Here is a 62,724-nt window from a genome sequence, read left to right on the forward strand (position 1 = left end):
AAATATATAAACCCTTGCATAATATGCATAAAAATAACTTATTTAATTCGTCAGTATTATGTTCCAGTACTAAATCAAATGTAACAAAGAATATTCCAATAATAATTTATTTTCTATCTGTAAAATTTTCGGGATTTCTTTGTAGTTTTGTTTTTCAAGCCATTCAACTTGATGTTCTAACTTCCTACGCTTTAACGCTGTTATTGCATCTATAACATTAAATTGTTTATATGACATTTACATTCAGTTTTTGACCCACATTCTTAGCAGTGTCTAAACATTTTTTTCGAGCCTTCTCTTGAGTGAGTAAGTTGACTTGAAAAAGCACCAAACATTACATCATTATGCTCTTTAATGCATTCAAGAAGTATTTGGTTTGTTATTTTGGTCATATTAAAAAGTTTAAAACTTTAAAAGTATTTGTTAATTTGCTGTATAGCATAAAAACAAAAACATTTTAAGAAACAACGGCGAATTGGACTTGTCTGTTTTTAAATGTAACTTGTCACTTGTAATTTTCAAACTTGTTTTTTTTTTATGAAATAGGTCCTAGGGGTGTTGTATTCGTAGAGTCCCTGTGCTATTAGAGGTATATTATTCTTTTATTGTGAAAAGGTAGATTGGAGCGAAGAAGTGGACGTAGCGCGTAGGAAGTGGAGTTTAGGATTGATGATTTTCCTTTTCTCATTGAGGTGTGGTTTCTAATTTAGTCGTTTATCAAAAGTCAGTCCTAGGTATGACTTGATTGTTTAGTTTGATTGGGGGACATTCATTCCATCCCAGAATGAGTGTGACGAATATTGACTTAGGTTCGTTTATTTTTATTTCCTTTCGGGACACACAGGGAAGTAGTTGGCACAGACATATTTTAATATAATAATAAGAATTATATTTTAGTGGTTGACTATTTATTTTAGCAAATATATATATATATCTTGGTAGAGGAGTTAACGGATCTAAGCGCAAGAACGTTAATTCATAAATTGAAGTATCTCTTGATATGGAATACCGATAACGGGGTAGGTATACTCAGATAATGGACCGCAATATAAAAACAGACAATTTAAAGCATTTTCAGAGGACTGGAATTTGGAACATCGAGCCTCAAGCCACAGATTTCCGCAAAAGGTCAATTCAAACTGTGAAGAATATGTTTAAAAAAGAAGTCATAGATAAGAAAGACATGCTTGCTTTGTTAGAATTCAGGAATACACCATTTATTATAAAGATACTTTCCTTTCATTGTATTTATAACTAATTAGATATGCTATTGAAGGTTACAATTATTAGAACTATTTTTTTAAGAATTAGTTTATCCAATTATATACATTATTTTGGAGAAACATTAATTATATTAGGTTAGCAAGTTCAATACTGATTAATAAATATATTATAGGTATTTTATTGTCTATAAAACAACAGTTTAACTTTCTAGTTATAACACTACAAAATAAATTGTATTTTAGTGCCTCCTGTAAAATTGTATTGTGTAGGGTAACATCAATTGCCCTATTAACCAGCGGTATGTTAAGATATACCTATCTAATAATTAACACAACAAAAGCAATATCTTCAAATTACAGGTACTACCTATTCATTTATTAATAATGAAAAAATTAATTTATGGTAATTATACGATAAATGTTTATTGGAAAATATGGTGCCTTATTAATTGGATGCAGATGCTTATAGCCAATTTTTACGGTATTTAGTTTACCGATTGTTATAAGAACATAAAAAAAATATAGGTAATATACCTACCAATTGTTTCAAGTAGGTATCCTGATAGTTTATCAAACATGCACGTTTTCCAATAGTCATTTTCTCTATAGGTTAAATATTTATTGGAAAAAGTGGTAACTGGTAGAAGTTGTAGCAACCCCGCCCGCAGCCGAAATTGTCGGGCTGCTGATAAGGGACACACGTGTTGACAACAAAATTCACCGAACTTAAATTTTTATCCGATTACATCTTTTAACCTACGAATTTATATGTTGACGTCCAGCCGATACCGTGTTTTTCATTTAGTTTGCTTCTAATTTCTGTGTTGTTCAATGTGTGATTTAAAATTATTGCAATCATGGTCTTTCTTTTTTGTTGAAAATCATTCGGTAGGTATGATGATGGATATTTTTTGTTTGTATTTTTTATATTTAGCTTAATATTTAAACTATATACTTATGTAATTAATAAGAAATTCTATCCACAATTATAACGCTTATACACGGATATAAATTAAATATAATCGCGACAGTACCGACTTTTACAATTTTTCTTTTTTTAATCAAAATAAATAATATAAAGTAAAAAACTATATTAACGGAAATAAAGGAACTGGAAATTGCGTTTAGGTATAAAACAAAATATACATTAATAAAACATTCTATGAAAGAATATATAACAGTCAAATGCTTAGCTATATTAAAAAATATATTGTATTATTTTAAAGGTGAGCAGTTTCAATCACTGGGAAGAATGGGCTGATGGCCATTGTCGCCTGGTGTACCCGTCGAATTGTGAGGAGGCCAAGAGACACGCTTGTGGATGGGCAATGAGGAATACAAACAACCATAATGTGCACATCTTGAAGAAATCTTGTCTAGGTGTCCTCCTGTGTTCTAGAAGGTGCGTACTACCAATTGGCGATACAGTCCACCTAAGACCAGCCATATGCGACAAGGCCAGGAAAAAGCAACAAGGTATGTTTCATACATTTAAAAACAATAAACATTTTAACTCATAATATTATTGTGAACTGGCAAACATATTAAAACAATTAATCTAAACAGGTTAGCTCAGACAACAAAGATTTTTATATTATTTTTAAAAACAATATAAAAATATTTCTTATACAAGTGCTCTTACATTAAAAATAAACCACACCAATGGACTCGTCCGATTTCCGCCAAATTTTTTTTGAATAATCATATTTCATAACGCTGCTTAATTCGGATTAATTCGGGTTTTTATACTGCCTGTAACTTTTAAGTATTGAGTATATATTCAATGTATACAATATATACTCAATGCTGTAAGCTATTCGGTTCATTATCTATTTTTTGTCACAGTAAAAATCTACTGTTATTATTATTGTACACGCTCGTTTTAACTTCTTATTGTATTGTGAACAACAATAATTTATTATTACCTATAAAATACAGTATACATTATTATATATTATTAGGTAATGTACCTACTTATTATAGAAACCAATAAACGATTGTTACTGTCAATTAATTTAATTGGAAACCAAAAAGTTAAACTTTTTATCTTAGTCAATTTTTTACCAAGAAAAAAAAGTCGTTAACATTAATTAATTAATTTATAATGATAAAAGTAGAGCTTTAGGAAAAATTTTAAAATATAAGGATACATGTTTAGTATGTTAAAACTTACTAAAAGAAAATCTTAGCAAATTTGTGTGATAATTTTTTTAAAAAATAGGTATATTTTTTAGGTATAATTATTTTTCTCAGTTCAGGCAAAATAATTTGGCTGATAGCTTATTTTTACAAAAATATATTATTATCTTATATGCTATCTTACGACATACATCATCCGTTTTTCCAATAAAACTAATAATTTTTGAAATGTTTTCTACTATCCTTAACACATTTATACAATCTGCATTTTTTTTAATGCAACAAATGCAATAATTAAAAGTTTTTGAATTGAGAAGATTACCCAGCGGCATGAATTCTTAACTTAAATTTGTTTCGTATTTGTTATTTATAAGATTCGGTTTATGCGAGATGACGACTGAGGTTAGAGGGTTTTGATGGTGGATATTTTTTGTTTGTATTTTTTATATTTAGCTTAATATTTAAACTATATACTTATGTAATTAATAAGAAATTCTATCCACAATTATAACGCTTATACACGGATATAAATTAAATATAATCGCGACAGTACCGACTTTTACAATTTTTCATTTTTTAATCAAAATAAATAATATAAAGTAAAAAACTATATTAACGGAAATAAAGGAACTGGAAATTGCGTGTAGGTATAAAACAAAATATACATTAATAAAACATTCTATGAAAGAATATATAACAGTCAAATGCTTAGCTATATTAAAAAATATATTGTATTATTTTAAAGGTGAGCAGTTTCAATCACTGGGAAGAATGGGCTGATGGCCATTGTCGCCTGGTGTACCCGTCGAATTGTGAGGAGGCCAAGAGACACGCTTCTGGATGGGCAATGAGGAATACAAACAACCATAATGTGCACATCTTGAAGAAATCTTGTCTAGGTGTCCTCCTGTGTTCTAGAAGGTGCGTACTACCAAATGGCGATACAGTCCACCTAAGACCAGCCATATGCGACAAGGCCAGGAAAAAGCAACAAGGTATGTTTCATACATTTAAAAACAATAAACATTTTAACTCATAATATTATTGTGAACTGGCAAACATATTAAAACAATTAATCTAAACAGGTTAGCTCAGACAACAAAGATTTTTATATTATTTTTAAAAACAATATAAAAATATTTCTTATACAAGTGCTCTTACATTAAAAATAAACCACACCAATGGACTCGTCCGATTTCCGCCAAATTTTTTTTGAATAATCATATTTCATAACGCTGCTTAATTCGGATTAATTCGGGTTTTTATACTGCCTGTAACTTTTAAGTATTGAGTATATATTCAATGTATACAATATATACTCAATGCTGTAAGCTATTCGGTTCATTATCTATTTTTTGTCACAGTAAAAATCTACTGTTATTATTATTGTACACGCTCGTTTTAACTTCTTATTGTATTGTGAACAACAATAATTTATTATTACCTATAAAATACAGTATACATTATTATATATTATTAGGTAATGTACCTACTTATTATAGAAACCAATAAACGATTGTTACTGTCAATTAATTTAATTGGAAACCAAAAAGTTAAACTTTTTATCTTAGTCAATTTTTTACCAAGAAAAAAAAGTCGTTAACATTAATTAATTAATTTATAATGATAAAAGTAGAGCTTTAGGAAAAATTTTAAAATATAAGGATACATGTTTAGTATGTTAAAACTTACTAAAAGAAAATCTTAGCAAATTTGTGTGATAATTTTTTTAAAAAATAGGTATATTTTTTAGGTATAATTATTTTTCTCAGTTCAGGCAAAATAATTTGGCTGATAGCTTATTTTTACAAAAATATATTATTATCTTATATGCTATCTTACGACATACATCATCCGTTTTTTCAATAAAACTAATAATTTTTGAAATGTTTTCTACTATCCTTAACACATTTATACAATCTGCATTTTTTTAATGCAACAAGTGCAATAATTAAAAGTTTTTGAATTGAGAAGATTACCCAGCGGCATGAATTCTTAACTTAAATTTGTTTCGTATTTGTTATTTATAAGATTCGGTTTATGCGAGATGACGACTGAGGTTAGAGGGTTTTGATGGTGGATATTTTTTGTTTGTATTTTTTATATTTAGCTTAATATTTAAACTATATACTTATGTAATTAATAAGAAATTCTATCCACAATTATAACGCTTATACACGGATATAAATTAAATATAATCGCGACAGTACCGACTTTTACAATTTTTCTTTTTTTAATCAAAATAAATAATATAAAGTAAAAAACTATATTAACGGAAATAAAGGAACTGGAAATTGCGTGTAGGTATAAAACAAAATATACATTAATAAAACATTCTATGAAAGAATATATAACAGTCAAATGCTTAGCTATATTAAAAAATATATTGTATTATTTTAAAGGTGAGCAGTTTCAATCACTGGGAAGAATGGGCTGATGGCCATTGTCGCCTGGTGTACCCGTCGAATTGTGAGGAGGCCAAGAGACACGCTTCTGGATGGGCAATGAGGAATACAAACAACCATAATGTGCACATCTTGAAGAAATCTTGTCTAGGTGTCCTCCTGTGTTCTAGAAGGGGCGTACTACCAAATGGCGATACAGTCCACCTAAGACCAGCCATATGCGACAAGGCCAGGAAAAAGCAACAAGGTATGTTTCATACATTTAAAAACAATAAACATTTTAACTCATAATATTATTGTGAACTGGCAAACATATTAAAACAATTAATCTAAACAGGTTAGCTCAGACAACAAAGATTTTTATATTATTTTTAAAAACAATATAAAAATATTTCTTATACAAGTGCTCTTACATTAAAAATAAACCACACCAATGGACTCGTCCGATTTCCGCCAAATTTTTTTTTGAATAATCATATTTCATAACGCTGCTTAATTCGGATTAATTCGGGTTTTTATACTGCCTGTAACTTTTAAGTATTGAGTATATATTCAATGTATACAATATATACTCAATGCTGTAAGCTATTCGGTTCATTATCTATTTTTTGTCACAGTAAAAATCTACTGTTATTATTATTGTACACGCTCGTTTTAACTTCTTATTGTATTGTGAACAACAATAATTTATTATTACCTATAAAATACAGTATACATTATTATATATTATTAGGTAATGTACCTACTTATTATAGAAACCAATAAACGATTGTTACTGTCAATTAATTTAATTGGAAACCAAAAAGTTAAACTTTTTATCTTAGTCAATTTTTTACCAAGAAAAAAAAATCGTTAACATTAATTAATTAATTTATAATGATAAAAGTAGAGCTTTAGGAAAAATTTTAAAATATAAGGATACATGTTTAGTATGTTAAAACTTACTAAAAGAAAATCTTAGCAAATTTGTGTGATAATTTTTTTAAAAAATAGGTATATTTTTTAGGTATAATTATTTTTCTCAGTTCAGGCAAAATAATTTGGCTGATAGCTTATTTTTACAAAAATATATTATTATCTTATATGCTATCTTACGACATACATCATCCGTTTTTCCAATAAAACTAATAATTTTTGAAATGTTTTCTACTATCCTTAACACATTTATACAATCTGCATTTTTTTTAATGCAACAAATGCAATAATTAAAAGTTTTTGAATTGAGAAGATTACCCAGCGGCATGAATTCTTAACTTAAATTTGTTTCGTATTTGTTATTTATAAGATTCGGTTTATGCGAGATGACGACTGAGGTTAGAGGGTTTTGATGGTGGATATTTTTTGTTTGTATTTTTTATATTTAGCTTAATATTTAAACTATATACTTATGTAATTAATAAGAAATTCTATCCACAATTATAACGCTTATACACGGATATAAATTAAATATAATCGCGACAGTACCGACTTTTACAATTTTTCTTTTTTAATCAAAATAAATAATATAAAGTAAAAAACTATATTAACGGAAATAAAGGAACTGGAAATTGCGTGTAGGTATAAAACAAAATATACATTAATAAAACATTCTATGAAAGAATATATAACAGTCAAATGCTTAGCTATATTAAAAAATATATTGTATTATTTTAAAGGTGAGCAGTTTCAATCACTGGGAAGAATGGGCTGATGGCCATTGTCGCCTGGTGTACCCGTCGAATTGTGAGGAGGCCAAGAGACACGCTTCTGGATGGGCAATGAGGAATACAAACAACCATAATGTGCACATCTTGAAGAAATCTTGTCTAGGTGTCCTCCTGTGTTCTAGAAGGGGCGTACTACCAAATGGCGATACAGTCCACCTAAGACCAGCCATATGCGACAAGGCCAGGAAAAAGCAACAAGGTATGTTTCATACATTTAAAAACAATAAACATTTTAACTCATAATATTATTGTGAACTGGCAAACATATTAAAACAATTAATCTAAACAGGTTAGCTCAGACAACAAAGATTTTTATATTATTTTTAAAAACAATATAAAAATATTTCTTATACAAGTGCTCTTACATTAAAAATAAACCACACCAATGGACTCGTCCGATTTCCGCCAAATTTTTTTTTGAAGATCGAAAATTGTTTTATACCTACACATTTTATATTCCAATGCATGTTATGAATATTTTATTTTAATTATTATTATTGTCATGTTTTATGTTACCTGATAATAGTTTTCTTATGGTATGAAATAACATGTGAGACTTAAGATAATATGTGATATATCATAATGAGTATAAATATAGTACCTAAGAGAAGTGCATAGTGTGTAGTATAGTACTATGTCATATGTATTTAAATTACCTAACATAGAAAATAATAATAATTGTTTTGGTTGGATTTGTAGGTAAACCCTGTCCAAACCGCCAATGCAGTGGGCACTTGGAAATAATGCCCTGTCGTGGACACTGTGGCTACCACGGTCACTCATTTCTGGAGGCACACCGAACATGCCATTTTTTTTCAAGCAAAAGGTGTGCATGATCATTTAAGGCCGGAAGCCAAATCAACTTCAGAAGCCCGGAGAAGTTTAAAAATCAGGAACTTTGGTATGTTAGTGTCAAGAGATGTTTCATTCAACAACGGCAAGGTAAGATAAAAAAAATTGTCTTAAAAATAAAATAACGAATTTTAAATATATATACAAATATAAAAAGCTTAAGTTTATTATAATATAATTACTAGTTTTATTGTTAAAATAAATTGAATGGTAACGATAGTTGCTTAGATATAGATAACAATGTTTGTTTTTTATCTAATACAGTGTACAAAAAAATCCAAGACAGACATTCCCACATCTACTAAATACTTGAAATAAAAATAATTTCATCGAGAAGTCAATTCATAGAGTAGGTACCATGTGTTGTGGAAATTATATCAGTGGCTAAAAACGTTCAATGTTAATATATCGTGAAAATTACACAGCCAACAAAAGTACCGGTTAAGTTAGGCGCACAAAGAAAAGCACCATAGTAAAATAAAATTGTGACGATTCTCAGAAAAAAAGAGTAATTATTATAGTAATAATAAAAGAACAACTAATTTTTGTATCGTATAGATTTTAATATTGTTTTCTTTGATACTTATTTAACTACAACCACTTTACTAATTACCGCTATAACCTGTCAAAAGATTGAGTGTAGAATTTTTTTATTGTAAATGCAGTATATGCAAATATGTAATATAATGAATATTTAATTTAAACTTAATACAAAGACGTTATTCTGAAAAAGTATTGACAACAAATTTGGTACAAACAGTAATCTCAAATATGTATAAAATAATTTTGAAAAAAGCTATAGGTATAATAAAAAATACCTACTACTGATTTAAAATTGAAATTTTGATCATTTTTATATTGTCTTTAGAATTATCTTCAATTAGGTTTATCTAACGTGATTTTAATTCAGTTAATCGAATAGGTAATAACTGTTCCAACTCTCAAATAATTCCCGCCGCTATCATAAAAAATATTTTTAAATTTTTTAACATATCGGTAGATACTCTATATGTTTTATAGTGATTCAAATGAGATACGCATTCCCACTTAAAATTTTCTTAAAAGTTGCTATTTTGTAATTTTGTTTGTGTTATTTTACAATATTATAAAATAACTATAAGTATTTTAGTATTTCCCAGAGCTTAAACAACTTTTTAGACTTAGTGGTAACTTCTATATTTAATTAACATTTTAAACTAAGATTAATTGCAATACAAATTTGATTGGTCGTTAACCAGTTTAAGATAATTACTTTTAAAGTTTAATGTATATGTATATGTATAAGTTACCAATAGTTTCAGAAGTTAATCAATGTCTGGAGAATACTAAGAAAGAAAAAATCGAAAATTGTATATTATTGTAAAATAGCATAAAAGAAAAGAAAAACTACAAAATTGCAATTATTTTAAGAGAAAATCAGTGTCTTATCCTTTATTAAATCACCCTGTATTATTTTTATAACAAATTTTGAGAATAGTGGGCATTATTTACAGCAGCACTGATTATTATAATTGTTGTGAAACAAAAATTGTATTATTTAGTTTAAATCGACTAATTTTTATCAATGAACTAATGAACATTAATACATTTTTTGTTTAGCAAACAAGAATACGATGATCATAGTATGAGTAATGAATGCAGTTACTCTCGTGGTCGACCACCGACAGAATCTATTACTCGCATCACCGACTGGGATATCAACGACTCAATTATACCAAAGGTAAAGTACCATATTATATACGTTTTAATAATCATATTTCAATTTTTTTGTAAATAAATCATTAGCTTACAAAATACCAAAAGTCTATTTTTGAAAGAAAAAAAAACTTAAACAAATAACTTTGTTTTTTTAATTTATTAACGCTTATAACCGTCAACACATTTTGTTATGTAAAACTTACATCACACACGTTTAATCGCCAGTCGCTGTAGTCTACCGCAAAGGGGGTTTACCTTGTTTGTTTTTTCTGTGTAAGTAATCGACACAGCTCGCCATTATCGGACCGGAATAAGCTCATGTTATTATTAAGCTTTTTGTACGGTTTATTCGAAGTCTTACGAGCATATGCAAAACCCGTGTAGAAGGAGTACAGGTCGATTTTTGTTTAAAAGTGTAGCACATATTATATGTACATATTATACGGTACAAAGTTTATACTTGTATAAGTATTATGTCGTTGTTTATAATTATCATACCCTCCATGGCGTTTGTCGTAACACGATTATTGTTGTAAGCGTTACATCTTACAATCACTTAAAATTATAACACACTTATGCTAACGTTATAAACTAGTGAGAATTGAAAAGTGCGCAGAATGAACGATTTTCGGAAGCCGAATCCTTTTAATCGTTTTCGGCCGTTAAACTTTTTGATACACCCACTTAGCCCTTTATAATATTACAGTTACAAAACCTCTTAAATGTAAATACCGTACTACACCATGAACCAACGCTACAGTTACGGTAAAACAAGTTTCAAAAGTGATTAAACCTAATTATTTGCTTATAGCAAAATGTTAGTGCAAAATATTATATTCTTTAAAATGCGAATAAAAAAAATACTAATTAAAACACACAATTATTATAACCATACGTTATCATTTTAGAGCAGACCTGTTGAATATCATTGGGTTGCTTGAATACTTTGAATGATTTTATTGCGATTATGTCTATAACAACTGTGAATAAGTGTGGTGTAAGTCGATTTCAGTGATTTTACAGGTTTTTTTTTTTGAGCGATTTCAAGTTTGAAATAAACCATTTGAGTACCTCTAAGATATTTATCAATACAAGAGGATCATAAAAAAATGTAATGTTTTTAATGAAATCCTGATTTATGGCAGCTGGTTAAAGTTTAAAATCGCTCCCCTGTAAAATCACTAGAATCGACTTACACACTTATTCACAGTTGTTACAGATATTATGTGCTATTTAAATTGAACTAATAACGACCTAATCGTCAGTATACATCAGTCGCCAGTTATTGTATACGATTCGAATTAGTTAAAAATTAATAACTCCATTTATAAATACGCTTAATTGTGTGGAGCAAGGAGGACTGAGATGTTAAATATTATAATAATATGTATTTTACATGGAAACATATAAATTAAACGACTATAGTATATACGTATAATTAATATCTAGTTGTTTAGCCCTACCCGAGCCACAAATATACTATACAGATTATAATTATTAAATCGGTTTTGCATTGTCTTCGGGAAAAATTAATACCTTTAATTGTAGTACCTTTAATCACACTCAAAAACCGCCTAGTCGGTTGCCCATGAATCATAAAATATATAATATAATATTATGAATATGAATGACTGTAGAGCTGTTTTCTACACGGACAATATAGCATAAATACTATAGTATAACATACTTATAAATTGTAATTTGTAGGTCAAGTTGTAAACAAAAAGTCTCAGATTTCTCTGCTGATCACTAGGTATATAAATTAAACCTAAGGCATTATGTGCACGACAGGTTCGTTGATATATTACAATTATATTGAACACGATTTTCACATATTTCAAAATCTAGATTTCGATCGTTCAAATTATATAGTTATAAATAACGCGCTTTATTTACTTTATTTGTCAATGAATAAATTATAGCTTTTAATTATTGATGGTCCATCTTTAGTCACTATTTAAGTGTACAATTTCAAACAATTGATAGTATTTAGTTATGTTATAATTAAAAAATTATAATATGTAAAGTACTCTATGATATTATTTGTTTCACGCAAAATTTACCACGTCTTGTGGTTTTAAATTTACTGTGTGTAAAATAAATAGTATGTACAAACGTATAATCAAATTAAAACAATTTTTAAGCTCCGCATCTAAGTTAAAATATTTTATATTTTATTCATCATCATCATCATCATCAGCTTCCGGGACGGGTCGTCAATCCGTCGCCGTAGAGGGGGATGGCGGTTCCTTTTCACCGAACGATTGCTCGCCCAGCAAACGGAGCGCCTTATATTTTATTCAACTAGGTAGAAACTAGGAACCCAATTTTATGGACATAAATGTCCAATTAATGGACAATTATGTACATAAATGATAATATATTTAGTTTAAGAACAATGGTATCATTCAACCGATTTTAAAGTAAAAATGCATAATTAAGCATTATAAGAATAGGTTTTTTAAAAATTTTGGTTTACATAATAAGTTTATTCTTGAAATTAATAACTATTGATTAGAAAAAAAAACAACGATTACCTTCGTCCTATGATGGCTAGTGTAATTATAGAATTTTCGATTATAGCGTTTAACAATCTAATTAAAAAATGTGTAAATAGTATGTAAAAATAACCTACAATCTTACAAACAAGAAAAAATATAATACTTGTTTAAGTATTGATTTAATAATTACTATTTCCAAAATAAATTAATATTAGCCATTAACGCATTCTTTATAATTTAATAAATTGTAACAATTCAAAATAATTATAAAAATTGGGTTTTTAAAAATTTATGTGAATTGTAATATACATTTAAAATTTTATTTCAGACTTCAACTTCAAGGAAACAAAAGTCAGTAAACACTCGTAAGAACTATTTAAGTGTTCAACCCGCCCGAGTAGTTCCCGATAATCAAAATATAAGTAAGTCTATATACCTAATTAAAACTCAAATAATGTCTTTCAGTTATAACTTATAAGTAAAATGTAAATAAGTTATAACATCATTAAATGTCTCGTTATAAATATTAAAGTTACAAGATAGGAATTCTCTTTAAAATATAAACCAAAAAATAATTCTTAATTATATTTAAAAATGATTTATCAATTAAAAATTTTAATCAATATTTCTGCAAAAGGAATCATATTTTTTTCTTTTTGGTATACCACTAAAATAATAATTATTACCGTTTTACATGGTGATTTTTTTATTTTTAATAATTTTTGAACATATTTAAATTAAAAAAAAAACATTTTTCAGCTCCTATCACAAGATATAAGAATCAACTATTAGACTTAAGAAGTATCCAAATAGTTACTTCCAAGCCAAATTAGGTGTAATCCAAATAAAAATATATTAAATTGGTTCACTGACTTTTCTACTTGATTCACTTGATTTTCTATTTCCTATTTAATTATTACCAGTTTAAAAAAAAATTAATAAAAAATAGTAGAAATAAAATTCTGAACGAAAAAAAAATACGAAATTAAAATTTTTCAAATTTTATAGATTTTTTCATTTAGTTTTAATCGATTTTCCAATAAATATTTTTTATTCAGATAAATATCGCAAGTACCTAAATTGTATCCAAAATGAGTGTAATGAGGCTAGAACAACGGTCGATCGCCTTTTAATTTGTGTATAGCTCTGATATTTTTTCGGTGGAAATATTAAGATCATTTATATTTTGCTTTAAAATCAGATTACAATAATGTTTAATTATTTCAGTTACTCGACAAACTTGCTCAGCTAAAATAGTCAATTCTAATAATCGCATACCTATTTTGCCACTATTGAAAAACTAATTTTAACCATTATGTTTTGTTTTCCAGACCCTAACTGTTCGTGTTTACCACACTGCTGTGTATGTAACCGCCTCGAGCTACCCGCAACGACCGCCGACACGGGGATGCCGCAACCGTACGCTTTTGGCGGCGACAACTGGTCGTCGGGTATGCAACAATTCACCCGTTTACCGCCGCCCGCCGACCCGTCACCCATCGACGATTTTGCTGCCGCGCTTTGGGTCCCGAGGCGTTCGGTCAGCCACAGCCGTGCGCCGCTCTGGCCAACGATGTGTTCCAAGACGGCCACGACCCGTCGTCGTACACCAACAAGTCACCTACCACTATGCTGGACCTGGGCCAATGATGTCGGTTTGGCCAGCCCAATCGACTTCATCGGGGCAAACGCCGACGCGCTGACCGACGCGTCTGTTGACTTCATGGTGTTGGATCCCTCGAAAATGTTAAACAATAACAATAATGACTATTACATGGACCCTTATTGCGCCGGTATCGCCGTCGAGTCTTCCAGCGACTATAGCGACTTTTCGCTGAATTGGTCTCAGTAAAATGTATTAAAAACGTTTATTCTTTAATCTTTTGTGTATTTTAATTTTTATAGCTTTCTGATTATATATATATATATATATATATTTTCATATATTCGTGTATATTTATGTATTTAAATACCTCGTTTGTAGTTTTTTAATTTAGGTATAAATTTCTTTTTTTGACTACCTGTATATTACTATGTTTAAATGAGTTTTATAAACTTGACATAAAAGTATGTTTTTAGATCTCCCTTTTGTATTATAATTTTTCAGCTAAATAATATTCACGTGTTTAAATTAAATTGAATTTTATATATGATTTACTGTATATTTTAGTGTCTATTCACTCTGTACTATTTGAAAGGGTTGAAAATCTACGTGGAAAACTTAAATAACTGACGAGATAATATCTACACAGGGCAAGATAATGAGGGTAGACGATTTTGATCAATGTTTAGCTAAGAAGTTCCATTAACCTAATGAATAATTCCTTCGGCTAGCATAAATAATTCAACTGCCAACGAATGATGTCTTATGGATGTACATAATATGTATAAAAAATGCATTAAAGCGAGATAGGTAATTTTCATCACTTGAAGCTTTTAAGGTAACACAAAAATATGTATAAAGGATTAAAATTTTGAACATCAGTGGTGCAGCTAGAATTTTTGAAACCCCAGACAAGAACACTATAAATGGTTCCCGACCCTCATATATCTATTTAGGTAAGTGCTTTTTATAATTTTTATCTAAAACAAATCTATTATTCGGCTAGGTACCGAGGTAAGTAAAAACTGAAAAAAGACATAATAAATATGTACCTAATCACATCATCACATGTGATCTTTCAATTTTAGTACCTTATAATTCTGAAATTCTTTGTCGATACTTCCCACAAGCTCTGCTAAACTTATTAGAGGGGTGATAAAAATGGAAATACTAAAAAATATGTATACATATTGCACTCATCTATGAATCAATAGGTTATAGTGCTTAATTGTATTCATACAGGTTCAGGTGCGTAATGGGTAATGGGTCATGGATATGAGTATGTAATAGGTAATACATTTAATATAATGTTATATAATAGTATGCGAATATGATAGAAATCATTATGTAATATTATTTAAAAGTTTTTTGATACAAGAACAATTTCACTTGTGACCTAGATTCTACCATGTATAATCCTATCGTGAAATAGACAAAACTTGCTAATTGAGTCTATTGCAAAGTTTATATTGTCAACTATAAGAACGCAAATAGTTTCAGCTCATTATTTTAGTATAAGTTCTGATTCTATTATATTTAACCTGGAATATTTATTTCAATTTTGTGTATCTTTAAAGTTAAGAGTTAACCGGTTAACGATACGTCATTTGTTTATAACGTTTAATTGATTTAAATTAAAAATGCCAGTTGTAAGGCACATATTTTGAACAACACATCAAAATAATTGAGGAATGAGAATGGTTACGACCCCGTATTCTTATGTCAGATGAACAAAAAAGATTTATAAGTACTGCACAGCGCCCGTAAGTAATCAAATTAACATCATTTTTGAAAAGTATTAACTAGTGAGTAGTGACGGTTTTAGCATACATTTTTACGAGGCGAAAAAATATTATTGGCGACCGTCGGGTACTACCGGCGTCACATTTCGGCAAGGTATTTAACATAGTAAAATAATAAGTAAAGAAAAAAAATTATTTTACATCAAAATGATCACAGTGAATCATCACTGTAATCCAATTATTCAATTGGTATTTGAACTGGCAGTACTTCTAGCTTTCCCTAGAAAAAGAACGATGTTTCTTGAGCGGCCCAATAATTTCATAAAGTGGAGAGATGAATAATGTTTTAATCGTTTACGCACTATGAGAATTGTATATATGTCACTATACCAGTCTATATGTCAGTATGGAAATAAATGTATGGGGTGGTATCAATCAGTGGTTTAACTTTAGTTTAAACCAATGATAATCGATTGTAAACGGTCTTTTCCATTAGAACTCCGATTAGAGTTTAAACTAATACTGCAAAACAGGCTAACGTTAGAGGTGGTAGCGCACTGCACAGTAATAAACGGCTATAAAATAGTACCAATAAGAAGTAAAACAAACTGGTATACAATAGAATATTATTTAATTGACATTTTAATTTTATAGATAAGTGTTCCCCGGGTTCACCCTCTGGGAATATGAAAAACTAGCAGAGATGAATGCAATGGTAGTACTTTTGATATCTCACACAAAGAACAACTTTCTTTTGTTATGAAATATTTATTTAAGTCAAAAATATATAAAAGAATAATTGCATTATATGAATTACCAAACACTACAAGTCAGTCACTGTTAGAAGTTTTTAAATTGGTCATGGAAAAATGAGGACTAGATTGGAAAAACAATTTAATCGGCCAGTCGTATGATGGAGCTGCAAATATGAGGAGCTTAAATAGTGGACCGTAAACGCGAATTAACAAGGAAAATCCAAAAGCTTTATACATGTGGTGTCATGCAATTGATGCAATTTGGTAGTTTTGTCTGCGGTTGTCTCTTGTAAGGAGGCAGTAAACTTATTTGGAAATATGGAGTTATATTCCTTTATTGTGAGCAGTAAAAAAAGGTCAGATATATACAGAAAAAAACAATGTGAACTATATAAAAAAACAACTTAAGGCTATCAAACGAGTAGAAACGACTAGGTGGACGTCGAACTCATTTTCTGTTATTAAAATATTATCTCACACTATTTTTCGAATATAATAATAATTGTTTTAGCTAAAAGATAAAATGGTAATACGAGTATTTAATGGTCAAAAGTTCAAAGTATTATTTTTAAGGGTCATATTAAGGGGTGACTTTTAAAAGTCCAATAGCAGCATATATATTAGATTTAGCTAAGAAAAGTAGAATGATGTTATGAAAATAATCACTGGTCGAAATCTAGTTCTCGCGAGTATTACTTTTTAAGTCATTCCTAATGACTTATTAGTATTTAAAGGTATAGATTGAAAGCATATTTACCCGCACTTCCTTCTTGACCTAAACTTCAAATGTGAATAGTTGAAAAGTAATTATGCAAATATGTTTATCGACTAGACGTTTTATTGATTATGCCACTCTGATTTAAATAAGTAATAAAAATGTTGTTATTTTACTTTTAACAATTACCCTTTATGTAACTATACTTTATGTAAGAAGATTTTTTCTGCTAAATATTAAATATAATAATAAGGGTTTGGTAACATGAAAATAACTGAATATAATATGTAATAAAGATATTTTAATAATGATATAAAAATATTTTCATTAAATCTAACAATTTATAATACATATTACAAATCACTATGTATGGTTCATAATATGTAAAATACTTTTAACATTTCGAACTTCTCAACATAACTTTTACAATTTTTGGGCTATCAAGTTTGGATTAAGCTTAAAATAAGCGCAAGTCTTAACTGCATCAATACGGGGTCTTGCCAATACTGGTACATTTAATAATAAAATAATACCTTGGATAAAAGTTATTGTGGCCCATAGACACAAAAAATTCCCTAAACCTAATCTTTCTTAACCCAACCCGCATAAATACGACTTTAATGGGGTGTGAGTACTATACTTGCTTCACTGTATCGGATTTCAATAATATTTTTACAGTTCCTATGCCTTTTCATACATTTCAGTGTTATTTTTTGTAATGTTTTTTCAAAACTTATATCAAGAATATTGTGGTCTTCACATGGAAAGGACAGATACTAAGAACACAATATTAAGTATTAACTATTTATAATTAATATTTAAAAATATAATAATGTTGGAAAACATTTAGCTAGATAGTTTATCTCTAATCGTGATTACAGAAAAACCAAAGTTTCCTCGTAAATATATAAAAATGAATTGGTTACCAAAAGCTGTAAAGGGGTTAAAAACCCAGGGACATATTTACGCAAGGACATTATCGGTATTTGTCCAGGGCCACCTACTAGATTTAATCCTTTTAATTTAATTTACAATTAATAAAAATAACCCATTTTTGTCTTTTGTCCGGGGCCTCAAAAATTCTAAATCCGGCTCTGGTTAAACCTAAGTATTTATACCATTATATCATATATTTTATTTTTTCATTTTATAAATATTATAATCACACCATCGGTTTTAGGACAAAAAAATACATCAAGTTCATGTATTATATTGTTCTTGTAGACTTGAATACTACTATCTTTATCGGTTAAAAAAACAGCTTTTTAGTACACGTTAGATAGGAAATATATGATGGCCTGCATCCTGGTGGCGCGCTCTATAGACAGCGTAACGCTGCGTGACCGCTATAAGCCAGTCGATAACATACACCGTCGTGTAAACTGTTTATTTATAACTATGGGTTAGGTATAAATGATGCAAACTCACGTAAAAGTTGAGAAGATTTTACTTGAAGAACTCAGCAGAGGACAGTCGAGCAAGCACGAAAACAGGAACAGATATTACCAGGGTAAATAAGTAGAACTAAAATAAAACTTTTGATTTAAGATTAAGATTAAATTTGTAAGAATACAAGTAAAAATGAGTAAAAATTCTGAACTGTTATCTTTTTTTTTTTTCATCAATTGCATTTTAATATTTTTTCAGCATTTTTTCTTGCTTAGTGATTTTCAACAGCGGCTTGATTTTTGAAAAAAAATTATACACAACAATTATTTGTATACCAAACAACACGTATTAATACATTCCATTCGATGGAAAGTTTTAAAAAATAACTTCCATCAATAAACGTAAAAGTTTAAAAAAAACTTTTTTACATAAACATGTATAAATAAAGTTAAATTTTACTTTTATTAATAACAGAAAATGAGTTCGACGTCCACCTAGTCGTTTCTACTCGTTTGATAGCCTTAAGTTGTTTTTTTATATAGTTCACATTGTTTTTTTCTGTATATATCTGACCTTTTTTTACTGCTCACAATAAAGGAATATAACTCCATATTTCCAAATAAGTTTACTGCCTCCTTACAAGAGACAACCGCAGACAAAACTACCAAATTGCATCAATTGCATGACACCACATGTATAAAGCTTTTGGATTTTCCTTGTTAATTCGCGTTTACGGTCCACTATTTAAGCTCCTCATATTTGCAGCTCCATCATACGACTGGCCGATTAAATTGTTTTTCCAATCTAGTCCTCATTTTTCCATGACCAATTTAAAAACTTCTAACAGTGACTGACTTGTAGTGTTTGGTAATTCATATAATGCAATTATTCTTTTATATATTTTTGACTTAAATAAATATTTCATAACAAAAGAAAGTTGTTCTTTGTGTGAGATATCAAAAGTACTACCATTGCATTCATCTCTGCTAGTTTTTCATATTCCCAGAGGGTGAACCCGGGGAACACTTATCTATAAAATTAAAATGTCAATTAAATAATATTCTATTGTATACCAGTTTGTTTTACTTCTTATTGGTACTATTTTATAGCCGTTTATTACTGTGCAGTGCGCTACCACCTCTAACGTTAGCCTGTTTTGCAGTATTAGTTTAAACTCTAATCGGAGTTCTAATGGAAAAGACCGTTTACAATCGATTATCATTGGTTTAAACTAAAGTTAAACCACTGATTGATACCACCCCATACATTTATTTCCATACTGACATATAGACTGGTATAGTGACATATATACAATTCTCATAGTGCGTAAACGATTAAAACATTATTCATCTCTCCACTTTATGAAATTATTGGGCCGCTCAAGAAACATCGTTCTTTTTCTAGGGAAAGCTAGAAGTACTGCCAGTTCAAATACCAATTGAATAATTGGATTACAGTGATGATTCACTGTGATCATTTTGATGTAAAATAATTTTTTTTCTTTACTTATTATTTTACTATGTTAAATACCTTGCCGAAATGTGACGCCGGTAGTACCCGACGGTCGCCAATAATATTTTTTCGCCTCGTAAAAATGTATGCTAAAACCGTCACTACTCACTAGTTAATACTTTTCAAAAATGATGTTAATTTGATTACTTACGGGCGCTGTGCAGTACTTATAAATCTTTTTTGTTCATCTGACATAAGAATACGGGGTCGTAACCATTCTCATTCCTCAATTATTTTGATGTGTTGTTCAAAATATGTGCCTTACAACTGGCATTTTTAATTTAAATCAATTAAACGTTATAAACAAATGACGTATCGTTAACCGGTTAACTCTTAACTTTAAAGATACACAAAATTGAAATAAATATTCCAGGTTAAATATAATAGAATCAGAACTTATACTAAAATAATGAGCTGAAACTATTTGCGTTCTTATAGTTGACAATATAAACTTTGCAATAGACTCAATTAGCAAGTTTTGTCTATTTCACGATAGGATTATACATGGTAGAATCTAGGTCACAAGTGAAATTGTTCTTGTATCAAAAAACTTTTAAATAATATTACATAATGATTTCTATCATATTCGCATACTATTATATAACATTATATTAAATGTATTACCTATTACATACTCATATCCATGACCCATTACCCATTACGCACCTGAACCTGTATGAATACAATTAAGCACTATAACCTATTGATTCATAGATGAGTGCAATATGTATACATATTTTTTAGTATTTCCATTTTTATCACCCCTCTAATAAGTTTAGCAGAGCTTGTGGGAAGTATCGACAAAGAATTTCAGAATTATAAGGTACTAAAATTGAAAGATCACATGTGATGATGTGATTAGGTACATATTTATTATGTCTTTTTTCAGTTTTTACTTACCTCGGTACCTAGCCGAATAATAGATTTGTTTTAGATAAAAATTATAAAAAGCACTTACCTAAATAGATATATGAGGGTCGGGAACCATTTATAGTGTTCTTGTCTGGGGTTTCAAAAATTCTAGCTGCACCACTGATGTTCAAAATTTTAATCCTTTATACATATTTTTGTGTTACCTTAAAAGCTTCAAGTGATGAAAATTACCTATCTCGCTTTAATGCATTTTTTATACATATTATGTACATCCATAAGACATCATTCGTTGGCAGTTGAATTATTTATGCTAGCCGAAGGAATTATTCATTAGGTTAATGGAACTTCTTAGCTAAACATTGATCAAAATCGTCTACCCTCATTATCTTGCCCTGTGTAGATATTATCTCGTCAGTTATTTAAGTTTTCCACGTAGATTTTCAACCCTTTCAAATAGTACAGAGTGAATAGACACTAAAATATACAGTAAATCATATATAAAATTCAATTTAATTTAAACACGTGAATATTATTTAGCTGAAAAATTATAATACAAAAGGGAGATCTAAAAACATACTTTTATGTCAAGTTTATAAAACTCATTTAAACATAGTAATATACAGGTAGTCAAAAAAAGAAATTTATACCTAAATTAAAAAACTACAAACGAGGTATTTAAATACATAAATATACACGAATATATGAAAATATATATATATATATATATAATCAGAAAGCTATAAAAATTAAAATACACAAAAGATTAAAGAATAAACGTTTTTAATACATTTTACTGAGACCAATTCAGCGAAAAGTCGCTATAGTCGCTGGAAGACTCGACGGCGATACCGGCGCAATAAGGGTCCATGTAATAGTCATTATTGTTATTGTTTAACATTTTCGAGGGATCCAACACCATGAAGTCAACAGACGCGTCGGTCAGCGCGTCGGCGTTTGCCCCGATGAAGTCGATTGGGCTGGCCAAACCGACATCATTGGCCCAGGTCCAGCATAGTGGTAGGTGACTTGTTGGTGTACGACGACGGGTCGTGGCCGTCTTGGAACACATCGTTGGCCAGAGCGGCGCACGGCTGTGGCTGACCGAACGCCTCGGGACCCAAAGCGCGGCAGCAAAATCGTCGATGGGTGACGGGTCGGCGGGCGGCGGTAAACGGGTGAATTGTTGCATACCCGACGACCAGTTGTCGCCGCCAAAAGCGTACGGTTGCGGCATCCCCGTGTCGGCGGTCGTTGCGGGTAGCTCGAGGCGGTTACATACACAGCAGTGTGGTAAACACGAACAGTTAGGGTCTGGAAAACAAAACATAATGGTTAAAATTAGTTTTTCAATAGTGGCAAAATAGGTATGCGATTATTAGAATTGACTATTTTAGCTGAGCAAGTTTGTCGAGTAACTGAAATAATTAAACATTATTGTAATCTGATTTTAAAGCAAAATATAAATGATCTTAATATTTCCACCGAAAAAATATCAGAGCTATACACAAATTAAAAGGCGATCGACCGTTGTTCTAGCCTCATTACACTCATTTTGGATACAATTTAGGTACTTGCGATATTTATCTGAATAAAAAATATTTATTGGAAAATCGATTAAAACTAAATGAAAAAATCTATAAAATTTGAAAAATTTTAATTTCGTTCAGAATTTTATTTCTACTATTTTTTATTAATTTTTTTTTAAACTGGTAATAATTAAATAGGAAATAGAAAATCAAGTGAATCAAGTAGAAGAGTCAGTGAACCAATTTAATATATTTTTATTTGGATTACACCTAATTTGGCTTGGAAGTAACTATTTGGATACTTCTTAAGTCTAATAGTTGATTCTTATATCTTGTGATAGGAGCTGAAAAATGTTTTTTTTTTAATTTAAATATGTTCAAAAATTATTAAAAATAAAAAAATGTAAAACGGTAATAATTATTATTTTAGTGGTATACCAAAAAGAAAAAAATATGATTCTTTGTGCAGAAATATTGATTAAAATTTTAAATTGATAAATCATTTTTAAATATAATTAAGAAATATTTTTTGGTTTATATTTTAAAGAGAATTCCTATCTTGTAACTTTAATATTTATAACGAGACATTTAATGATGTTATAACTTATTTACATTTTACTTATAAGTTATAACTGAAAGACATTATTTGAGTTTTAATTAGGTATATAGACTTACTTATATTTTGATTATCAGGAACTACTCGGGCGGGTTGAACACTTAAATAGTTCTTACGAGTGTTTACTGACTTTTGTTTCCTTGAAGTTGAAGTCTGAAATAAAATTTTAAATGTATATTACAATTCACATAAATTTTTAAAAACCCAATTTTTATAATTATTTTGAATTGTTACAATTTATTAAATTATAAAGAATGCGTTAATGGCTAATATTAATTTATTTTGGAAATAGTAATTATTAAATCAATACTTAAACAAGTATTATATTTTTTCTTGTTTGTAAGATTGTAGGTTATTTTTACATACTATATACACATTTTTTAATTAGATTGTTAAACGCTATAATCGAAAATTCTATAATTACACTAGCCATCATAGGACGAAGGTAATCGTTGTTTTTTTTTCTAATCAATAGTTATTAATTTCAAGAATAAACTTATTATGTAAACCAAAATTTTTAAAAAACCTATTCTTATAATGCTTAATTATGCATTTTTACTTTAAAATCGGTTGAATGATACCATTGTTCTTAAACTAAATATATTATCATTTATGTACATAATTGTCCATTAATTGGACATTTATGTCCATAAAATTGGGTTCCTAGTTTCTACCTAGTTGAATAAAATATAAGGCGCTCCGTTTGCTGGGCGAGCAATCGTTCGGTGAAAAGGAACCGCCATCCCCCTCTACGGCGACGGATTGACGACCCGTCCCGGAAGCGAATTCGTCAAAAAACCATCTCATGATGGCAGCGTTGGGCCTTCATGGCCCGTTAAGCTACATGATGATGATGATGATGATGATGAATAAAATATAAAATATTTTAACTTAGATGCGGAGCTTAAAAATTGTTTTAATTTGATTATACGTTTGTACATACTATTTATTTTACACACAGTAAATTTAAAACCACAAGACGTGGTAGATTTTGCGTGAAACAAATAATATCATAGAGTACTTTACATATTATAATTTTTTAATTATAACATAACTAAATACTATCAATTGTTTGAAATTGTACACTTAAATAGTGACTAAAGATGGACCATCAATAATTAAAAGCTATAATTTATTCATGGACAAATAAAGTAAATAAAGCGCGTTATTTATAACTATATAATTTGAACGATCGAAATCTAGATTTTGAAATATGTGAAAATCGTGTTCAATATAATTGTAATATATCAACGAACCTGTCGTGCACATAATGCCTTAGGTTTAATTTATATACCTAGTGATCAGCAGAGAAATCTGAGACTTTTTGTTTACAACTTGACCTACAAATTACAATTTATAAGTATGTTATACTATAGTATTTATGCTATATTGTCCGTGTAGAAAACAGCTCTACAGTCATTTATATTCATAATATTATATTATATATTTTATGATTCATGGGCAACCGACTAGGCGGTTTTTGAGTGTGTGCCACAGAGCGTTTATTATCAATGAAAACCTACAATTAAAGGTATTAATTTTTCCCGAAGACAATGCAAAACCGATTTAATAATTATAATCTGTATAGTATATTTGTGGCTCGGGTAGGGCTAAACAACTAGATATTAATTATACGTATATACTATAGTCGTTTAATTTATATGTTTCCATGTAAAATACACATTATTATAATATTTAACATCTCAGTCCTCCTTGCTCAACACAATTAAGCGTATTTATAAATGGAGTTATTAATTTTTAACTAATTCGAATCGTATACAATAACTGGCGACTGATGTATACTGACGATTAGGTCGTTATTAGTTCAATTTAAATAGCACATAATATCTGTAACAACTGTGAATAAGTGTGTAAGTCGATTCTAGTGATTTTACAGGGGAGCGATTTTAAACTTTAACCAGCTGCCATAAATCAGGATTTCATTAAAAACATTACATTTTTTTATGATCCTCTTGTATTGATAAATATCTTAGAGGTACTCAAATGGTTTATTTCAAACTTGAAATTGCTCAAAAAAAAAACCTGTAAAATCACTGAAATCGACTTACACCACACTTATTCACAGTTGTTATAGACATAATCGTAATAAAATCATTCAAAGTATTCAAGCAACCCAATGATATTCAACAGGTCTGGTCTAAAATGATAACGTATGGTTATAATAATTGTGTGTTTTAATTAGTATTTTTTTTATTCGCATTTTAAAGAATATAATATTTTGCACTAACATTTTGCTATAAGCAAATAATTAGGTTTAATCACTTTTGAAACTTGTTTTACCGTAACTGTAGCGTTGGTTCATGGTGTAGTACGGTATTTACATTTAAGAGGTTTTGTAACTGTAATATTATAAAGGGCTAAGTGGGTGTATCAAAAAGTTTAACGGCCGAAAACGATTAAAAGGATTCGGCTTCCGAAAATCGTTCATTCTGCGCACTTTTCAATTCTCACTAGTTTATAACGTTAGCATAAGTGTGTTATAATTTTAAGTGATTGTAAGATGTAACGCTTACAACAATAATCGTGTTACGACAAACGCCATGGAGGGTATGATAATTATAAACAACGACATAATACTTATACAAGTATAAACTTTGTACCGTATAATATGTACATATAATATGTGCTACACTTTTAAACAAAAATCGACCTGTACTCCTTCTACACGGGTTTTGCATATGCTCGTAAGACTTCGAATAAACCGTACAAAAAGCTTAATAATAACATGAGCTTATTCCGGTCCGATAATGGCGAGCTGTGTCGATTACTTACACAGAAAAAACAAACAAGGTAAACCCCCTTTGCGGTAGACTACAGCGACTGGCGATTAAACGTGTGTGATGTAAGTTTTACATAACAAAATGTGTTGACGGTTATAAGCGTTAATAAATTAAAAAAACAAAGTTATTTGTTTAAGTTTTTTTTTCTTTCAAAAATAGACTTTTGGTATTTTGTAAGCTAATGATTTATTTACAAAAAAAAAAAAAAAAACAGAACTTAAAAATGTGAATAACCAGCATAGAAGATATTTTTTAAGATGTTTATATTACATTCGTGGACTTTTATATTCTTTTATGTTAATGCATGTTTATTGTTGTGTGCATTTTCGTGTAACATATCACGTCATATAGAGTACTTAAATTGTATGCATTAAAAGTGTATTAGGTATAGCATTATATTTTTTATTGTGTAAACTTTAACTCTATGACTAATGATTTTATGTTATTTAAGTGAATTTTTTTCTAGTCCCCCTCCCCATTTATTTTCATACCTTATTATGACATTATATACAAATTATATATATATATATCATATAATAGTATGTACCTACTAATCGATGTATCTGTTGTAGTTTCAAGAAGTAAATCTAATAAATTGGAACAAAAAATCGCGTAACAACGTTTTGTCCAATAGGAAAGCGTGCTGTAATTGACAAACAAGTATATCAATTCGTTTAGGGTGTTTTCTCTTTCGAAAATAAAAGCGAAAATTTGAATCGTACAAAGTACTTTTGGCGTTAGATCAAAGTACCTATAGATTATTTTTATTAAAAAATCGGCACAGGGGTTAAAAAGTTATCGTGGGTCTGGAGACAAAAAAATAATAAAATCACTCAATGAAAATAAAAATCATTATCGAACCTATAGACATTTTACTAAATGGACCGTGCAAGGAAAACAAATTATTTTAGCAAGATGTGTGCGATAGAGACAGAGCAAGTTAGGGAATGTCCTAACCAGTTCGGCTAAATTAGCTCTGTCTCTCTCCCATATCATTTATAATGTGATTCATCGTTATACATTGTCATTTGTCTATGATCGAAATTCGAACCTTTTCAGTTCCATATCGAAACGGTTAATAAAAAATATAATAGTAATAATGCCCGTTAAAAAAAAAGGAATATTATTCCAACGTTCGTCTTGTTTGTTACAAGATAATGATTTTATGTTTTAACCTCAAGACAGTCAACAGTTACAAGAATATTCAACTACGGTTTAATAAAAAAAATGTATACATTATTTACTCCTGTAGTGTACTGATGAGTATCGACGTTCCATGATAATTTTACAACTACAAAATGTATATGTTCGGTCGTACCAACGATACTAACGTTGTTTGTCAATAAAGTAATAGGTACAGTGAATATACATATGACAGTACACAGGTACAATATAAAACTGTTGTGTTGTTTCCCGTATTATTATAATAATTTGTTTTATTGCCTCGCGGCATTTGAATCGTGTGTGTGTTGATGTCCACCGGGCGTTATCATTGATGAACGATTTTGATATATTTAATAATTAATAATATATTATTCCTGTAGTGGAATTCATAGTGTACGGTATAAGTACTGTTATAGCAATGTCGCAGTAGTACCTATTAGCATGGACGCGTCGTGACTTATAATACTCATGCAATTTCTTATTACACATATTATATAAATAAATAGGTACATCGATCAATTTTACCGTAAATATAAATCTAAATTAGCCTACCGATATGTTAAAAAATTTAAAAATATTTTTTATGATAGCGGCGGGAATTATTTGAGAGTTGGAACAGTTATTACCTATTCGATTAACTGAATTAAAATCACGTTAGATAAACCTAATTGAAGATAATTCTAAAGACAATATAAAAATTATCAAAATTTCAATTTTAAATCAGTAGTAGGTATTTTTTATTATACCTATAGCTTTTTTCAAAATTATTTTATACATATTTGAGATTACTGTTTGTACCAAATTTGTTGTCAATACTTTTTCAGAATAACGTCTTTGTATTAAGTTTAAATTAAATATTCATTATATTACATATTTGCATATACTGCATTTACAATAAAAAAATTCTATACTCAATCTTTTGACAGGTTATAGCGGTAATTAGTAAAGTGGTTGTAGTTAAATAAGTATCAAAGAAAACAATATTAAAATCTATACGATACAAAAATTAGTTGTTCTTTTATTATTACTATAATAATTACTGTTTTTTTCTGAGAATCGTCACAATTTTATTTTACTATGGTGCTTTTCTTTGTGCGCCTAACTTAACCGGTACTTTTGTTGGCTGTATAATTTTCACGATATATTAACATTGAACGTTTTTAGCCAAAGTAGGTAAAAAGCCACTGATATAATTTCCACACCACATGGTACCTACTCTATGAATTGACTTCTCGATGAAATTATTTTTATTTCAAGTATTTAGTAGATGTGGGAATGTCTCTCTTGGATTTTTTTGTACACTGTATTAGATAAAAAACAAACATTGTTATCTATATCTAAGCAACTATCGTTACCATTCAATTTATTTTAACAATAAAACTAGTAATTATATTATACTAAACTTAAGCTTTTTATATTTGTACATATATTTAAAATTCGTTATTTTATTTTTAAGACAATTTTTTTTATCTTACCTTGCCGTTGTTGAATAAAACATCTCTTGACACTAACATACCAAAGTTCCTGATTTTTAAACTTTTCCGGGCTTCTGAAGTTGATTTGGCTTCCGGCCTTAAATGATCATGCACACCTTTTGCTTGAAAAAAAATGGCATGTTCGGTGTGTCTCCAGAAATGAGTGACCGGGTAGCCACAGTGTCCACGACAGGGCATTATTTCCAAGTGCCCACTGCATTGGCGGTTTGGACAGGGTTTACCTACAAATCCAACCACAACAATTATTATTATTTTCTATGTAAGGTAATTTAAATACATATGACATAGTACTATACTACACACTATGCACTTCTCTTAGGTACTATATTTATACTCATTATGTTATATCACATATTATCTTAAGTCTCACATGTTATTTCATACCATACAAAAACTATTATCAGGTAACATAAAACATGACAAAAATAATAATTAAAATAAAATATTCATAACATGCATTGGAATATAAAATGTGTAGGTATAAAACAATTTTCGAGCTTCAAAAAAAAATTTGGCGGAAATCGGACGAGTCCATTGGTGTGGTTTATTTTTAATGTAAGAGCACTTGTATAAGAAATATTTTTATATTGTTTTTAAAAATAATATAAAAATCTTTGTTGTCTGAGCTAACCTGTTTGTTTAGATTAATTGTTTTAATATGTTTGCCAGTTCACAATAATATTATGAGTTAAAATGTTTATTGTTTTTAAATGTATGAAACATACCTTGTTGCTTTTATCCTGGCCTTGTCGCATATGGCTGGTCTTAGGTGGACTGTATCGCCATTTGGTAGTACGCACCTTCTAGAACACAGGAGGACACCTAGACAAGATTTATTCAAGATGTGCACATTATGGTTGTTTGTATTCCTCATTGCCCATCCAGAAGCGTGTCTCTTGGCCTCCTCACAAATCGACGGGTACACCAGGCGACAATGGCCATCAGCCCATTCTTCCCAGTGATTGAAACTGCTCACCTTTAAAATAATACAATATATTTTTTAATATAGCTAAGCATTTGACTGTTATATATTCTTTCATGGAATGTTTTATTAATGTATATTTTGTTTTATACCTACACGCAATTTCCAGTTCCTTTATTTCCGTTAATATAGTTTTTTACTTTATATTATTTATTTTGATTAAAAAAAGAAAATTTGTAAAAGTCGGTACTGTCGCGATTATATTTAATTTATATCCGTGTATAAGCGTTATAATTGTGGATAGAATTTCTTATTAATTACATAAGTATATAGTTTAAATATTAGGCTAACTATAAAAAATACAAACAAAAAATGTCCACCATCAAAACCCTCTAACCTCAGTCGTCATCTCGCATAAACCGAATCTTTTAAATAACAAATACGAAACAAATTTAAGTTAAGAATTCATGCCGCTGGGTAATCTTCTCAATTCAAAAACTTTTAATTATTGCATTTGTTGCATTAAAATGCAGATTGTATAAATGTGTTAACGATAGTAGAAAACATTTCAAAAATTATTAGTTTTATTGGAAAAACGGATGATGTATGTCTTAAGATAGCATAAAAGATAATAATATATTTTTGTAAAAATATGCTATCAGCCAAATGATTTTGCCTGAACTGAGAAAAATAATTATACCTAAAAAATTATCATACAAATTTGCTAAGATTTTCTTTTAGTAAGTTTTAACATACTAAACATGTATCCTTATATTTTAAAATTTTTCCTAAAGCTCTACTTTTATCATTATAAATAAATTAATTAATGTTAACGATTTTTTTTTCTTGGTAAAAAATTGACTAAGATAAAAAGTTTAACTTTTTGGTTTCCAATTAAATTAATTGACAGTAACACATCGTTTATTGGTTTCTATAATAAGTAGGTACATTACCTAATAATATATAATAATGTATACTGTATTTTATAGGTAATAATAAATTATTGTTGTTCACAATACAATAAGAAGTTAAAACGAGCGTGTACAATAATAATAACAGTAGAATTTTATTGTGACAAAAAATAGATAATGAACCGAATAGCTTACAGCATTGAGTATATATTGTATACATTGAATATATACTCAATACTTAAAAGTTACAGGCAGTATAAAAACCCTAATTAATCCGAATTAAGCAGCGTTATGAAATATGATTATTCAAAAAAAAATTTGGCGGAAATCGGACGAGTCCATTGGTGTGGTTTATTTTTAATGTAAGAGCACTTGTATAAGAAATATTTTTATATTGTTTTTAAAAATAATATAAAAATCTTTGTTGTCTGAGCTAACCTGTTTAGATTAATTGTTTTAATATGTTTGCCAGTTCACAATAATATTATGAGTTAAAATGTTTATTGTTTTTAAATGTATGAAACATACCTTGTTGCTTTTTCCTGGCCTTGTCGCATATGGCTGGTCTTAGGTGGACTGTATCGCCATTTGGTAGTACGCACCTTCTAGAACACAGGAGGACACCTAGACAAGATTTCTTCAAGATGTGCACATTATGGTTGTTTGTATTCCTCATTGGCCATCCAGAAGCGTGTCTCTTGGCCTCCTCACAATTCGACGGGTACACCAGGCGACAATGGCCATCAGCCCATTCTTCCCAGTGATTGAAACTGCTCACCTTTAAAATAATACAATATATTTTTTAATATAGCTAAGCATTTGACTGTTATATATTCTTTCATAGAATGTTTTATTAATGTATATTTTTGTAATATTATGAGTTAAAATGTTTATTGTTTTTAAATGTATGAAACATACCTTGTTGCTTTTTCCTGGCCTTGTCGCATATGGCTGGTCTTAGGTGGACTGTATCGCCATTTGGTAGTACGCACCTTCTAGAACACAGGAGGACACCTAGACAAGATTTCTTCAAGATGTGCACATTATGGTTGTTTGTATTCCTCATTGGCCATCCAGAAGCGTGTCTCTTGGCCTCCTCACAATTCGACGGGTACACCAGGCGACAATGGCCATCAGCCCATTCTTCCCAGTGATTGAAACTGCTCACCTTTAAAATAATACAATATATTTTTTAATATAGCTAAGCATTTGACTGTTATATATTCTTTCATAGAATGTTTTATTAATGTATATTTTTGTAATATTATGAGTTAAAATGTTTATTGTTTTTAAATGTATGAAACATACCTTGTTGCTTTTTCCTGGCCTTGTCGCATATGGCTGGTCTTAGGTGGACTGTATCGCCATTTGGTAGTACGCACCTTCTAGAACACAGGAGGACACCTAGACAAGATTTCTTCAAGATGTGCACATTATGGTTGTTTGTATTCCTCATTGCCCATCCAGAAGCGTGTCTCTTGGCCTCCTCACAATTCGACGGGTACACCAGGCGACAATGGCCATCAGCCCATTCTTCCCAGTGATTGAATCTGCTCACCTTTAAAATAATACAATATATTTTTTAATATAGCTAAGCATTTGACTGTTATATATTCTTTCATAGAATGTTTTATTAATGTATATTTTGTTTTATGCCTACACGCAATTTCCAGTTCCTTTATTGCCGTTAATATATTGTTTACTTTGTATTATTTATTTTGATTAAAAAGAAAATTTGTAAAAGTCGGTACTGTCGCGTTAGCTTTATTTCTGGCCGTGTGTACGCGTTATAATTGTGGATAGAGTCTTTAGGAATGGACATATGTATATCGTTTCCATATTAAGCTAAAGATAGAAAATACAAACAAAAACTATCCACCATCAGAACCCTCTACCTCAGTCGTCATCTCGCATAAACCGAATCTTATAAATAACAAATACGAAACAAATTTAAGTGCAGCATTCATGCCGCTGGGTAATCTGCTCAATTCAAAAACTTTTACTTATTGCCTTTGTTGCATCAAGAATGCAGATTGTATAACTGTGTTAAGGCTCGTAGAAAACATTTCAAAACTATTAGTTTTCTGGAAAAACGGATGATGTATGTCTTACAGATAGCATAAAAGATAATCATATATTTTTGTAAAATATGCCATCAGCCACATGATCTTGCCAGTGAACTGAGAAACTGCTTCTACCTTTAAAATACATACAATGATAGTTTTCTTAGTAAGTACTAGCTAAGCATGTTGACTGTTAAATCCAGCTCTCTTTCATAGAATGTTTTATTAATGTATCGATTTTTCGGTAATATTGACTGAGTTAAAATGTTTACTTGTTTTTAAATGTATGAAGACATACCTTGGTTGCTTTGTGGTCCTGGCCTTGTCGCATATGGCTGGTCTTAGGTGGACTGTATCGCCATTTGGTAGTACGCACCTTCTAGAAGCACACGGAGGACACCTAGACAGAGATTTCTTGGCAAGATGCCGTGCTACATTATGGTTGTTTGTATTCCTGCATTGCCCATCCAGAAGCGTCGTCTCTTGGCCTACTCACCGAATTCGCAGCGGGTACAACAGGCGACAATGGCGGCATCAGCCGATTCTTCCCAGTGGATTGAAACTGCTCAGGCCTTGTAAAGATAATACAATATATTTTTTAATATAGCTAAACATCTTGACTGTCTGATATATTCTGTTCATAGAATGTTGTTATTAATGTATGTTTTTGTCACATATTATGAGTTAAAATGTTTATTGTTTTTAAATGTATGAAACATACCTTGTTGCTTTTTCCTGGCCTTGTCGCATATGGCTGGTCTTAGGTGGACTGTATCGCCATTTGGTAGTACGCACCTTCTAGAACACAGGAGGACACCTAGACAAGATTTCTTCAAGATGTGCACATTATGGTTGTTTGTATTCCTCATTGCCCATCCAGAAGCGTGTCTCTTGGCCTCCTCACAATTCGACGGGTACACCAGGCGACAATGGCCATCAGCCCATTCTTCCCAGTGATTGAAACTGCTCACCTTTAAAATAATACAATATATTTTTTAATATAGCTAAGCATTTGACTGTTATATATTCTTTCATAGAATGTTTTATTAATGTATATTTTTGTAATATTATGAGTTAAAATGTTTATTGTTTTTAAATGTATGAAACATACCTTGTTGCTTTTTCCTGGCCTTGTCGCATATGGCTGGTCTTAGGTGGACTGTATCGCCATTTGGTAGTACGCACCTTCTAGAACACAGGAGGACACCTAGACAAGATTTCTTCAAGATGTGCACATTATGGTTGTTTGTATTCCTCATTGCCCATCCAGAAGCGTGTCTCTTGGCCTCCTCACAATTCGACGGGTACACCAGGCGACAATGGCCATCAGCCCATTCTTCCCAGTGATTGAAACTGCTCACCTTTAAAATAATACAATATATTTTTTAATATAGCTAAGCATTTGACTGTTATATATTCTTTCATAGAATGTTTTATTAATGTATATTTTTGTAATATTATGAGTTAAAATGTTTATTGTTTTTAAATGTATGAAACATACCTTGTTGCTTTTTCCTGGCCTTGTCGCATATGGCTGGTCTTAGGTGGACTGTATCGCCATTTGGTAGTACGCACCTTCTAGAACACAGGAGGACACCTAGACAAGATTTCTTCAAGATGTGCACATTATGGTTGTTTGTATGCCTCATTGCCCATCCAGAAGCGTGTCTCTTGGCCTGCCTCACAATTCGACGGGTACACCAGGCGACAATGGCCATCAGCCCATTCTTCCCAGTGATTGAAACTGCTCACCTTTAAAATAATACAATATATTTTTTAATATAGCTAAGCATTTGACTGTTATATATTCTTTCATAGAATGTTTTATTAATGTATGTTTTTGTAATATTATGAGTTAAAATGTTTATTGTTTTTAAATGTATGAAACATACCTTGTTGCTTTTTCCTGGCCTTGTCGCATATGGCTGGTCTTAGGTGGACTGTATCGCCATTTGGTAGTACGCACCTTCTAGAACACAGGAGGACACCTAGACAAGATTTCTTCAAGATGTGTACATTATGGTTGTTTGTATTCCTCATTGCCCATCCAGAAGCGTGTCTCTTGGCCTCCTCACAATTCGACGGGTACACCAGGCGACAATGGCCATCAGCCCATTCTTCCCAGTGATTGAAACTGCTCACCTTTAAAATAATACAATATATTTTTTAATGTAGCTAAGCATTTGACTGTTATATATTCTTTCATAGAATGTTTTATTAATGTATAGTTTTTGTAATATTATGAGTTAAAATGTTTATTGTTTTTAAATGTATGAAACATACCTTGTTGCTTTTTCCTGGCCTTGTCGCATATGGCTGGTCTTAGGTGGACTGTATCGCCATTTGGTAGTACGCACCTTCTAGAACACAGGAGGACACCTAGACAAGATTTCTTCAAGATGTGCACATTATGGTTGTTTGTATTCCTCATTGCCCATCCAGAAGCGTGTCTCTTGGCCTCCTCACAATTCGACGGGTACACCAGGCGACAATGGCCATCAGCCCATTCTTCCCAGTGATTGAAACTGCTCACCTTTAAAATAATACAATATATTTTTTAATATAGCTAAGCATTTGACTGTTATATATTCTTTCATAGAATGTTTTATTAATGTATATTTTTGTAATATTATGAGTTAAAATGTTTATTGTTTTTAAATGTATGAAACATACCTTGTTGCTTTTTCCTGGCCTTGTCGCATATGGCTGGTCTTAGGTGGACTGTATCGCCATTTGGTAGTACGCACCTTCTAGAACACAGGAGGACACCTAGACAAGATTTCTTCAAGATGTGCACATTATGGTTGTTTGTATTCCTCATTGCCCATCCAGAAGCGTGTCTCTTGGCCTCCTCACAATTCGACGGGTACACCAGGCGACAATGGCCATCAGCCCATTCTTCCCAGTGATTGAAACTGCTCACCTTTAAAATAATACAATATATTTTTTAATATAGCTAAGCATTTGACTGTTATATATTCTTTCATAGAATGTTTTATTAATGTATATTTTTGTAATATTATGAGTTAAAATGTTTATTGTTTTTAAATGTATGAAACATACCTTGTTGCTTTTTCCTGGCCTTGTCGCATATGGCTGGTCTTAGGTGGACTGTATCGCCATTTGGTAGTACGCACCTTCTAGAACACAGGAGGACACCTAGACAAGATTTCTTCAAGATGTGCACATTATGGTTGTTTGTATTCCTCATTGCCCATCCAGAAGCGTGTCTCTTGGCCTCCTCACAATTCGACGGGTACACCAGGCGACAATGGCCATCAGCCCATTCTTCCCAGTGATTGAAACTGCTCACCTTTAAAATAATACAATATATTTTTTAATGTAGCTAAGCATTTGACTGTTATATATTCTTTCATAGAATGTTTTATTAATGTATATTTTTGTAATATTATGAGTTAAAATGTTTATTGTTTTTAAATGTATGAAACATACCTTGTTGCTTTTTCCTGGCCTTGTCGCATATGGCTGGTCTTAGGTGGACTGTATCGCCATTTGGTAGTACGCACCTTCTAGAACACAGGAGGACACCTAGACAAGATTTCTTCAAGATGTGCACATTATGGTTGTTTGTATTCCTCATTGCCCATCCAGAAGCGTGTCTCTTGGCCTCCTCACAATTCGACGGGTACACCAGGCGACAATGGCCATCAGCCCATTCTTCCCAGTGATTGAAACTGCTCACCTTTAAAATAATACAATATATTTTTTAATATAGCTAAGCATTTGACTGTTATATATTCTTTCATAGAATGTTTTATTAATGTATATTTTGTTTTATACCTACACGCAATTTCCAGTTCCTTTATTTCCGTTAATATAGTTTTTTACTTTATATTATTTATTTTGATTAAAAAAAGAAAAATTGTAAAAGTCGGTACTGTCGCGATTATATTTAATTTATATCCGTGTATAAGCGTTATAATTGTGGATAGAATTTCTTATTAATTACATATGTATATAGTTTAAATATTAAGCTAAATATAAAAAATACAAACAAAAAATATCCACCATCAAAACCCTCTAACCTCAGTCGTCATCTCGCGTAGTACCGCATCTTCTAAATAACAATACGAAACACATGGAAGTTAAGAATTCATGCCGCTGGGCAAGCTTCTCAATTCAAAAACTTGAATTATTGCATTGTTGCATTAAAATGCAGATTGTATAAATGTGTTCCGGATAGTAGACCCATTTCCAGAATTAGTAGTTCTCTTGGAAACCGGATGCTGCATGTCTTAAGATAGCGACGGGTAACACTCTATTGGCGTAACAATATGCCATCAGCCACATATCTTGCCTGAGCTGATTGAAAACTGCTTATACCTTTAAAATATCATACAAATTTGCTAAGATTTTTTTAGTAGTTTTAACATACTAAGCATGTATCCTGATCTGTTAAAATTTTTCCTAAAGCTCTACTTTTATCATTAGAAATAAGTTAATTAATGTTAACGATGTTTTTTTCTTGGTAAAATATTGACTGAGTTAAAATGTTTAACTTTTGGTTTCCAATTAAATGTAATTGACAGTAACAATACGTTTCTTGGTTGCTATAATAAGTAGGTACCTGGCCTAATAGTCGCATAATGTAGACTGTAGTCTATAGGTGGACTGTATCGCCATTATGGTTGTTCGCACCTTCAATAAGAAGTTAACACGAGCGTGTACAATCCTAGAACAGTAGATTTTTACTGTGACAAAAAATAGATAGTGAACCGAATATTACAGATTGAGTATGTATTGTATTCCTTGCATATAGACTCCATCCTTAGAAGTTACAGGCAGTCTCTTGGCCCTAATTCATCCGAATTACGCAGCGTTATGAAATATGATTATTCAAAAACCATTGGCGGACAATCGGCCATCGAGCCCATTGGTGTGCCAGTTGATTGTTAACTGCTAAGAGCACTTGTATAAGATAATATCTTTATATTGTTTTAAAAATAATAGCTAAACATCTTTGTCTGTCTGAGCTATACCTGTTTCAGATGAATTGTTTTATTAATGTATTTCGTTTACAGTAATATTATGAGTTAAAATGTTTATTGTTTTTAAATGTATGAAACATACCTTGTTGCTTTTTCCTGGCCTTGTCGCATATGGCTGGTCTTAGGTGGACTGTATCGCCATTTGGTAGTACGCACCTTCTAGAACACAGGAGGACACCTAGACAAGATTTCTTCAAGATGTGCACATTATGGTTGTTTGTATTCCTCATTGCCCATCCAGAAGCGTGTCTCTTGGCCTCCTCACAATTCGACGGGTACACCAGGCGACAATGGCCATCAGCCCATTCTTCCCAGTGATTGAAACTGCTCACCTTTAAAATAATACAATATATTTTTTAATATAGCTAAGCATTTGACTGTTATATATTCTTTCATAGAATGTTTTATTAATGTATATTTTTGTAATATTATGAGTTAAAATGTTTATTGTTTTTAAATGTATGAAACATACCTTGTTGCTTTTTCCTGGCCTTGTCGCATATGGCTGGTCTTAGGTGGACTGTATCGCCATTTGGTAGTACGCACCTTCTAGAACACAGGAGGACACCTAGACAAGATTTCTTCAAGATGTGCACATTATGGTTGTTTGTATTCCTCATTGCCCATCCAGAAGCGTGTCTCTTGGCCTCCTCACAATTCGACGGGTACACCAGGCGACAATGGCCATCAGCCCATTCTTCCCAGTGATTGAAACTGCTCACCTTTAAAATAATACAATATATTTTTTAATATAGCTAAGCATTTGACTGTTATATATTCTTTCATAGAATGTTTTATTAATGTATATTTTTGTAATATTATGAGTTAAAATGTTTATTGTTTTTAAATGTATGAAACATACCTTGTTGCTTTTTCCTGGCCTTGTCGCATATGGCTGGTCTTAGGTGGACTGTATCGCCATTTGGTAGTACGCACCTTCTAGAACACAGGAGGACACCTAGACAAGATTTCTTCAAGATGTGCACATTATGGTTGTTTGTATTCCTCATTGCCCATCCAGAAGCGTGTCTCTTGGCCTCCTCACAATTCGACGGGTACACCAGGCGACAATGGCCATCAGCCCATTCTTCCCAGTGATTGAAACTGCTCACCTTTAAAATAATACAATATATTTTTTAATATAGCTAAGCATTTGACTGTTATATATTCTTTCATAGAATGTTTTATTAATGTATATTTTTGTAATATTATGAGTTAAAATGTTTATTGTTTTTAAATGTATGAAACATACCTTGTTGCTTTTTCCTGGCCTTGTCGCATATGGCTGGTCTTAGGTGGACTGTATCGCCATTTGGTAGTACGCACCTTCTAGAACACAGGAGGACACCTAGACAAGATTTCTTCAAGATGTGCACATTATGGTTGTTTGTATTCCTCATTGCCCATCCAGAAGCGTGTCTCTTGGCCTCCTCACAATTCGACGGGTACACCAGGCGACAATGGCCATCAGCCCATTCTTCCCAGTGATTGAAACTGCTCACCTTTAAAATAATACAATATATTTTTTAATATAGCTAAGCATTTGACTGTTATATATTCTTTCATAGAATGTTTTATTAATGTATATTTTTGTAATATTATGAGTTAAAATGTTTATTGTTTTTAAATGTATGAAACATACCTTGTTGCTTTTTCCTGGCCTTGTCGCATATGGCTGGTCTTAGGTGGACTGTATCGCCATTTGGTAGTACGCACCTTCTAGAACACAGGAGGACACCTAGACAAGATTTCTTCAAGATGTGCACATTATGGTTGTTTGTATTCCTCATTGCCCATCCAGAAGCGTGTCTCTTGGCCTCCTCACAATTCGACGGGTACACCAGGCGACAATGGCCATCAGCCCATTCTTCCCAGTGATTGAAACTGCTCACCTTTAAAATAATACAATATATTTTTTAATATAGCTAAGCATTTGACTGTTATATATTCTTTCATAGAATGTTTTATTAATGTATATTTTTGTAATATTATGAGTTAAAATGTTTATTGTTTTTAAATGTATGAAACATACCTTGTTGCTTTTTCCTGGCCTTGTCGCATATGGCTGGTCTTAGGTGGACTGTATCGCCATTTGGTAGTACGCACCTTCTAGAACACAGGAGGACACCTAGACAAGATTTCTTCAAGATGTGCACATTATGGTTGTTTGTATTCCTCATTGCCCATCCAGAAGCGTGTCTCTTGGCCTCCTCACAATTCGACGGGTACACCAGGCGACAATGGCCATCAGCCCATTCTTCCCAGTGATTGAAACTGCTCACCTTTAAAATAATACAATATATTTTTTAATATAGCTAAGCATTTGACTGTTATATATTCTTTCATAGAATGTTTTATTAATGTATATTTTTGTAATATTATGAGTTAAAATGTTTATTGTTTTTAAATGTATGAAACATACCTTGTTGCTTTTTCCTGGCCTTGTCGCATATGGCTGGTCTTAGGTGGACTGTATCGCCATTTGGTAGTACGCACCTTCTAGAACACAGGAGGACACCTAGACAAGATTTCTTCAAGATGTGCACATTATGGTTGTTTGTATTCCTCATTGCCCATCCAGAAGCGTGTCTCTTGGCCTCCTCACAATTCGACGGGTACACCAGGCGACAATGGCCATCAGCCCATTCTTCCCAGTGATTGAAACTGCTCACCTTTAAAATAATACAATATATTTTTTAATATAGCTAAGCATTTGACTGTTATATATTCTTTCATAGAATGTTTTATTAATGTATATTTTTGTAATATTATGAGTTAAAATGTTTATTGTTTTTAAATGTATGAAACATACCTTGTTGCTTTTTCCTGGCCTTGTCGCATATGGCTGGTCTTAGGTGGACTGTATCGCCATTTGGTAGTACGCACCTTCTAGAACACAGGAGGACACCTAGACAAGATTTCTTCAAGATGTGCACATTATGGTTGTTTGTATTCCTCATTGCCCATCCAGAAGCGTGTCTCTTGGCCTCCTCACAATTCGACGGGTACACCAGGCGACAATGGCCATCAGCCCATTCTTCCCAGTGATTGAAACTGCTCACCTTTAAAATAATACAATATATTTTTTAATATAGCTAAGCATTTGACTGTTATATATTCTTTCATAGAATGTTTTATTAATGTATATTTTTGTAATATTATGAGTTAAAATGTTTATTGTTTTTAAATGTATGAAACATACCTTGTTGCTTTTTCCTGGCCTTGTCGCATATGGCTGGTCTTAGGTGGACTGTATCGCCATTTGGTAGTACGCACCTTCTAGAACACAGGAGGACACCTAGACAAGATTTCTTCAAGATGTGCACATTATGGTTGTTTGTATTCCTCATTGGCCATCCAGAAGCGTGTCTCTTGGGCTCCTCACAATTCGACGGGTACACCAGGCGACAATGGCCATCAGCCCATTCTTCCCAGTGATTGAAACTGCTCACCTTTAAAATAATACAATATATTTTTTAATATAGCTAAGCATTTGACTGTTATATATTCTTTCATAGAATGTTTTATTAATGTATATTTTTGTAATATTATGAGTTAAAATGTTTATTGTTTTTAAATGTATGAAACATACCTTGTTGCTTTTTCCTGGCCTTGTCGCATATGGCTGGTCTTAGGTGGACTGTATCGCCATTTGGTAGTACGCACCTTCTAGAACACAGGAGGACACCTAGACAAGATTTCTTCAAGATGTGCACATTATGGTTGTTTGTATTCCTCATTGCCCATCCAGAAGCGTGTCTCTTGGCCTCCTCACAATTCGACGGGTACACCAGGCGACAATGGCCATCAGCCCATTCTTCCCAGTGATTGAAACTGCTCACCTTTAAAATAATACAATATATTTTTTAATGTAGCTAAGCATTTGACTGTTATATATTCTTTCATAGAATGTTTTATTAATGTATATTTTTGTAATATTATGAGTTAAAATGTTTATTGTTTTTAAATGTATGAAACATACCTTGTTGCTTTTTCCTGGCCTTGTCGCATATGGCTGGTCTTAGGTGGACTGTATCGCCATTTGGTAGTACGCACCTTCTAGAACACAGGAGGACACCTAGACAAGATTTCTTCAAGATGTGCACATTATGGTTGTTTGTATTCCTCATTGCCCATCCAGAAGCGTGTCTCTTGGCCTCCTCACAATTCGACGGGTACACCAGGCGACAATGGCCATCAGCCCATTCTTCCCAGTGATTGAAACTGCTCACCTTTAAAATAATACAATATATTTTTTAATATAGCTAAGCATTTGACTGTTATATATTCTTTCATAGAATGTTTTATTAATGTATATTTTGTTTTATACCTACACGCAATTTCCAGTTTCTTTATTTCCATTAATATAGTTTTTTACTTTATATTATTTATTTTGATTAAAAAAAGAAAAATTGTAAAAGTCGGTACTGTCGCGATTATATTTAAGTTATATCCGTGTATAAGCGTTATAATTGTGGATAGAATTTCTTATTAATTACATATGAATATAGTTTAAATATTAAGCTAAATATAAAAAATACAAACAAAAAATATCCACCATCAAAACCCTCTAACCTCAGGCGTCATGTCGCATATGCTGAGTCTATAGGTGGACTGTATACGAAACCATTTGGTAAGTTACGCACCTTCTATGCACGCTGGAGGACATCTTCTCAGATTCAAAAACTTTTACTTCATTGCATGTGTTGCATTAAAAAAATGCAGATTGTATAAATGTGTTCCGGATAGTAGAAACCATTTCCAGAATGCGTAGTTCTATTGGCCTCCGGACGATGTATGTCGTACGATAGCATAAAGATACTACTCTATTGGCGTAACAATAGGCCATCAGCCACATATCTTGCCAGTGAACTGAGAAAACTGCTTATACCTTTAAAATTATCATACAAATTTGCTAAGATTTTCTTTTAGTAAGTCTAAGCATACTTGACATGTATCCTTATATTTAAACTTTTCCTAAAGCTCTACTTTTATCATTATAAATAAATTAATAATGTTAACGATGTTTTTTTCTTGGTAAAATATTGACTAAGATAAAATGTTTAACTTTTTGGTTTCCAATTAAATTAATTGACAGTAACAATCGTTTATTGGTTGCTATAATAAGTAGGTACATGACCTAATAATATAGAATATGTATACTGTATCTTATAGGTAATACTAAAGTATTGTGTTCACAATACAATAAGAAGTTAAAACGAGCGTGTACAATAATAATAACAGTAGATTTTTATGTGACAAAAACTAGATAATGAACCGAATAGCTTACAGCATTGAGTATATATTGTATACATTGAATATATACTCAATACTGACAAGTTACAGGCAGTATAAAAGCCCTAATTCATCCGAATTAAGCAGCGTTATGAAATATGACTATTCAAAAAACCATTTGGCGAAATCGGACGAGTCCATTGGTGTGGTTTATTTTAATGTAAGAGCACTTGTATAAGAAATATTTTATATTGTTTTTAAAAATAATATAAAAATCTTTGTTGTCTGAGCTAACCTGTTTAGATTAATTGTTTTAATATGTTTGCCAGTTGACAATAATATTATGAGTTAAAATGTTTATTGTTTTTAAATGTATGAAACATACCTTGTTGCTTTTTCCTGGCCTTGTCGCATATGGCTGGTCTTAGGTGGACTGTATCGCCATTTGGTAGTACGCACCTTCTAGAACACAGGAGGACACCTAGACAAGATTTCTTCAAGATGTGCACATTATGGTTGTTTGTATTCCTCATTGCCCATCCAGAAGCGTGTCTCTTGGCCTCCTCACAATTCGACGGGTACACCAGGCGACAATGGCCATCAGCCCATTCTTCCCAGTGATTGAAACTGCTCACCTTTAAAATAATACAATATATTTTTTAATATAGCTAAGCATTTGACTGTTATATATTCTTTCATAGAATGTTTTATTAATGTATATTTTTGTAATATTATGAGTTAAAATGTTTATTGTTTTTAAATGTATGAAACATACCTTGTTGCTTTTTCCTGGCCTTGTCGCATATGGCTGGTCTTAGGTGGACTGTATCGCCATTTGGTAGTACGCACCTTCTAGAACACAGGAGGACACCTAGACAAGATTTCTTCAAGATGTGCACATTATGGTTGTTTGTATTCCTCATTGCCCATCCAGAAGCGTGTCTCTTGGCCTCCTCACAATTCGACGGGTACACCAGGCGACAATGGCCATCAGCCCATTCTTCCCAGTGATTGAAACTGCTCACCTTTAAAATAATACAATATATTTTTTAATATAGCTAAGCATTTGACTGTTATATATTCTTTCATAGAATGTTTTATTAATGTATATTTTTGTAATATTATGAGTTAAAATGTTTATTGTTTTTAAATGTATGAAACATACCTTGTTGCTTTTTCCTGGCCTTGTCGCATATGGCTGGTCTTAGGTGGACTGTATCGCCATTTGGTAGTACGCACCTTCTAGAACACAGGAGGACACCTAGACAAGATTTCTTCAAGATGTGCACATTATGGTTGTTTGTATTCCTCATTGCCCATCCAGAAGCGTGTCTCTTGGCCTCCTCACAATTCGACGGGTACACCAGGCGACAATGGCCATCAGCCCATTCTTCCCAGTGATTGAAACTGCTCACCTTTAAAATAATACAATATATTTTTTAATATAGCTAAGCATTTGACTGTTATATATTCTTTCATAGAATGTTTTATTAATGTATATTTTTGTAATATTATGAGTTAAAATGTTTATTGTTTTTAAATGTATGAAACATACCTTGTTGCTTTTTCCTGGCCTTGTCGCATATGGCTGGTCTTAGGTGGACTGTATCGCCATTTGGTAGTACGCACCTTCTAGAACACAGGAGGACACCTAGACAAGATTTCTTCAAGATGTGCACATTATGGTTGTTTGTATTCCTCATTGCCCATCCAGAAGCGTGTCTCTTGGCCTCCTCACAATTCGACGGGTACACCAGGCGACAATGGCCATCAGCCCATTCTTCCCAGTGATTGAAACTGCTCACCTTTAAAATAATACAATATATTTTTTAATATAGCTAAGCATTTGACTGTTATATATTCTTTCATAGAATGTTTTATTAATGTATATTTTGTTTTATACCTACACGCAATTTCCAGTTCCTTTATTTCCGTTAATATAGTTTTTTACTTTATATTATTTATTTTGATTAAAAAAAGAAAAATTGTAAAAGTCGGTACTGTCGCGATTATATTTAATTTATATCCGTGTATAAGCGTTATAATTGTGGATAGAATTTCTTATTAATTACATATGTATATAGTTTAAATATTAAGCTAAATATAAAAAATACAAACAAAAAATATCCACCATCAAAACCCTCTAACCTCAGTCGTCATCTCGCATAAACCGAATCTTATAAATAACAAATACGAAACAAATTTAAGTTAAGAATTCATGCCGCTGGGTAATCTTCTCAATTCAAAAACTTTTAATTATTGCATTTGTTGCATTAAAATGCAGATTGTATAAATGTGTTAAGGATAGTAGAAAACATTTCAAAAATTATTAGTTTTATTGGAAAACGGATGATGTATGTCTTAAGATAGCATAAAAGATAATAATATATTTTTGTAAAAATATGCTATCAGCCAAATGATTTTGCCTGAACTGAGAAAAATAATTATACCTAAAAAATTATCATACAAATTTGCTAAGATTTTCTTTTAGTAAGTTTTAACATACTAAACATGTATCCTTATATTTTAAAATTTTTCCTAAAGCTCTACTTTTATCATTATAAATAAATTAATTAATGTTAACGATTTTTTTTTCTTGGTAAAAAATTGACTAAGATAAAAAGTTTAACTTTTTGGTTTCCAATTAAATTAATTGACAGTAACAATCGTTTATTGGTTTCTATAATAAGTAGGTACATTACCTAATAATATATAATAATGTATACTGTATTTTATAGGTAATAATAAATTATTGTTGTTCACAATACAATAAGAAGTTAAAACGAGCGTGTACAATAATAATAACAGTAGATTTTTATGTGACAAAAAATAGATAATGAACCGAATAGCTTACAGCATTGAGTATATGTTGTATACATTGAATATATACTCAATACTTAAAAGTTACAGGCAGTATAAAAACCCTAATTAATCCGAATCTAAGCAGCGTTATGAAATATGATTATTCAAAAAAAAAATTGGCGGAAATCGGACGAGTCTATTGGTGTGGTTTATTTTTAATGTAAGAGCACTTGTATAAGAAATATTTTTACATTGTTTTTAAAAATAATATAAAAATCTTTGTTGTCTGAGCTAACCTGTTTAGATTAATTGTTTTAATATGTTTTCCAGTTCACAAAATATTATGAGTTAAAATGTTTATTGTTTTTAAATGTATGAAACATACCTTGTTGCTTTTTCCTGGCCTTGTCGCATATGGCTGGTCTTAGGTGGACTGTATCGCCATTTGGTAGTACGCACCTTCTAGAACACAGGAGGACACCTAGACAAGATTTCTTCAAGATGTGCACATTATGGTTGTTTGTATTCCTCATTGCCCATCCAGAAGCGTGTCTCTTGGCCTCCTCACAATTCGACGGGTACACCAGGCGACAATGGCCATCAGCCCATTCTTCCCAGTGATTGAAACTGCTCACCTTTAAAATAATACAATATATTTTTTAATATAGCTAAGCATTTGACTGTTATATATTCTTTCATAGAATGTTTTATTAATGTATATTTTGTTTTATACCTACACGCAATTTCCAGTTTCTTTATTTCCATTAATATAGTTTTTTACTTTATATTATTTATTTTGATTAAAAAAAGAAAAATTGTAAAAGTCGGTACTGTCGCGATTATATTTAAGTTATATCCGTGTATAAGCGTTATAATTGTGGATAGAATTTCTTATTAATTACATATGTATATAGTTTAAATATTAAGCTAAATATAAAAAATACAAACAAAAAATATCCACCATCAAAACCCTCTAACCTCAGTCGTCATCTCCCATAAACCTGAATCATATAAATAACAAATACGAAACAAATTTAAGTTAAGAATTTATGCCGCTGGGTAATCTTCTCAATTCAAGAACTTTTATTATTGCATTTGTTGCATTAAAAAAATGCAGATTGTATAAATGTGTTAAGGATAGTAGAAACATTTCAAAAATTGTTAGTTTTATTGGACAACGGACGATGTATGTCGTAAGATAGCATATAAGATAACATATATTTTTGTGACAATAGCTATCAGCCAATTTTTTGCCTGAACTGAGAAAAATAATTATACCTAAAAATTATCATACAAATTTGCTAAGATTTTCTTTTAGTAAGTTTTAACATACTAAACATGTATCCTTATATTTAAAAACTTTTCCTAAAGCTCTACTTTTATCATTATAAATAAATTAATAAATGTTAACGATTTTTTTTCTTGGTAAAAATTGACTAAGATAAAAAGTTTAACTTTTTGGTTTCCAATTAAATTAATTGACAGTAACAATCGTTTATTGGTTTCTATAATAAGTAGGTACATTACCTAATAATATATAATATGTATACTGTATTTTATAGGTAATAATAGATATGTTGTTCACAATACAATAAGAAGTTAAAACGAGCGTGTACAATAATAATAACAGTAGATTTTTATGTGACAAAAATAGATAATGAACCGAATAGCTTACAGCATTGAGTATATATTGTATACATTGAATATATACTCAATACTTAAAAGTTACAGGCAGTATAAAAACCCTAATTAATCCGAATAAGCAGCGTTATGACATATGATTATTCAACAAAACATTTGGCGGAAATCGGACGAGTCCATTGGTGTGGTTTATTGTTAACTGCTACGAGCACTTGTATAAATAATATCTTTATATTGTTTTTAAAAATAATAGCTAAGCATCTTTGTCTGTCTGAGCTAACTGTTTCAGATGAATTGTTTTATTAATGTTTGCCAGTTTACTGTAATATTATGAGTTAAAATGTTTATTGTTTTTAAATGTATGAAACATACCTTGTTGCTTTTTCCTGGCCTTGTCGCATATGGCTGGTCTTAGGTGGACTGTATCGCCATTTGGTAGTACGCACCTTCTAGAACACAGGAGGACACCTAGACAAGATTTCTTCAAGATGTGCACATTATGGTTGTTTGTATTCCTCATTGCCCATCCAGAAGCGTGTCTCTTGGCCTCCTCACAATTCGACGGGTACACCAGGCGACAATGGCCATCAGCCCATTCTTCCCAGTGATTGAAACTGCTCACCTTTAAAATAATACAATATATTTTTTAATATAGCTAAGCATTTGACTGTTATATATTCTTTCATAGAATGTTTTATTAATGTATGTTTTTGTAATATTATGAGTTAAAATGTTTATTGTTTTTAAATGTATGAAACATACCTTGTTGCTTTTTCCTGGCCTTGTCGCATATGGCTGGTCTTAGGTGGACTGTATCGCCATTTGGTAGTACGCACCTTCTAGAACACAGGAGGACACCTAGACAAGATTTCTTCAAGATGTGCACATTATGGTTGTTTGTATTCCTCATTGCCCATCCAGAAGCGTGTCTCTTGGCCTCCTCACAATTCGACGGGTACACCAGGCGACAATGGCCATCAGCCCATTCTTCCCAGTGATTGAAACTGCTCACCTTTAAAATAATACAATATATTTTTTAATATAGCTAAGCATTTGACTGTTATATATTCTTTCATAGAATGTTTTATTAATGTATATTTTTGTAATATTATGAGTTAAAATGTTTATTGTTTTTAAATGTATGAAACATACCTTGTTGCTTTTTCCTGGCCTTGTCGCATATGGCTGGTCTTAGGTGGACTGTATCGCCATTTGGTAGTACGCACCTTCTAGAACACAGGAGGACACCTAGACAAGATTTCTTCAAGATGTGCACATTATGGTTGTTTGTATTCCTCATTGCCCATCCAGAAGCGTGTCTCTTGGCCTCCTCACAATTCGACGGGTACACCAGGCGACAATGGCCATCAGCCCATTCTTCCCAGTGATTGAATCTGCTCACCTTTAAAATAATACAATATATTTTTTAATATAGCTAAACATTTGACTGTTATATATTCTTTCATAGAATGTTTTATTAATGTATATTTTGTTTTATACCTACACGCAATTTCCAGTTCCTTTATTTCCGTTAATATAGTTTTTTACTTTATATTATTTATTTTGATTAAAAAAAGAAAAATTGTAAAAGTCGGTACTGTCGCGATTATATTTAATTTATATCCGTGTATAAGCGTTATAATTGTGGATAGAATTTCTTATTAATTACATATGTATATAGTTTAAATATTAAGCTAAATATAAAAAATACAAACAAAAAATATCCACCATCAAAACCCTCTAACCTCAGTCGTCATCTCGCATAAACCGAATCTTATAAATAACAAATACGAAACAAATTTAAGTTAAGAATTCATGCCGCTGGGTAATCTTCTCAATTCAAAAACTTTTAATTATTGCATTTGTTGCATTAAAATGCAGATTGTATAAATGTGTTAAGGATAGTAGAAAACATTTCAAAAATTATTAGTTTTATTGGAAAAAACGGATGATGTATGTCTTAAGATAGCATAAAAGATAATAATATATTTTTGTAAAAATATGCTATCAGCCAAATGATTTTGCCTGAACTGAGAAAAATAATTATACCTAAAAAATTATCATACAAATTTGCTAAGATTTTCTTTTAGTAAGTTTTAACATACTAAACATGTATCCTTATATTTTAAAATTTTTCCTAAAGCTCTACTTTTATCATTATAAATAAATTAATTAATGTTAACGATTTTTTTTTCTTGGTAAAAAATTGACTAAGATAAAAAGTTTAACTTTTTGGTTTCCAATTAAATTAATTGACAGTAACAATCGTTTATTGGTTTCTATAATAAGTAGGTACATTACCTAATAATATATAATAATGTATACTGTATTTTATAGGTAATAATAAATTATTGTTGTTCACAATACAATAAGAAGTTAAAACGAGCGTGTACAATAATAATAACAGTAGATTTTTATTGTGACAAAAAATAGATAATGAACCGAATAGCTTACAGCATTGAGTATATTTTGTATACATTGAATATATACTCAATACTTAAAAGTTACAGGCAGTATAAAAACCCTAATTAATCCGAATTAAGCAGCGTTATGAAATATGATTATTCAAAAAAAAAAATTGGCGGAAATCGGACGAGTCTATTGGTGTGGTTTATTTTTAATGTAAGAGCACTTGTATAAGAAATATTTTTATATTGTTTTTAAAATAATAAAAAATCTTTGTTGTCTGAGCTAACCTGTTTAGATTAATTGTTTTAATATGTTTTCCAGTTCACAATAATATTATGAGTTAAAATGTTTATTGTTTTTAAATGTATGAAACATACCTTGTTGCTTTTTCCTGGCCTTGTCGCATATGGCTGGTCTTAGGTGGACTGTATCGCCATTTGGTAGTACGCACCTTCTAGAACACAGGAGGACACCTAGACAAGATTTCTTCAAGATGTGCACATTATGGTTGTTTGTATTCCTCATTGCCCATCCAGAAGCGTGTCTCTTGGCCTCCTCACAATTCGACGGGTACACCAGGCGACAATGGCCATCAGCCCATTCTTCCCAGTGATTGAAACTGCTCACCTTTAAAATAATACAATATATTTTTTAATATAGCTAAGCATTTGACTGTTATATATTCTTTCATAGAATGTTTTATTAATGTATATTTTTGTAATATTATGAGTTAAAATGTTTATTGTTTTTAAATGTATGAAACATACCTTGTTGCTTTTTCCTGGCCTTGTCGCATATGGCTGGTCTTAGGTGGACTGTATCGCCATTTGGTAGTACGCACCTTCTAGAACACAGGAGGACACCTAGACAAGATTTCTTCAAGATGTGCACATTATGGTTGTTTGTATTCCTCATTGCCCATCCAGAAGCGTGTCTCTTGGCCTCCTCACAATTCGACGGGTACACCAGGCGACAATGGCCATCAGCCCATTCTTCCCAGTGATTGAAACTGCTCACCTTTAAAATAATACAATATATTTTTTAATATAGCTAAGCATTTGACTGTTATATATTCTTTCATAGAATGTTTTATTAATGTATATTTTTGTAATATTATGAGTTAAAATGTTTATTGTTTTTAAATGTATGAAACATACCTTGTTGCTTTTTCCTGGCCTTGTCGCATATGGCTGGTCTTAGGTGGACTGTATCGCCATTTGGTAGTACGCACCTTCTAGAACACAGGAGGACACCTAGACAAGATTTCTTCAAGATGTGCACATTATGGTTGTTTGTATTCCTCATTGCCCATCCAGAAGCGTGTCTCTTGGCCTCCTCACAATTCGACGGGTACACCAGGCGACAATGGCCATCAGCCCATTCTTCCCAGTGATTGAAACTGCTCACCTTTAAAATAATACAATATATTTTTTAATATAGCTAAGCATTTGACTGTTATATATTCTTTCATAGAATGTTTTATTAATGTATATTTTTGTAATATTATGAGTTAAAATGTTTATTGTTTTTAAATGTATGAAACATACCTTGTTGCTTTTTCCTGGCCTTGTCGCATATGGCTGGTCTTAGGTGGACTGTATCGCCATTTGGTAGTACGCACCTTCTAGAACACAGGAGGACACCTAGACAAGATTTCTTCAAGATGTGCACATTATGGTTGTTTGTATTCCTCATTGCCCATCCAGAAGCGTGTCTCTTGGCCTCCTCACAATTCGACGGGTACACCAGGCGACAATGGCCATCAGCCCATTCTTCCCAGTGATTGAAACTGCTCACCTTTAAAATAATACAATATATTTTTTAATATAGCTAAGCATTTGACTGTTATATATTCTTTCATAGAATGTTTTATTAATGTATATTTTTGTAATATTATGAGTTAAAATGTTTATTGTTTTTAAATGTATGAAACATACCTTGTTGCTTTTTCCTGGCCTTGTCGCATATGGCTGGTCTTAGGTGGACTGTATCGCCATTTGGTAGTACGCACCTTCTAGAACACAGGAGGACACCTAGACAAGATTTCTTCAAGATGTGCACATTATGGTTGTTTGTATTCCTCATTGCCCATCCAGAAGCGTGTCTCTTGGCCTCCTCACAATTCGACGGGTACACCAGGCGACAATGGCCATCAGCCCATTCTTCCCAGTGATTGAAACTGCTCACCTTTAAAATAATACAATATATTTTTTAATATAGCTAAGCATTTGACTGTTATATATTCTTTCATAGAATGTTTTATTAATGTATATTTTTGTAATATTATGAGTTAAAATGTTTATTGTTTTTAAATGTATGAAACATACCTTGTTGCTTTTTCCTGGCCTTGTCGCATATGGCTGGTCTTAGGTGGACTGTATCGCCATTTGGTAGTACGCACCTTCTAGAACACAGGAGGACACCTAGACAAGATTTCTTCAAGATGTGCACATTATGGTTGTTTGTATTCCTCATTGCCCATCCAGAAGCGTGTCTCTTGGCCTCCTCACAATTCGACGGGTACACCAGGCGACAATGGCCATCAGCCCATTCTTCCCAGTGATTGAAACTGCTCACCTTTAAAATAATACAATATATTTTTTAATATAGCTAAGCATTTGACTGTTATATATTCTTTCATAGAATGTTTTATTAATGTATATTTTTGTAATATTATGAGTTAAAATGTTTATTGTTTTTAAATGTATGAAACATACCTTGTTGCTTTTTCCTGGCCTTGTCGCATATGGCTGGTCTTAGGTGGACTGTATCGCCATTTGGTAGTACGCACCTTCTAGAACACAGGAGGACACCTAGACAAGATTTCTTCAAGATGTGCACATTATGGTTGTTTGTATTCCTCATTGCCCATCCAGAAGCGTGTCTCTTGGCCTCCTCACAATTCGACGGGTACACCAGGCGACAATGGCCATCAGCCCATTCTTCCCAGTGATTGAAACTGCTCACCTTTAAAATAATACAATATATTTTTTAATATAGCTAAGCATTTGACTGTTATATATTCTTTCATAGAATGTTTTATTAATGTATATTTTTGTAATATTATGAGTTAAAATGTTTATTGTTTTTAAATGTATGAAACATACCTTGTTGCTTTTTCCTGGCCTTGTCGCATATGGCTGGTCTTAGGTGGACTGTATCGCCATTTGGTAGTACGCACCTTCTAGAACACAGGAGGACACCTAGACAAGATTTCTTCAAGATGTGCACATTATGGTTGTTTGTATTCCTCATTGCCCATCCAGAAGCGTGTCTCTTGGCCTCCTCACAATTCGACGGGTACACCAGGCGACAATGGCCATCAGCCCATTCTTCCCAGTGATTGAAACTGCTCACCTTTAAAATAATACAATATATTTTTTAATATAGCTAAGCATTTGACTGTTATATATTCTTTCATAGAATGTTTTATTAATGTATATTTTTGTAATATTATGAGTTAAAATGTTTATTGTTTTTAAATGTATGAAACATACCTTGTTGCTTTTTCCTGGCCTTGTCGCATATGGCTGGTCTTAGGTGGACTGTATCGCCATTTGGTAGTACGCACCTTCTAGAACACAGGAGGACACCTAGACAAGATTTCTTCAAGATGTGCACATTATGGTTGTTTGTATTCCTCATTGCCCATCCAGAAGCGTGTCTCTTGGCCTCCTCACAATTCGACGGGTACACCAGGCGACAATGGCCATCAGCCCATTCTTCCCAGTGATTGAAACTGCTCACCTTTAAAATAATACAATATATTTTTTAATATAGCTAAGCATTTGACTGTTATATATTCTTTCATAGAATGTTTTATTAATGTATATTTTTGTAATATTATGAGTTAAAATGTTTATTGTTTTTAAATGTATGAAACATACCTTGTTGCTTTTTCCTGGCCTTGTCGCATATGGCTGGTCTTAGGTGGACTGTATCGCCATTTGGTAGTACGCACCTTCTAGAACACAGGAGGACACCTAGACAAGATTTCTTCAAGATGTGCACATTATGGTTGTTTGTATTCCTCATTGCCCATCCAGAAGCGTGTCTCTTGGCCTCCTCACAATTCGACGGGTACACCAGGCGACAATGGCCATCAGCCCATTCTTCCCAGTGATTGAAACTGCTCACCTTTAAAATAATACAATATATTTTTTAATATAGCTAAGCATTTGACTGTTATATATTCTTTCATAGAATGTTTTATTAGTGTATATTTTTGTAATATTATGAGTTAAAATGTTTATTGTTTTTAAATGTATGAAACATACCTTGTTGCTTTTTCCTGGCCTTGTCGCATATGGCTGGTCTTAGGTGGACTGTATCGCCATTTGGTAGTACGCACCTTCTAGAACACAGGAGGACACCTAGACAAGATTTCTTCAAGATGTGCACATTATGGTTGTTTGTATTCCTCATTGCCCATCCAGAAGCGTGTCTCTTGGCCTCCTCACAATTCGACGGGTACACCAGGTGACAATGGCCATCAGCCCATTCTTCCCATTGATTGAAACTGCTCACCTTTAAAATAATACAATATATTTTTTAATATAGCTAAGCATTTGACTGTTATATATTCTTTCATAGAATGTTTTATTAATGTATATTTTTGTAATATTATGAGTTAAAATGTTTATTGTTTTTAAATGTATGAAACATACCTTGTTGCTTTTTCCTGGCCTTGTCGCATATGGCTGGTCTTAGGTGGACTGTATCGCCATTTGGTAGTACGCACCTTCTAGAACACAGGAGGACACCTAGACAAGATTTCTTCAAGATGTGCACATTATGGTTGTTTGTATTCCTCATTGCCCATCCAGAAGCGTGTATCTTGGCCTCCTCACAATTCGACGGGTACACCAGGCGACAATGGCCATCAGCCCATTCTTCCCAGTGATTGAAACTGCTCACCTTTAAAATAATACAATATATTTTTTAATATAGCTAAGCATTTGACTGTTATATATTCTTTCATAGAATGTTTTATTAGTGTATATTTTTGTAATATTATGAGTTAAAATGTTTATTGTTTTTAAATGTATGAAACATACCTTGTTGCTTTTTCCTGGCCTTGTCGCATATGGCTGGTCTTAGGTGGACTGTATCGCCATTTGGTAGTACGCACCTTCTAGAACACAGGAGGACACCTAGACAAGATTTCTTCAAGATGTGCACATTATGGTTGTTTGTATTCCTCATTGCCCATCCAGAAGCGTGTCTCTTGGCCTCCTCACAATTCGACGGGTACACCAGGCGACAATGGCCATCAGCCCATTCTTCCCAGTGATTGAAACTGCTCACCTTTAAAATAATACAATATATTTTTTAATATAGCTAAGCATTTGACTGTTATATATTCTTTCATAGAATGTTTTATTAATGTATATTTTTGTAATATTATGAGTTAAAATGTTTATTGTTTTTAAATGTATGAAACATACCTTGTTGCTTTTTCCTGGCCTTGTCGCATATGGCTGGTCTTAGGTGGACTGTATCGCCATTTGGTAGTACGCACCTTCTAGAACACAGGAGGACACCTAGACAAGATTTCTTCAAGATGTGCACATTATGGTTGTTTGTATTCCTCATTGCCCATCCAGAAGCGTGTCTCTTGGCCTCCTCACAATTCGACGGGTACACCAGGCGACAATGGCCATCAGCCCATTCTTCCCAGTGATTGAAACTGCTCACCTTTAAAATAATACAATATATTTTTTAATATAGCTAAGCATTTGACTGTTATATATTCTTTCATAGAATGTTTTATTAATGTATATTTTGTTTTATACCTACACGCAATTTCCAGTTCCTTTATTTCCGTTAATATAGTTTTTTACTTTATATTATTTATTTTGATTAAAAAAAGAAAATTTGTAAAAGTCGGTACTGTCGCGATTATATATAATTTATATCCGTGTATAAGCGTTATAATTGTGGATAGAATTTCTTATTAATTACATAAGTATATAGTTTAAATATTAAGCTAAATATAAAAAATACAAACAAAAAATATCCACCATCAAAACCCTCTAACCTCAGTCGTCATCTCGCATAAACCGAATCTTATAAATAACAAATACGAAACAAATTTAAGTTAAGAATTCATGCCGCTGGGTAATCTTCTCAATTCAAAAACTTTTAATTATTGCATTTGTTGCATTAAAAAAATGCAGATTGTATAAATGTGTTAAGGATAGTAGAAAACATTTCAAAAATTATTAGTTTTATTAGAAAAACGGATGATGTATGTCTTAAGATAGCATAAAAGATAATAATATATTTTTGTAAAAATATGCTATCAGCCAAATGATTTTGCCTGAACTGAGAAAAGTAATTATACCTAAAAAATATACCTATTTTTTAAAAAAATTACCATACAAATTTGCTAAGATTTTCTTTTAGTAAGTTTTAACATACTAAACATGTATCCTTATATTTAAAAATTTTCCTAAAGCTATACTTTTATCATTATAAATAAATTAATAAATGTTAACGATTTTTTTTTCTTGGTAAAAAATTGACTAAGATAAAAAGTTTAACTTTTTGGTTTCCAATTAAATTAATTGACAGTAACAATCGTTTATTGGTTTCTATAATAAGTAGGTACATTACCTAATAATATATAATAATGTATACTGTATTTTATAGGTAATAATAAATTATTGTTGTTCACAATACAATAAGAAGTTAAAACGAGCGTGTACAATAATAATAACAGTAGATTTTTATTGTGACAAAAAATAGATAATGAACCGAATAGCTTACAGCATTGAGTATATATTGTATACATTGAATATATACTCAATACTTAAAAGTTACAGGCAGTATAAAAACCCTAATTAATCCGAATTAAGCAGCGTTATGAAATATGATTTTTCAAAAAAAAATTTGGCGGAAATCGGACGAGTCCATTGGTGTGGTTTATTTTTAATGTAAGAGTACTTGTATAAGAAATATTTTTATATTGTTTTTAAAAATAATAAAAAAATCTTTGTTGTCTGAGCTAACCTGTTTAGATTAATTGTTTTAATATGTTTGCCAGTTCACAATAATATTATGAGTTAAAATGTTTATTGTTTTTAAATGTATGAAACATACCTTGTTGCTTTTTCCTGGCCTTGTCGCATATGGCTGGTCTTAGGTGGACTGTATCGCCATTTGGTAGTACGCACCTTCTAGAACACAGGAGGACACCTAGACAAGATTTCTTCAAGATGTGCACATTATGGTTGTTTGTATTCCTCATTGCCCATCCAGAAGCGTGTCTCTTGGCCTCCTCACAATTCGACGGGTACACCAGGCGACAATGGCCATCAGCCCATTCTTCCCAGTGATTGAAACTGCTCACCTTTAAAATAATACAATATATTTTTTAATATAGCTAAGCATTTGACTGTTATATATTCTTTCATAGAATGTTTTATTAATGTATATTTTGTTTTATACCTACACGCAATTTCCAGTTCCTTTATTTCCGTTAATATAGTTTTTTACTTTATATTATTTATTTTGATTAAAAAAAGAAAATTTGTAAAAGTCGGTACTGTCGCGATTATATTTAATTTATATCCGTGTATAAGCGTTATAATTGTGGATAGAATTTCTTATTAATTACATAAGTATATAGTTTAAATATTAAGCTAAATATAAAAAATATCCACCATCAAAACCCTCTAACCTCAGTCGTCATCTCGCATAAACCGAATCTTATAAATAACAAATACGAAACAAATTTAAGTTAAGAATTCGTGCCGCTGGGTAATCTTCTCAATTCAAAAACTTTTAATTATTGCATTTGTTGCATTAAAAAAATGCAGATTGTATAAATGTGTTAAGGATAGTAGAAAACATTTCAAAAATTATTAGTTTTATTGGAAAAACGGATGATGTATGTCGTAAGATAGCATATAAGATAATAATATATTTTTGTAAAAATAAGCTATCAGCCAAATTATTTTGCCTGAACTGAGAAAAATAATTATACATAAAAAATATACCTATTTTTTAAAAAAATTATCATACAAATTTGCTAAGATTTTCTTTTAGTAAGTTTTAACATACTAAACATGTATCCTTATATTTTAAAATTTTTCCTAAAGCTCTACTTTTATCATTATAAATTAATTAATTAATGTTAACGATTTTTTTTTCTTGGTAAAAAATTGACTAAGATAAAAAGTTTAACTTTTTGGTTTCCAATTAAATTAATTGACAGTAACAATCGTTTATTGGTTTCTATAATAAGTAGGTACATTACCTAATAATATATAATAATGTATACTGTATTTTATAGGTAATAATAAATTATTGTTGTTCACAATACAATAAGAAGTTAAAACGAGCGTGTACAATAATAATAACAGTAGATTTTTATTGTGACAAAAAATAGATAATGAACCGAATAGCTTACAGCATTGAGTATATATTGTATACATTGAATATATACTCAATACTTAAAAGTTACAGGCAGTATAAAAACCCTAATTAATCCGAATTAAGCAGCGTTATGAAATATGATTATTAAAACGTATATAATATGGTACTTTACATTTGGTATAATTGAGTCGTTGATATCCCAGTCGGCGATGCGAGAAATAGATTCTGTCGGTGGTCGACCACGAGAGTAACTGTATTCATTACTCATACTATGATCATGGTATTCTTGTTTGCTAAACAAAAAATGTATTAATGTTCATTAGTTCATTGATAAAAATTAGTCGATTTAAACTAAATAATACAATTTTTGTTTCACAACAATTATAATAATCAGTGCTGCTGTAAATAATGCCCACTATTCTCAAAATTTGTTATAAAAATAATACAGGGTGATTTAATAAAGGATAAGACACTGATTTTCTCTTAAAATAATTGCAATTTTGTAGTTTTTCTTTTCTTTTATGCTATTTTACAATAATATACAATTTTCGATTTTTTCTTTCTTAGTATTCTCCAGACATTGATTAACTTCTGAAACTATTGGTAACTTATACATATACATATACATTAAACTTTAAAAGTAATTATCTTAAACTGGTTAACGACCAATCAAATTTGTATTGCAATTAATCTTAGTTTAAAATGTTAATTAAATATAGACGTTACCACTAAGTCTAAAAAGTTGTTTAAGCTCTGGGAAATACTAAAATATTAAGTTATTTTATAATATTGTAAAATAACACAAACAAAATTACAAAATAGCAACTTTTAAGAAAATTTTAAGTGGAAATGCGTATCTCATTTGAATCACTATAAAACATATAGAGTATCTACCGATACGTTAAAAAATTTTAAAATATTTTTTATGATAACCCAACCATTGACTATTGAGACAATGATATAGGTTTTTAATTTGTTAGTTTTACGGAAGTTTTAGTATAAAATATTAAATGCGTTAAATTAGTCTACAAGCTGAATTTATATGAAAACTAATAGAAATTAATGACCTACAATTGTCCAACTAATAGAGATTGGTAGGCAATTGTTTTTTTCCTAGTCCCCGGTGAGTTTTACCGTTTATTTAAAAGTTATGTATATTTAATTCGTCGGTTTTTAGGAGTGTTTTAAGTGTAGATAGTAAGTAATACTATGTTATTATAAGAAGGACGACTATTCGAGTAATGTTAACTATTTAATACAAGCAGGTATATTTTTGGTTACGGATGTGCAGCACGTCTACTACATGTAACATCTACTAAAACGAAGTTATCAAAATCACAAAAATAAGTTTACGTAGGTACAGACAAGTGAACGGCCGACAATAGACGCCATAGACTATTACAACTATTATATATATATTACTAATAGTTAAAAAAAAGTTCCACATTTTTTATAGTTAAAATACAAATTGGGCATAAAATAATATGCTTTTATTAAGTTAAGCTCTAAGTGAAATTTGTATGCGTTTTACCTACTTTGGAATTTTGTATTTGATTTAAATAACCTTGATTACCTAACGATTATTATTTTTTGGATAAGCTTTTATATCAGTGCGCTCAACAGATCTTCCGCTATTACATAAACTTTAAAATGCTAATAAATACAAAAACCATAAATAAAAATGTCAAAACTAATTATTATGGATCAGTCAACATGTTTAGTCAATTTTTTTTGATTGATTGATAAACGTCAACAACATAAGTAATGCATGTTAACAATACTATTTATAATTTTAGAGTTTTGAGTTTTAAAAAGTATTACTTTAGTTTAATGGACCACAAATTGTATTGATGTTTAACATCAGAATATAGGTAGCTACAATTAGTAATTCATAGCATTTCAGTTAAACTACTATTTTTAATTCTCTTTGAGTTCTTATTAAGCTACGAAAATATGTTCAAATGAGTTTAAATCCTTCAATTATAATTTATAATATATTATATTTACCCCTTCGTGTTGGGCCTGTCGAGACATCTCTTAATTGTGCCAGACTAGCGACGGTATATTTTATATACAATTAAAAGACACACACGACAAAATTTACGAGGAAATTATACCTACCTACCTCTATTTATTGTGAGGATTTGTAAAGACAATTTTTTCGGAAAATCTGAATTTAAAGCAATAATTGTGTGCATAATATATCACGAGAATTCTTTATTAGTAGTTATTTCTTTATTATATCGTTACAGCTTACATTGAAAACGTTTTTACTACATTTCTAATAAGGTAGAAAATATAATATAATATTTAGTTCCACAGAATGCATTTTACTCGGATCAAGTTAATTATAGAGAAAAAAACAAAACCGAGAGATTAATACATTTGTTCAAATCCTTTAATATATTCAATATTTGGTTTATTGTCAATGTTGTTTTTACTTGAATTCAAAATTTTGTCGTTTGGTCATGTTATTATAATGTATACATTTTATACTTACAACATAGCGACCATGTCGGAACACTTTTGACTGAATTCTCTTTTGCGTTCACTTTGTGTACAGCTACTATAACCGAAAGTTAGCTGTAGGTTGTATATAGTAGTATAATACCTAGGCGGTACCTACACTAAACGGTAATAACGAAGAGTTTGATGAACGAGAAGATGAGAGAACGTGCGAGACGGACGAGCAACGACTGGGGTCGAGTAGCAAACAGTCACTGCCGGGCGCCGGCTGCTGGCTTGTTAGGCAGTCCTGTGCCGGCGGGTTCGCGTTGCCGGGGCCGACCTCGATCGACCAATGAGAAGTCAAGCCAAACCCACTGAAACGTTTACATTAAAAAAAAAATTAAAAAAAACCCCTCACAACGAGAAAAACGGTAGTCCTTCCGTTCCGCTATAATGTACAATATACCTATGTACTGTGTACATTACAACCGTACACATCATATTGTTATTACTTTAGTATGGTATATACCTATGATTGTGTACTATAACTGTTACTCTTATTGTCATCACCGCCGGCAAACCGGTAACTGCGGTAACCCCTCCAAACGATTGCCCGCCCTCGCATTATTTACCACCCGAGTGTATCTGCTCTTATCTAAGTACCTAGGTATTCTATATGTTTAACGCTTATAATAATATAATCTTCCAAGACGTCGTGATATCATAAATAACGGGGATGTGCACTTATCATAGCTGGTATATTATAATAATACCTATACGTATAGGTACTGTGGGTAGCGATTATGAGTTCATACGAAAATCATTTTGGTAGGTAGGTACACATGTTTTCGTTGTCTTCTCGGTAGGTACTCAACCTTATTTAATGATTTATTAGTAATTAACTCGGATAATTATTTTACTGACTAAGCAATCAATTTATCTGATTTATCTGACTAAGTAATTAAACGATCAAATCGGGAATGTTGTTTATACCCCAAACGATAATCAATACCGCGATATTTTAATAATAAATTAGCATAATCATTACAATAATAAAATAACGGGTAAATTAAGAAGAGTTGGCATGATAATATATTAACTTTGGTGATGCTTACATTCGAAATTATGTTAATATACGTATAACTAACGCGTAGGTAGGTAGGTACATCAACTAATACACAAAATATAGTGTACCTATTATAATATAATTTCAAATCTCATAAAACTCACCAATTCAATTGTTTAAATTAATTAAAGTGATTATAATTATGGAAGAATAAAATTACAATACAAATTATATAAAACATTTATACTGAAATATGTTATAGTAATATAAACATTTATAGTAACCATATCGAATTGTCATCACATATAAGTCTTTAGATATAGAAAAATGGAATTTATAGATAACTAATACGATATTTATCGTCTTTCATCTCATCCCTTATATCTCACATTTGCATAACAAAATACGTAGAATTAAAAATAACTGTTGCGATATTTTAGTGCTTGCAATGCCCCAGTTATAGCCTATATTAAAATGTAGGTTATGAGCCTACGGGGTTGGTCTTCCAGGTAGGTAAGGTTCTCTCAAAAAAACTTTGGAGACTATGACGCCCACTACCGGGACAGAAGTAACTGTGCCACCGACTTTGGCTCCTTTCAACCCCCTTTAATCTAAAGCTGCACCAATATATTACCACTATAGATTGCGGTCTGTAGTTCTCGAAAATAAAAATTCAGTGTTTTATCCGCTAACAGTTATTCTACGGTTGAAACGGATATCTTTTATTTTTAAAGAAAATCTGATACCTTACGGTTTTGAATAAAGTTGTCTACCGGGTGACAATGTGGCGCCAAGGCGAGAACAACATCTTCCTGTGATCACCCGCATGTTGATTCTTATCGTTTCAGATTATGTAGACTGTCAAGTTGCTTTATAGAAAAATCATTGTTTAAATCTGCTACGACGTTTATTGCTATGTATTATAGTCATCGATATTATATACAATATAAAACGCTTCTGTATAATGTTTTAAATTTCGCTACAACTTGACAAAAAAAAAAAATAAAAAAACTACTAAATAATTAGCCCATAACTTTCTCAATCTGAAGGATATGAATGTCAACCTTAGAAATACATGTTTGCGACAAAAATAGTTTTGAAAATACTGCTACGGCTAACG

The 62,724-nt window shown here is 31.2% G+C and overlaps 2 protein-coding genes across 2 annotated transcripts; one reads left to right on the forward strand and one right to left on the reverse strand.

The window, feature by feature from the left end:
* Nucleotides 1–8,234: 8,234 nt before the first annotated feature.
* LOC126839626 (uncharacterized) lies at nt 8,235–14,376 on the forward strand. The gene is made up of 4 exons (XM_050575021.1): nt 8,235–8,415; nt 9,925–10,045; nt 12,853–12,946; nt 13,856–14,376. Exons 1-4 carry the CDS (start codon nt 8,393–8,395, stop codon nt 14,374–14,376), a joined length of 759 nt encoding a protein of 252 aa, XP_050430978.1. The 5' UTR covers nt 8,235–8,392.
* Nucleotides 14,377–21,903: 7,527 nt separating this feature from the next.
* On the reverse strand, nt 21,904–60,660 carry LOC126839627 (transcription factor glial cells missing 2-like). The gene is made up of 6 exons (XM_050575022.1): nt 60,591–60,660; nt 58,263–58,383; nt 35,676–35,925; nt 28,696–28,937; nt 23,315–23,408; nt 21,904–22,424 (listed from the first exon to the last, which is right to left on the reverse strand). Exons 1-6 carry the CDS (start codon nt 60,602–60,604, stop codon nt 21,904–21,906), a joined length of 1,242 nt encoding a protein of 413 aa, XP_050430979.1. The 5' UTR covers nt 60,605–60,660.
* Nucleotides 60,661–62,724: the final 2,064 nt, after the last annotated feature.

This window comes from Adelges cooleyi, unplaced genomic scaffold (assembly GCF_023614345.1).
Source record: "Adelges cooleyi isolate 19-005CV unplaced genomic scaffold, UGA_ACOO_1.1 ACOO_flye_CR_arks_rails_tigmint_CR_PRNA_307, whole genome shotgun sequence".
Taxonomy (NCBI): Eukaryota; Metazoa; Arthropoda; class Insecta; order Hemiptera; family Adelgidae; genus Adelges; species Adelges cooleyi.

Bases quoted from the DNA above. Each gene is read 5' to 3' on its own strand.
- LOC126839626 (XM_050575021.1), top strand. From the start codon at position 8,393: ATGTTTCATTCAACAACGGCAAG. The intron at 8,416-9,924 runs GTAAGATAAAAA...TTTTTTGTTTAG, and splicing joins TTTCATTCAACAACGGCAAG to CAAACAAGAATACGATGATC. The intron at 10,046-12,852 runs GTAAAGTACCAT...ATTTTATTTCAG, and splicing joins ACGACTCAATTATACCAAAG to ACTTCAACTTCAAGGAAACA.
- LOC126839627 (XM_050575022.1), bottom strand. The intron at 28,938-35,675 runs GTATGTTTCATA...TTGGATTTGTAG, and splicing joins GGCCAGGAAAAAGCAACAAG to GTAAACCCTGTCCAAACCGC. The intron at 23,409-28,695 runs GTAAGATAAAAA...ATTTTATTTCAG, and splicing joins TTTTATTCAACAACGGCAAG to ACTTCAACTTCAAGGAAACA.